The following is a 72,089-nucleotide window of genomic DNA, read 5'->3' as shown; positions in this document are numbered from 1 at the left end:
TTATTTGGCACAGCTTTGCTAATGAAAGAGGTGTTAAACCCTGAGTCAAATTCCAATCCTTCAACTGAAATGCCACCTGACATTGAAGCACTGAATAGAGTAGGTGCCTATCAAATTCTCCTGACCTTGATAGGTTCCTCTGAGAAAGCTTAAAGTAATTTTCTGAGTATTTTAATCTGTTTTCTTGCTATTTATTTCTGATAAGAGTGGTACTGTAAGCTTCATGCTGCAACACATAGAAAACAAGGAATGTCAAAGGAAAAGCAAAGTGAAAGATGTCAACAAAGAAATGTATGATCAAAAAAGAGGATGGGCTGGTCATGAGGTGAGAGTAATGAATTTACCAGTGTGCTGCATGACTATTCTCATGTAGGGAACAGGGAGAGGGGGCATCAAGAAAGGAAAGCCTTCAGTATTTTGAGAATGCCCCCTATGGAAAACTTATGGGAGAATATGGGCAAAAGTTGCACAAGATGGGGAGGCACTGATGACTTGTCTTTAGCATTATTGAAGGAATTATTCATATGCATGAGATCACATGAGAGTATTTAAGCAATGTAGATCCTGCTTTAACCTCCTAGCTTGTCTTTCTGACTCCAGAAACATCTGATACAACCTACAGATTAATCTTCTAATGCCTTCAAGAACGCTGAGTCTGGAGTCGGGAAGATCTGCATTCATTCATATCTGGCTTTAAACATTTATAATTGTGTGACCCTGAGAAGTCACTCAACCTCTCTGACTGCCTCAATTTCCTCAACTATGAAATGGGGATAATAACAATGACGGCCTCAGGATGTTTATGAGGAGAAAATGGGATATTTATAAAATGCCCTGCGGATCATAAAGTCCTATAAAAATGCTGTTATCATTATTATTACTATCATTAACTCCTACCAAATTAAGTCCAAACACCTTAGCCAGACACATAGGGATCTCCATAACCTGGTTCCTTCATAACTTTCTAGTTTTATCTGAAACCACTATTCCTTGCAGACTATGTGTCAGTCAAATCAGACTACCATTAAATATATTCTATGTTTTGCCAACTTTACCCTTCTGCTCACATAGTTTGTTATGCCTGTGATGTCGTCTCCTCTCCTATGTCATCCTCACCTTCTGCCCATGAAGAAGTCCAGGGGTTTTAATGATAGTGTATCAAAGTTTGATTTGCCCCACAGTGTCTGATATATAGGAAGCATTTAATAAATGCTTGCTCTATCTATATCTAACTATCCATCTTTTGACCTTTCTTTCTATCAACCTATCATCTATTTATCTGTCTATCTATGGATTCATCTATACATTTATCATCTATATACTTTTCTTCCTATCTATCCTGACTTACCTATATTTCTACCCATCCATGCCCTGACCTACCTATCCATCCATCAATCCATCCATCTATCTGTAATGGGGATCTGGCACATATGCAGAGAGCACCTGGGACAGTGTCTCTTCACACAGAGAAGCTAAAGAGCCAGCATGCATGAGAGTCATGATGATGAAGAAACTGTGGAGCTTGTGTGGAAATCCTGTAACTAGTTCCAGTCTACCAGTTCCATGGTAAATTGGCTGTGGAGGTATTCAAAGACTTTAGTCATTGGAGTCTCAACCAACACTGATGCCCTGAAAAACAAGGAGTAACCTTCAGGAGTGACCATCTGGACCCAGGCCAGCAGAAGCTAAGATGAGGACTCATCTAGAAGCAATGATTTATTTGGATATGAATTTGGCCAAACCAATGGTACAAAGAAATTTAGCTAAGCTTTACACCAGCTATTCCCAAAGACTGAGATGGTTTAGGGAGGAGCATCCCTCTACCATGTTGAGGGGAAATGTTCATAGATTTGTTCTGCTTCAACTTCGAACTGACTATTCCTTTGTCAAAGCTAATTGATGTTAAGTGGTTAAATGGAGCTCAGGGAGCTAATGACTGGCTCCTAACAGCTGGTGAGAGTTCTATCAGATGACAGTGTAGAAAGATAACCTAGGATCTGATGGAGAGATAAAGCTGGCCTGCCTCTGATAGAGGCAAAGAATTCTTTCTATCTTTCTAACTATCTATCTATCCACTTGTCTGTCTGGCTGGCTATCTACTCTAAGCTCTATAGAAAATATACAGGGACTAGAGAGAAATAGTATCTCAACACTTGGGCTTGGGGGATTATGAACCTCCTGGATACTTCTAGCCAAGTGGTTTTCAAGAACTGAAAGCATGAGTAACTTTGGTATGATGAAGAAAGCCTGAGTGAGCCTTCCTTGCCCCATTACAGAAGCAGGAGGGTAAGGCACTGTATCAATTAAAAGGAGAAATAGCTTTCAGCTGGCTTTCTTCTGAAACTTCTCCATTAAGTAACTCCAACACTACCAGTATGGAGTGAAGAATGACCTGGCCCTTCCCTACCACTATATCATGGCTACTATTTTTACAATGCACCTGGAATAGGAGGATTCAACTAAGCAAACTGTTTCATGTTTTCCCCCTTGTTTTAAAACTTTTACGTTCCACGTTAGAATCAACTATATATTGGTTCTAAGACTGAAGAGTGGTAATGGGGGTTGTGACTAAGGTCCCTTAAAATCAGGGTCACACAGCCAGTAAGTGTCTCAGAACAAATTTTAGCCCAGGATTTCCCATGGTCCTCTATCCACTAAACTACCTAGCTGCCCTTTTGTTTTTCCTTTTCTGGGCAGGTGACCAAGCATCAGCCTCAAGGTTGGCATGTCCTCAATTGAAGGCAACCTGATCAGTTCAAGACACCTTGTCTGTGAAGCTGACTGGTGACAAGAAGAATTTACTCATTGGTAAAGATGTCCAGCAACAAGAGGAGAAGACCAGGAAAATATGACCTTTAAAGGAGGTATTGCAGAGCTGAGATGAACTGCAAAATGCCTAATCAGCAGTTCTGCTGTGCTTTATGCTCTGATGAAGTTTAAGTATTAGCCTATGTGAACAGATTGTAATAGTAGTTATAAGTGGTAGTTATTAGTGCAATGGATGGAATAACAGGAGGCATAAGCCCCATGGGGAAAAGTTGAAGAGAAGTAAATTTAGATTTGATTTAAAAAAAAACTTCCCAATAGAGCTGTCCAGTATTGGAATGGGCTTACACTAAGAGGTGATGGATTGCCTTTTCTTGGACAGCTTCAAGCAGAAGCTGGATGTGCATTTGTCAGATATGGGCAGGACGAGAGAGCCACAGAGGTCCCTTACACCTCTCAAATTCCATGAAGTTAAGTTACTGAACTCTGTTTTCAGGTCATATGTCAATGTGTGCTATGTTGTTAAAATGCACTCTGAGTTTTTATGTTTAGCATTTCTTTTGTGTGTAGAAATAAAATTACTGCCCTATACCTGATTCCATTAGACATTAAACAATTAAACATTTTACTCCTTCCTTTGAGGAGAACTAAATATAAATCAAAAACCTAAGTTCTAAATAATTTGCCTCTTGGGTGCCTCAGTACAATAGATTATTTAACAAGCTAAAGAAAGAGAAGAAAGAGAAGAGAGAGACAGAGAGACAGAGAGAGACAGAGAGAACACACTCATGCTTCTTAATAGAAGCTGCTTCCTTACTCCCCTGGACTGAATTTCATTTGAGCCACATATAAGGGGCCAAAGCTTCGAACGGTACCTGAGTGCTGGCTGAAGGGAGTAGGTATAGTGCCCCAGTACACAGACTTTATTGTCACAAAAAGAAACCATAAACCTGAGGTTATTTTCTAGTTATAAAAGACTTTAGCTGTAGTCTTATCTGACTCCCTCATTTTATAGATAAAGGAAAGTGAAGTCAAGAGATAAACCTGTTCATTTTTCAAAGTCTATATCAATTGTCACCCCTCCACAAAATTTCCCCTGATCCCTCCCTCTTCAGCATACATATTTTATCACTTCTTCTTGAAGACAAGGGCTACATCTTCTTTATTGCATACCTCTTGCAGGATATGTGGCACAGAACACTGAATATAATAGGATTATAGTCCACTTTTCCATAGCCACCTATATTTTTCAAAGTTCTTACTAAATGCTTATTGAATAAATAAATAAATATAAAAATTTCAAAATTTAAATTGAGAGTAATTATTTTTAGTGTTCCTTTTTAAAAAGTCATATAATACTACAATTTAAGGGGTCTTAGAAGTCATGTACTACAAATCTTATTTTATCAGGGAAGAAACTAAGACCTGAAGAGGTTAACCTAATTCCGAAGCACATTTAAATGCTACTAGTTTTTTAAAACTTTAACTTACATAAAACTTCAGGGAAATATTAATATAAGATACAATAACATTATCATGAAGTAATTTCTGTAGCACATACTCTGTATTAATAATTACTTTTGGGGGCAATTGGGTAGCTCAGTGGATTGAGAGTCAGGCCTAGAGACAGGAGGTCCTAGGTTCAAATCCGGCCTCAGACACTTCCCAGCTGTGTGACCCTGGGCAAGTCACTTGACCCCCATTGCCCACCCTTATCACTCTTCCACCTATCAGCCAATACACAGAACAGTTAAGGGTTTAAAAAAATAATTACTTTTTCATTGATGCAGCTATAGTAAAAACATAAAAATGCATATGTAACTGAAACTAAATAAAATATTGAGGTAGACAGGCCTTGAGATGGGAGGTCCTAGGTTCAAATCTGGTCTCAAACACTTTCTAGCTGTGTGACCTTGGGCAAGTCACTTAACCCCCATTACCTAGCCCTTCCTACTCTTTTCTGCCTTAGAACCAATACACAATAGTGATTGCAAGATGTAAGGTAAGGATTTTTTTACAAATACTGAGGTAGAAAGGTTAATTTCCTCATGATGCTAAAACTTCTAAATAGTGAATCCCACAAAAGATTTTCTATGATCCCAAAGACCATAGACAGACAATAGAAAGTAAATAGTCAGGTGTCTAGTATCAGATTTAAAGCTTAGAGCTCTTCCTGTTTTTTCAAAGATTCAAATAGTATATCAAATTAATAAAAATCCCTATTCTAGCAACCACACCCTTTGATATAGCCAAAGAGATAATTTTGTTCCTATAAAAAATCCTGCAGTGCAGGTTAATTTCTAACTATGTTTGTAAAACACTGGCTAGCTTTCTTTCATTTGTGAAATATTTTCAACCAAAGCCTTGAAAGAACAGTGATCCCAGAAACAGTTCTTTAAACTTCTCTCAAAGTTTTACATATTTGGCTTTGTCAATCAGTGATATAAATTATCTTGGCCCCCTGAATCTGGGTCATTAAAGATGTGTCAAGCTGAGTCCTAGCACAGATTAGGTACCTAATAAAAATTGGCTCATTTGATTTGGAAGAAATCTGACAGTAGTATGGAAAAACCCTGGGAAATGTATGTAAAAAGAATGTGGCAGATTGTGTCTGCTTTTTCTAATTTTAGGAGTAATTTTGGTATCCATTTAACTGAAGTTTCTGAAGCATCTAACTCACAGGTGATCCTCAGGGCAATGAAGAAATGTATGGTGGACGGAAATGGGCTATGGTCTATTACCAAAGATAGCTTGAACACAAAGAAAGCAGTAGGAAAGGTATTAGACAAAAGATTTATAACTGCATAGGGAGCTGGGCTGCTCGAGTAGTGATAATAAGGGATAACGGATGGACAGACCAAGTCTAGCAGTGGTACATATAGAATGTTGTTACCTTTTAAACTAGATACGGAATGGTTGCAACTAGCACTGCCACAAATAATATCCTTATCTATGAAATCATAGATCTAGTGAAATACTATTGGTTTTCTCACTGACATCAACAGTCTTTAGCTACATCAAAACTGTTTTCAAAGATTGTCCCTTAATTATGCCTCCCCATTTCTATTAACTCCATGATGGCTTCCCATTCCTTGTATTCATAATCCCTATTACAAGCTTTGAACTTCCTTGTGATATCCTGAACACATGTTCACTTCTTTTATTCCTTTGCCTGAATATAATTTATTTAAAGTTCCTTTCCTTTACTAGTTTCACATTTTGCTTCCCTTGACACTGCACTATGTGCCTAAGTTACTCTTTCCATTCTACCAAATTTTCTTTCTAGCTTTCTATTTTAAACCATTTTATTTCTGTGAAGCTTTCATAGTTTGAGCAGAAAGAAGTTGTTTTCCTTGGCTATTCATCTTGATCTATATACACCTCAAATATGTATTTATCCCTGCCTTCCAGACCTAAACTATATTTATTCATGCCTCATATGTCATGTAAATGCCATACTATCCATTCATTTGCAGGCTTAATATTTCTGTTGTGTTATTTCCATGTCTGTGCACTTTAATATGTCACTGTTTTAGATCATCTTTAAAAGGGGAGGTACAAGCAGTATATTAATCTCCTAGTATATTACCTAGCATCACACATAATTCCATCCTTAATGAAGGTTTCCAAGGATGATAATGGCAGTAGGAAATGAGGAAGTGATACAAAAGTGGGGGACTGGTTGAGATCTGAGGAAAAAATATCTCAATAATTCAAGAATCTGTAATTTGGTCACTGTAGGTACTTCTTTTACTGATCCAGACAGAAACCCATCTATAACTTAGAGCATAGTCTTTGTATAGTTGATGTGGTTTACTGTTTTTATTATATTCATAAATTAATAATATCCGTGAATTCATCACTCTTCAGCCAAACTAGTTTTTAATTACTGCCTTCCCCAATTCATTCTCCTTTTTGGCTATCCTTCCACCTTATTCTTTCTAGCCTCCTACTTCCCTATAGAATAAGGTAAGGCTTTTATAGCTGACTGAATGTGGATGTTATTCCCACTTTGAGCTAATTCTGATGAGAATAAGGTTCAAGAATAACTGCTGCTGCAGCCCAACACCATTTTATTTGCCTCTTACATGTCTCTTAAGGAGAGTTAGTGTATCCTCTTCTATTTATCCTTTTCTCTCCTCCCCATATTTTTCTTCTTCTCATGCTTTTTTTTTTAATATCAGCCTACAAGCTTCCTTCCTTCTTTCTATGTATACTCCTTTTCATTGCTCTAAGAGCTCTACAGTTCTGAAGTATCATAAGTACTTTAGGTATTTTGCATACTGTAAGTATCTTATGTATCTCAAGTATCATGGATATCTTAATTATATCAATTATCACTTTCCCAGGTATGAATGTACTCAATTCAACCTCATCGAAATCCTTAAATTTTCACTTTACCTTTTTATGCTTCTCTTTATTGTTGAATATGATCATCAAATTTTTTTTCAGCTCTTTTTTTTGTTTTTTGTTTTGTTGTTTTGTTTTTGTTTTTGTTTTGCTCAGGAAAGTCTGAAATTCTTCTGTTTCCTTGAATATCATTTCCCTCCCCTAAAAGATTATGCTTAGTTTTGCTGGATATGTAATTCTTGCTGTAGTCTTAGATACTTTGCCTTTTAGAATATCATATTCCATGCTTTCTGGTCCTTTAATTTGGAAGTTGCTAGGCCCTGTGTTATCCTCATTGTGGCTCCACAATATTTGAATTGTTTCCTTCTGGATGCTTATAATACATTTTCCTTGGCTTGGGAGTTCTAGAATTTGACTCTAGTCATCCTGGGATATTTCATTTTGGGGTCTTTTTCAGGAGGTAATCATTGGATTCTTTCAAATTCTATTTTTCCCTCTTTTTTCTAGGCTGTCAGGGAAGTTTTCCCCTGATGATTTCTTATAATATAGTGTCCAAGCTGTTATGAATAAGTGGGTAATCTTGGTTAAGGGAGGGATAAAAGGGATATAGGCAATTAGAAGGGGAACGAAGGGGATAGCTGAGTGTAGGGAAGGGATGAATGAGGTGGTATATAGGAAGGTAAGGAATGACAGGGAGTATACAAGAGGGCAGCTTAAACAGACTTATTCACTGAGGCTAGAGACAGAGGATACTGAGGAAATAGGCTGACGTTCTTCAATCAGGGAAGGTATCTCTAAGGTACAGGGGGATTGGGCCAGTCAGAAATATTTTAAATCCGGCTGGAGGGCTTCTCTTGTTAATTTCTAAAATCCCTTGAAGGAGGAATCAAAGGGCTCCTCCCTGCCAGTGAAACTGATGTCTGCAGGAAGTCTCGGGTAGGTACATCCTGCCAAGATGGATGCCTGCGGTTCCCCCAGGAAATAAAAAGAAAATAATTCCTTCCCTCTTTAGCCCTTGCCTTAATTTCGATACAATGATTCACAAGAGGCTTTGAGTAGGTAACAAAGGGGATTTATTAATATCAGGGATAATCAGGAGAGAGGGGTTTGGGGTTTGGTAACAGCCGCTAGGGAGAAAGCTGATGGTGGAGGAAGGGTTACAGGAGGAAGGGTTACAGCCTGCTCTCCCAGTCAGGAAGATTTGACTGCCTTAAAGTAAAGTATTTACTAGATCAATAAAATAAAGGATTGCTTGATTTAAGGATGTCCTGCTTGCTTACAGAAAACTAAACCCATGATATCTAATCACCAAAAACCCACCCTTCCTCCCAGGGCCCAAAGGGAAATTCAGGGAAAATAGCAGTGATGTAATATGGAGGGGTCAGAGAGAAGTCCAGAGAAATCATCTAGGTCCAAATGTCCCAAAAGACAGAAACACAGACCAAGGCAGAGCCAACAGGCAAAGCCAAAGTCAGAAGGCAAAAGCCCCCATCAGTTAGAACTTCAGCCCTATTTTTAGCCTCAGGCTACAACTGACTTTCTGAAGATTCTAAAACTTCCAACTGCCTTTCTGTGATAGTTTGAAAATGCAGAAGCAAAAGGCTTCTGCTAGCAATCTTGTATTACAAAGCTTATTTTTTGATCTTGGCATTCAAGTCTGATGATTTGTAAATTATCTCTCCTGGATCTATTTTCCATGTCAATTGTTTTTCCAGTTAGGTATTCTAGATTTTCTTTTTTCTTTCCACTTTTTAAATTTTGTCTTATTGATTCCTAATAGCTTATGGATTCATTAGCTTCTATTTGTCCTATTCTAATTTTTAGAAAGTTATTTTCTTCCTTGAGTTTTTGTGTTTCCTTTTCAATTTGGCCAATCCTATTCTTTAATTTTTTTTCCTTCATAGTTTCCCACACCTCCCCCCCCACCATGTTCTATTTCTATTTGGTCCATTCTATTCCTTAGGGAGTTGTTTTCTTCAATGTTTTTTGTGCTTCCATTTCCTTTTGTTCTATTTTAGTTTTTTAGGAAGTTGAATTCTTGAATAAATTCTTTTCCCTGGCAATTGAGTTTTTCTATCAATTCTCTTATTATTTGGCTTTTGAACTTCTTTTTAAGATCTTCCAAGGATTCTTTTGGGGCCTGACACCCTTTCACACTTTCCTTTGATGTGTCACATGGGTTTTGTTGGTATTGTTGTCTTCTTCTATGTTCATATTTTCATCTACTTGTCACTAAAAAAACTTCCTAAGGCCAGTGTTTTATTTCCTTTTTTGTTTTTGTTTCTGTCTTTTGCTCATTTTTCTAGTTATTCCTCCCCATTTTTTTCTTTCACTTTCTCTATCTACTGCAGTTCTTCTCTGTTCTTTGGGTAGAAGGAGCATTGCCCCAAGCTTACATAGTACTCTTCTCTGGTATTTGGGATAGGCCTGTCTGCCTTTGTTTCCAATAGTGTATCTGTTGAGGAGGTAACCCTGCTGACTTGCTCTGGGGAAGCTTGTAGCTGTTTGTTCCAGCTAGATTCAGCACCCTGTATTACCAGTTCCCCTGTTGTTTTGTGGGTTGGGCAGATACCCTACTGTGGGCTCTGCTGCCACATAAGTAGTTTCCTCCAGTTTGCGGGCCTCCACCCTGCTCCCTTGTCGTCTCAGGTGCTCTGCTGCCACATGAAAGTTTGTAGGTTTCCTGTCTACTTTGCCTTCTATGAATGTGTCTAGTGGCTAGGCTGGGCTCATTCCCATTCTTCAACTTTGTTGCCTCTGGCAGAGTTGTAGCATGTTAGCCTGGTCCAAATTCTTCTGGTTCTCATAGATGCTGTGATGCTTGGATTACTCTCTCCTCTTATCCCAGTGAGATTTGTTCCTCCTGCTTTATTCTCTCTCTCTCTCTCTCTCTCTCTCTCTCTCTCTCTCTCTCTCTCTCTCTCTCTCTCTCTCTCTCTCTCTCTTTCTGTGTGTGTGTGTGTGTGTGTGGCTGGGGAGGGGATCAGGGAAGAGGAGCATCCTTTACTCCACTTTCTAAGCTCCCAGCATGTAGCCAAAACAGTAATGAACTAGACCAAAATTGAGCTAAACCAAGCTTTATCCCCATGACACAATGAAGTATCAGAGGAGTTTGATAACAGAGGTAAAAAGAGAGGTTCCAAAAAGGAAGATTCCAAGAGTTGAGAGACCAGAGAAAAGAGTCTAGTTCTAGATTTTCCTTTTCATTTCAATACTCCTTGTCCTTTCCACAACCTTTCTTCTTCCTATAACCTTCCTCCTTAATGCATTCTTTTTATTTTTAAAAAACCCTCAATTATTTAAGCACTTTCTTTTTTTAAATTATGAACTTAACTTTCAACAAATATCACAAAGAAGAATGAAAGACTTTATAAGAAACTATAAATTTCTATTATGTATAATTTATTTATATATATTAAATTTTATAAGTTAGTAACACAATTGTCCTCTTCTGAATTTTTGTTTTTTCTTAGGTATTTTTATGTTATGTTGATGTTCCTTGTCTTTTCATCTTTATAATTTTTTCCTACCTCATCATCTCCTCCTACCATCCCTTACCCCCTCAGTCCTCCCTTATAACAAATAAGTATACTCAAACAAAATAAATCAACACATTGGCTATGTCTGAAACTATATATATCATCCTGCAACTCTCATCTGCCACCTCTGTCAAGAGATGGGAGGCAAGTTTCATCATCAGTTTTCTGAAGTCATGATTGATCAGAGACCCACTTCTTAACATTTTTTCCCTCCTGCCTCTGAGACCCAGTTCTATCCCTATTATCTTCCTACCTTTCTGACTGCTTCTTGTTAGTGTAGCTTAGGTATGGTCACAAATCTGCCTATACAAACAGTATAGTCTGTGGGCACAGTATCCAATGTGGCATATAAAACTCCTAACTGTTTCTCTGTAACACTCACTCAGGCCACCTTGCTCTCCTACTGTCAGGTTCAGGAACTTTTTATGGGGGAAAAGGGGATAACCATGACTAGTCACTTGGCTATACCCTACTATTCTCTCTGGAGCCAAGGAGTGATGCTTGTATGTAGGAGATGCATTCCTAATTTGCCACTACAGCTTCTGAGTCTCAACTAATATGCTTCCCATTTAAATGAAATCACCATGACACTAATAACATTTAAAATACTTGTTTAGCTAGACAAAAGCAAAAAAAATTATAATCCTATTTACTTAGTAGAAGGTAAAAGAAGAAATAGTCATAGCATCATGGCCCATCCACAAACCTAGACCTTACCCTCACATCAAAATACATAGTGTCTGTGAGGGAGAGTGGACACAATTATTGAAACTTGCAGAGAAATACATGAATGGGAGAAACACACTCCCTAGAAACTCACAACTCTAGATTGCAGTCCATGATGTTCTAGGTCTCATTAGGATAATCCACTCCACAAAAAGCTGCTTCTCTGCTAGTTGCTCCCTTTCTGATCCTTACTGACCTTCCTTTCTATAAAGCCAACCTTCTTTTCTTGAACTAATGAAGCAATGACAAGTTCATTTAGTTCATGGCTGCCCCTTAAAAAGGCACTGAGAAAATGGTCCCTCTTTTAGCAAAAATTAAATCATCATTGTACTTTATAGTGTCAAAAAGTTCCCTTAAATCAAAGAACTATAATGCTATTTAGTTTGAAAATTTGGACAGTACAAATAAACCTATCCAGTTTTTTACTCAATGGGTCTGCTTTCTCCAATCAGTTTCCAGCAAAGCAAAACCTCTTTTCCAATAAGCACAAATCATAGCATATCCCTGGAATTCCATTCTGATATTACCAACTACCACATTCTACTTGCATGCTTGACAGACATATCAAATTCAGCAGGGTCAGAATTGAACTTAATATTCCCCCTTTCACTTCTTGCCCACCAAATCTGACCTTCCCCTCAAGTTCTCTATTTCTGTTGATGGTACCATCATCATTCCTAGCAATTCAACCTTCATAACACCCCTGCTATTCCCTGATTTCTACTCTCTCTTTTGGATTAGAGAAATTATAAAATGGCAATGTAGTCTCCCCAATCCCTGGTCTTTGGAGAAACAGACAGACTTGACTGGATGGGAGGGACAGGAGCCTGTGGAATACTCTTTTACCTCTCCCCTCCCTGTAAGCAGTTGGAAGTCAGTTAACTGTCTTATTATGGAGGATAATCTAGCTTGGTAACTTCTGGGCCAAGATGGTAAGTGGATAAAGATTAAACCTCTTGTGATATTATCTTTCTCTGTATGTATTATTTCCCCACAGGATAGAATAGGTGAGGCTTGATGTCTTATGAGCCGCCCACTGGCTCAGAAGTTAGGAGCAATTTCAAAGCCACTAGTAAGAGGAACTTGGTTTATGGAGGATGTGAGTATTTCCCCAAATTATCTGTATCCAGACACAGTTCCTAGATGATAAGGGTTTAATGATATCTGGGAATAGGAAGGGGGGAAATGGTTTAGGAATGGTAGGTAAGGGGAAGCTACTTAAAACAGCTATGTCTAATAAGCAGCCCCTTCCCCCCAAAGGGGGAAATGTATCTTGAATGGCTGAGCTCCTACCTAAGCCCCTAATAATCTTCTTTCTAAAACTAAACAGCTAAACTAAGGTAGTCTGAGGTCTTGCTTGAAGGTCTAACAAAGTAAAGGCAGTCTTGGCTGTTCAGAGACTGAATGGTTCCAGCAGCTACACAGAGAGTATGTGTGCCCTGAGCCAAGAATCAGGACCCTGCAAGAAGGGTGACCTGGCTTTTTATACCAGGACTCCAACTGCCTCTAACTGCCCCCTCTCTTAGAGTTCTCGGGGGCACTATGGAATTCTGTGATGCAGCTTGAACCCCTCTCAGAAATATGGATCCCACACTCCGCCACCTCCTTAGTTCAAGTGACTATGAGCAAATCATTTCACCTCTCTGAGCTTGTTTCCTCATCTAAAAAAATGGCAACAATAATACTGGTAATCCTTACCTCAGTGGACTGTTGAGTATTAAAGGAGATCATATATATACAAGACAGCTTACGAACCTAAAGCAGTATATAAATGATGGACATATCGTATTAGACAATTACAATAGTTTTTTAACTGGTTTTTCCATCCCCTTCAAATCCATCATTCACACTGATGCCAAAGTAGTCTGCTTAATGTACAGGTCTAATCATATGACTCCTTGGTTTAGAAGAAAAACTTCAGTGGTTCACCACTACCTATAGGATAAAATTGTTGTTTTTCATTTGTCAACTTGAAATCTGGAGACCCCAATTCTGCCCTTGTCCCCTGAGAACTTACCCCAATTGAAGTGCCAGACTCAACCCTTTCAGACTAAACAATGGACTTTAAGGTGCTTAAGGATCCCAACCCAGGTGGGACTATAGACCCAATTATACCCTTTTAGTCTTAGAAGTTTCCTCCATTGAATCAGAGATCCCTTCCCAAGAAGACCAACACCTGAGCAGGGACCATCCTTTTAGAATCCATTGTAAGCAGACCACTCCCTGATGCCCCAGCCTCTAGCTAGGCCTCTTTCCCAAGCCTGCTTACAACCGGTCAGTGTAGGTTTGATGTTCTGAGTTCCCCAAAAAGTATAAAACATCCCCAATTTCTATTGTTCTTTGGAGAATCCTCTAGATCATTGATCCTCCCAAGAAATACTGTTCCCAGAACCTCAGGGTGTTGACTCTTTGTAGTTTGTGGTGCTTGACTCTGTGATAGCAGCCAATTATTGGAGTTATCTCTTTCCTGATTAAAGACTTGGTTTTTTCTTAGTAGTTCTGTGTTTTTACAAGTTAACACAGTCATATCTGATTCTTTGTGATCCCATTTGGGGTTTTCTTTGCAAAGATAATGGAGTGGTTTGCCATTTCCTTCTCTAGCTCATTCTACAGATGAGGAACCGGAGACAAGTAAGGTGAAGTAACTTGCCCATTGTCACTAGGTGGTAAGTGTCTGATACTAGATTTGAATTCAGGATGTCAACATGGAATCTAAAAACCCCAAACTTGTAGCCTAGTAAGATCTGATGAAACCCAAGTTTTAGGACTAGCTTATAAACTGGAGACCCCAAAGGTTGTACTTGTTCCTTGTTCCTGTGAGAATCCACCCTGAAGGGAATCTCAGGCTAGCAGTTTCAGACTAAATAATGGACCCTAAGGTAAAAGACAATCCCAGTGCCCAAGCCAAGTGGCTCTTCTTGTCTCCAGAAGCCTCTCCAATTGTATCACACCCTCCTTTTGAGGAGTGAACTCAGGACCTTCAGCTTGTGAGACTGATGCACTGCCTACCTGCACTAAAGTCACTTGGCTTGGGCTTGCCCCCCCACTTGATGGGAATTGTCTTTTACCTTATGGTCCATTATTCAGTCTGAAACTACTAGCCTAAGATTCAGGGTGGATTCTCACGGGAACAGGGTTGGGATTTCCAATTTATAAGCTAGTCCTATAACTTGGGGTTCATCAGATCTTACTAGGCTACAAGTTTGGGGTTTCTAGATTCCATGTCCACAAGGAAGAGGAATCCCCATGATTCTAGGCCCAGCACTCTGTCTACTAAGCCACCTAGCTGCCTTAAAGGAAAAAATGCCAACTCATTATCCTGGCATTCAAGACACTCCACAATTTTGTTCCAACCTATCTTTTCAGCCTTATTTTATATTTCTGGCCCCTACATACTCAGTTTAAGTTAACTAAGACTTCTGCTTCCATCCATATCATCCCTCATCCTTGAAACAGACTCATTCCAAATCTTTGCCTATGAAAATCCTTCTCTTTCTTCAAAAGACCTAGATCAGGTATCACCTGTTTCATGAATATTTCCTGAACCCTTTTCTTCCTAAAACTCCTCATATCTCTCTTTGACCTCTCTTAAGAAATTGGTGGATTCTAACATAACTATTTGTGTACATACTTTTTTCTTCATTCGATTTTTAAACTCTACTGGCAGGGATCATGTTTTCCAAACTTATCTCATGGACATGTGCTTCTTCTAAAACATGTTCCAAGAGTCTATTAAAGATAAGATTTTTTTTAAAGCTTTGGCAACATTAAATCTTTGTTCACTCATGAATCTATCTTTGAAAATAGGGTTGTACATTCTTAAAGGAAACCAAATTAAAAACATATTTGATAGAATTGGGGAAATGGGGGGGCAGCTGGGTAGCTCAGTGGAGTGAGAGTCAGGCCTAGAGACAGGAGGTCCTAAGTTCAAACCCGGCCTCAGCCACTTCCCAGCTGTGTGACCCTGGGCAAGTCACTTGACCTCCATTGCCCACCCTTACCAATCTTCCACCTATGAGACAATACACCGAAGTACAAGGGTTTAAAAAAAAAAAAAAAAAGGATTGGGGAAATGACTGTTATGTGGCCCCTCTAGGAGCCAGCTGCTTTGTTTGGTTTTGACTCCATAAATATCATCCCCTAATGCCCCTACCCCACACTTTTCAGCTTCCTTTTGCATATTGCCTTGCTTCATCAGATTGTAAACTCTTTGAGGGTGAGGACTGTCTTTTTTTTCTTATTATTTGTACCCCCAGTACTTACCATAGTGTTGTAAGAAGGGGGATGATTTAGGAGGATTGGGGTGTAATTGGGAATCCACTAGTAAGATGTCCTCTCTTCCCTCACAGCCACCCCTCCTTACTGGGAGACAAATGGGGTTCTCTGAGTAGAAATGGGGAACCCCTATAAGGTCATTTGGGGTAGAGGGGTTGTAGGTGTATGGTCTTCTCAAGGAGAAATGAGTGAAACCCCGAAAAGTTGTTGGTGCCCATCGAGGTACTCAGAAACTTTCCCCTTGCTCACAGCAGGAGAGTCAGGCTTAAAATGGAGAACAGCCTGCCTCCCTTCACTGCCCTTACACTAAGCCTCCCACCAATAGAATTCTCACAGATCTGACTTGCAAAACTTGAGAGTTTAATTCAGGAACTTCTAATAGAGGAATAGGGAATTCACAGGAAAGAGGGAGCAGGGTAACTCCCTAAGCCCAAGTCCTTCACTATGCCAGGTACCCACAGAGATTCAGATCCCCAAATCCAATCCCCGTGTTCCCCAAATGCAGCTTCACTGTCCCGTGTCCCCTATTGCATTTGCTAAACTATAGTTAATATGAGACAAGAGGGATACTGTTGGGTAGTGCCCAAGGCAAGTGGGTCTGGCGACTGGCTCCACTAAGGAAGTCCAGACACCCCCCTGCTAAAATTCTGTTGTCACTGTGGTTGGTATCAGGGAATCACAGGACCCAGGATGTAACAAGAGAAACACTGGTCTTCTTTGAATGTCTGGGAAAAAAACCTCCAAAGCTCACTTCTGAAGAGTCTCACTGCCAATTAACAATCACCTCCCACATTGGCTTCTCCCCAAAAGCTGCTCCTTCAGGATCTTCAATCCCAGAAGCCCTTGCTCTGGTCCAACTGTCACTGGGTCTCCTTCCTCAACCCTCCAACTGCCAAAGTTTTCGAGTCTTGTATTCTTACAAAGGACACCCTTCCCAAACCCAGGGGGTTCACCTCAAGTCCCCCACAACAATATGAGTTTAGAAGATAGGTTGATACCAAACTGTGTATGGCTTTGAATGCTAGGCAGTTATTTGAAAATAATGAGAGAGTAGCTAATACTAAAGATACAAAAAGATTTCTTGTTCAAACCTTTCTTTTATAATCCTGGCAAATAATTGCCATAAATGATCTGTCTTTGGCAATAATCTCCCACTGGACAATAGTCCACTATATGACTGTTTTAGAAGGTTCCTCTCTCTTTTTCTTCCATTCCCAGGCTTTCCCAGTTATCAGAAAAGGGTAGCCAATCACTCCTTGGACCTGGAACCCAGAATATAAGACTATACATCACTAATTATTAGAGTATCTGGACCTGTTGGAAATAATCTGAAGGTGAATGGGTAATGAGTATTTGAGCTGAATTTCCCTTACACAAGGGAACACACAAAAGGGGGAAGTCAGCTCAAATCTCCTTAGCCAATCCCTTTCTTACTACTCCAATCAGGTCCAAATGCTCCCATTAGGCCTTCCCCTTGCCTTATAAGTTTCTGTCTTTTCTATTGGTCCTAAATCTGCCTAGCCTGCTTTGATCCCTTTTTAAGATTCTACCTGTATCTAGCCCTGAACCCAGGGAAAGTGAAAGGAAACTCTTCCTCTTTCTCTTCTCTCCTGCACTGAACTATCTCCCAGGAACCAGAATTGAGGTCAGAACAACTGATACCTTATTTCAGCTACAGTTCATGTTAAGTTCTGGTCAAGGAAAATGACTGCCTCCTATAAACTGTGTCTAAACTCTCATCATCTAAAACAATTTCCTTCCTGAGACTGTTGTTTTTTTCTTTGGGGAGTGGGGTGCTATGGAATGAATTGATTGTTTTACTATAATTGTAGAAGGTGGAGGAAGATTTTTTTTTAGGGAAGAGAGGAAGACTGAAGGGAAAAGAAGCAGAAGGATACAGAAATCAAGAGATGAAGGAGGTGGTCACAGAGACTGAGAGGCAATGCAAAACTGTAGACAAAGGGAAGGAAGGCATAGGAAAAAGAGAAATAGCTTTGTAAGGCTAACAAAGGTCTTTCCTTACCAGAACCCTATTAAGTAGATAAAGTATTATTGTCTCCATTTTACAGGTAAGAGTCTGAAACCCCGAGAAATGAAGTGATCTGTCCTTGGGCTTATAGAGAGTATCTATCAGACCCAGGATCTAAAACCAGCCTCCTGACATCAAGGCTAGTAGTCTTTGCCCCACTGGAAAGATAGAGAGGCAAACAAGAATAGTTAATAAGTTTTGATTGATTGTTGATCATCTTTTGAGTTCCAGACTACTATTTATTTGGACTATGACCTTTTATTATGTTCCAGTTAACTGACTAACCACTGTTCACTGGTCAAAGGGCTCTCTTATCCTTAAACCTCCAGAACCCCCATGTCTTCTTCATAACATAGAATATTCCATGTTAACAGGCACTTGAACACTGGTTAAATAACTGAATTAGTGGAATAAACACAATCATCTACCAATAGAAAAATTATTTGCTGGACTGTAGCTATGCTGAATTTATGGTCTAAATCATTGGTCACCAAAACTGAAATTCTTCATACCCCCAAGTGGGATTATGGGAAGACCTATAGCAAGAGATGAATGATCAGCAAATCAAAAGGTGAAAAGATGGGTGACTACCCAACAACCCAACCTTCCTACTATAGAGAATTGATAAGCTTATCTCTCAAATATATCTCTCCCTTTACCTATCATCTCTCAGTACTACCTCCGTCTACCCCTCTGGACCAACATTTTGTAACTATGCCACATAAATATTAAATAACTAATGACAATGATTCTAGATTATTTCCACTCAATCAAAAGAATAACCATCACTGTACAAAAAGACAAGAAAATGGAAAAATTGTGTCTAGAAAGAGATGAATATGTGAAAGAGGTAAACGATGACAATGACTGAACAATCTTCAATGCTTGAAAAATTGTCATCGTTCATATCATATAGCACCTGAAAATATTTCACCATTAGAATGAGCATATCTTCCATCAAGAGATCCATGGAGAGCTAAGCTCTCACCTGTTGTAAGCCATAGGAAACAGTTAGGGTTAACAGTTAACCTCAAACCAGACACCTGCCTCAAGATTTGTGCAAGTCTCTTTGGGGTACATCCCCACCCCTTCCCCAATCATATCTACATCTACTTCCCCAGATTACCATGGTACACTTAGTGGATTCTGCCCTCCAAGGAAATAGCAGTTAAGAGCCCTGACTCATTCTTTTTATTTTGGGGGGAAGAGGTCACCTGGAGAAGGTGAGGTGTGTATGGATTGCCTCATTAAATCATCTCCTCCCTACTCATCCTATCCCCCCAAATAATCCCTCTTCACAATTATGGTGTCATCCCTGAGTCTTTATTCTCATTCTCACTACAATTTAATCATTTGCCAAATTTTGTTGTTTCTATCTGCCAATACTCACCTAGCCATCACCTTAAATCAGGTCATCTTCAACTCTCTCAATAGTCTCATTGGTCTTGATTGTCTCGAGTTTCTTTCCTATCCAATCCATCCTTTACACACCTACGGCAGGGATTTTTCTAAAGCTCTGATTTACTTTTTACATTTTTTTTACATACATTTTACATATACTATGTGCCTGGCACATAGTAGTTGCTTAATGAATATTGACTGATTAAATACAGTAGTATTTAATTTATTAAATTATAAATAAATTTTGTGTATTAAATAGTATTTAATAAATTAATAAATTTAATGAATAAACTAAATGTTAATTTATTGAAATTTATAAAATTATAAATCAATAATTTATAAATAAGTGCATATTTACTAAGACCTTTTGGAGTAGAAATGCAGGTGAAAGCATATGATTTTTCAGTTATTTATTTGGGTATTTTTTTGAGGTTTTGGTTTATAAATTATTCACTTACAAAAATGAACAATATGGAAATGTTTTCCATGATAATACATGTATAACCCAGATCAAATGCTTGGCAGCTCCTGGAGGGTGGAGGGAAGGAGGGACGGAGATAATTTGGATCATGTAACTTTAGAAAACTTATGTGTAAATTTATTACATGTTATTGGTAACAAATAAAATAAAAAATAATAAATAAGTACATATTTACTTAGTAAATATACTTTTATCTTCCATATTGAGGATAAAAAATCATTTATTTAGTATATGAGAATGTTTGCACGAAAAGTTTTTGTATACATTCCAAAAAGTTTGGTTAACACTGGTCTAAATGAAATTGTGTGGTGTCATGGAAAGAATACATTGGGGACATTGGATTTTGGGAAAGTTTGCTTTATACTAACTGACTGGGAGAGGCAGGCCCTATCTAACAGAAGAGCTAAGTTCCATTTCAAATCGGGGTTCCCTTAGTTATTATTTATTGATCTTTATTTGATAGGGTTTCTTCAATTGCAAAATGAAAAGATTGTATTAAATGACTTAAAAGGTTCCGTCCAGCTTTAAATCTGATTTTATTATCTCTCTGGGGCTCGGTTTTTCCATCTGTAAAATGGGAGTGGTGAGGTAATGATTTTAGTGCCATCTCCCTTCTTCTATCATTTGTGCAGACAGTAGATCAGAAGGTTTTAAAGTGAAATTTAGGAGAAATTATAGAGCCAAGGCCGGAAGTTCTTCACTACAACTTCTTTGTAGCAACGTGGCATGTAAGCTCTTGGGTCTTTAAATCCCGGAGCTTTTGCTAGGGAACCTTCCTTCCTGGCCCCGCCCCCGGGGGGTGGGGGTGGCTGGCGGTTCGGCCGCGGGTTCCGCGCTTGCGCGCTGGTGGTGGCGGCGCTGGCGGGGCCGGACCTGGAGGGGCAGGCTGTGGCGCTTCCCAGCGGCAGCGGGAGGGAACCCGCTGGGAGCCGGCAGTGGGGAGTTCGTCGCTATGTTCCGACGGGACGGGAGAAGTCCCTGCCCGTGAGCAGCCGGGTCTCTGCGCGCCAATAGGAGGAGGCGGCCATGGCGGAGACCGAGGAGCAGGGGTCGCGGGCAGCTGCTGGGGGACCCGACGGTGACGAGGACGAGGAGCGGGAGCCGCTGCTGCCAAGGCCGGGCCGGGCCCCGCCGGGCTGCGCCGTGAGGGTCATCTGGAGTCCGGAGGGAGGAGGGGACGAAGAGACCTCGTCGGACCGAGCAGAGGAGGAATTGCTGCTCCTGCCCGGGGGAGAGGCCACCGAGGCTGCCCGTGGGGGCCGCGGCCGTAGTGCCCGGCGGAGCCCCTCCTGTGACAGCCAGCGCCTCCTCTCGTCAGGTAGCTAGCCGTCCGCCTCCTCCGTCCCCCGCCCCCCCCCCCGGGGTCCCCGCAGCATCCCCGTCACCACGGGCTTTCCCAGCTGCTTGTCCACTCGCTTTCTTTCTCCCTCCTCGCCGGGCTCTGCAGTCCCTGGCCCCTCGGGGGACGCCAGCCGCGGCCACCCAGGGCTCCCGCAAGGTCTGGGGAGATGAACGGGGCATCAGCCAGGGTCTTGCCAGCCCCGTATTACCTGGCCTCCCAAAGACATGCCCAGCTCCTGGGGTCACACATCCTAAGCCTTACCCATTTGGTTATTCTCCCGGAGAATCTGTGCCTTTGCGTTATCCTAAGAAAGGAGGTGGTGTGTGGGAGGGGCGGGAATCAACAAAGTTTTTGTTAATGTTTGATATCCCAATGAGGAATTTCAAACTTTGTTAACATTGTCAAGAAAATTGTGCGCCTTTTTTAAATAACAAAGTTGGCATTAATTTGGCATCCCTTTGTGATTTCCGACTTTGCAAGTTGTATGTGGTTTGACAAAGTTTGAATTAGTTGGACATCCCATGTACGGAATTTCAAACTGTAAACATTGTAAAGAAAGTTGTTTGTGTGGTTTAACAAAGTTTGCATTAGTTGATATCCCTTTGGGGAATTCAGTCTTTGAGAGCATTATCCAAGAAAGAATGTGTGTGTGTGTGTGTGTGTGTGTGTCTGTCTGTGTCTGTGTGCACGCGCGTGTGTTTTTTAACAAAGTTTAAATTTTTTTGGAGTATTTCAAACTTTGTAAGCACTGACCAAGAAAGTTTACACGTGTGTGGTTTAACAAGGTTTGAATTAGTTTGTCTTACTGGAGAATTTCTATTTTGTTAGCATTGTAAAGAAAGTTGTTTATATAGTTTACCAGAGTTTGAATTCGTTTGATATTTTTATAGATAATTTAAAACTTTGTAATTGTCAAAGGAAGGGAGAGAGTGTGTGTGTTAATAAAGTTTGAATTAGAATTTAAATAAGAATTGTTCAAAAAAATACATATGTATGGCTTAATACATTTTGGATTAGCTTTATATCCTTATGGAGAATTTTTAATTTTGTAAGTATAGTCAAAAAAGCTGTGTGCGTTTATGTGGCTTAACACGTTTTGAATTTGTTTGATGTTAATGGTGAGTGTTTACTGATTTTTTAAAAAAGAATTGGAGCAATAACATTGACAGCTGTTAAAGCTCAACTCACAAAAATATCTCTACTTTGCATCTAAAATAAGTTTCTGTGTTCTTCTATTTAGTGGATTACCCATAAACTGAAGCCCATCATCAATTCCTAAATTGTACACTAGGTTGATAATTGAGATTTGATGAGGAATGTTTTAATACTAAGGTTATTTTCCCCTTTCCAGAAAAGTTTGCATGACACTTGATATAGACTTAAAGCACTTAAGTGTAGTGATTTTTTTTGGCAGTGAAGATAGACTTGATGGCCTCTATTTTCTTTCCAAATTTCCTCAACTTGTTTACAACTAGTATACTTTTCTGTAAATATATTTAAAACCCTGAGATATAAAATTAGCTTGGGAAATACTGTCTAAAGCAGGGTAGGTAAAATACCACAAAATTGTTTCAAAGAACCTTAGCAATTACCTAGCCTAACACCATCATCTGTTACAAGTGAAGCACAGAGGTAGTGATAGGTAGTAATTTGCCCAATATCATAGAGCTAATAATTTGTAAGAATCAACACTTGAGCCAAGTCTTCCTATTGCATTCATTGCCCCTTCCATTATGTCCTACTGACATAATTGTACCTCTTATCTTTTGTGGGATCCCACATTTAAAGATTGAAGGGACTTTGGAGATCATTTAATCCAAATACATTTTAGATAGAGTCTACCATATGGAAGAGTCTTTCAGATTTTTGAATTTACAATACAATAGATCATTCTGGTTTCTTTTGAATATATATATATACTTTTGTAAGTAAAGAACATATATATTAAGGGATATATGGGTGAAAGTAAAAGTAGATAAAGTGGTTCTCTCACTTTTGTAAAGGCCTTCATTTCCTCTTGCCTAGATTGTTTTAATAGTGTTCCAACTGATCTTTTTCCCTTTGGTTATTGCCCTCTTTTAGGAGTGCTGAATTTAGTTGCAGGACTTGAATTTGCATCCCAACACAGAACCATAGTAACTATACAAGACACCAGACATTTTTAGTCCTCTGCTGTCTCTTCCCCGAGATGAGGAAACTGGACTAAATTACTTTGATAGTGTCTTCCAGTTCTAGATCTGTGATCCTGTAGCACTATTCCTGCTAAAAGAAATCTTGATTCTGAAAGACACAAGAACTTCTGCCTGTATGTACTAGTGTTACTACTACCACCACCACCTCCCCACTGCCCTCTACTCTTCTTCAACTTCTCTATTGGTATTACCATTGTCTTTTCAGTCACCCAAGTTGGAAACAGGAATCATTTTTGATTCTTCCCCCTTTCATCCAATCTGCTGCAAAGCCTTATCCAGTCTTTTTCTGTGGTATCTTTTGTGCTGCCTATACCACAACCCTCTCTTTCTTCAGAGGAGCTATTGCTTGGGCTATGGTAGTGCCTTCTAGCTTGCCATCCTTTCTCTAGATTGTTTTATAGTTGATAGCAGTGATTTTAAGAAATGTTAGGATGACAGTAAAGAGTAAAAGATAATATTGGACTTTTCTGTTTTCAACATATCTTTCATATTAATGCCACATTAATCATTCTAATGCTGTGTGAAGTAAAATACCTCCATCCTGTGGCACCCCAACAGTGATACATAGGTGTCACAAAGTAAGGTCACATCTAAACGCCTGATTCTGGGATCTCCTGGTTTCCCCTGTTGTTCTCTGCATACAGTGCATAAATCTGACCGTACAGCTTCTTTCCTCAATCTCCCCATTTGTTGCTGAATAAAATAGACTTCTCAGCCTTATCATTTAGGATCATGTAGGATCCTCCCAAATTTGGCTCCAACCTATCTTTTCAGCTTTACCATATACGAGTACCTGTAATAGTTTCTACATTCCTGGAAAACTATCTCTTCCCTGACTTCATGGTGCTGTTCCCATCTCTGACTTTATACATACTTCTCTTCAGGCTTCTTATAATTCATTTCATTTCAACACCCTTAAGGCCTTTTTTTATTTGCTCCCACCTCCACAAAGAATTCCCTAAATCCCAACTTAATGTGATCTCTCCCTTCTCAAATCTCTCCTTCTATTTGGACCTCTCCCATGTACTTACATGATAACTTATTACTTATAATTATTTACATACATGTCTTATTTCCCCATGTAGATTGTAAACTCCTTGATTCGTCTTTTTTTTTCCCAGTGGGGGCTATATCCCTACCACTTAGCACAGTTAGTTGCCCATATGAGCACTTAATAAATATTTTTAAAATTGAATTGGATCTTAGGCTGCATTATTAGAAATGTACTCAAAACAAGAGAGATAATAGTTCTACTGTACTCTGCCCTATTCAGATCATGTTTAAAGTATTGTGTTCAGTTTGAAGTGTCACATTTTAAGAGGGACATTGACAAGCCAGTGCTAGTCTAGGGGATGTTTCCATAAGAATTTTCTAACTATTCTTAATATGGTAATGGTAATGGACTCTTCAGTATGGCAGTGAGCATACTATAAATAAGTGTTCAAAGAAGTCTAGATCACAACCTGTCAGGGATGTTTTAGAAGGAATTTTTGCATTTTGTAAGAATAATAAGTACCTCTTACCAAGCTGAAAGAGCTAGAAAATTCAAACTAGCTAGGCTAACTAGTAATAGCCAAGTTTTTATTTGGTTAGTTCTCTGTTATTCTGAGAGGTAGTCCTAGCATGGAGTTGAGCTGATAGATAGGATTCAATTCAATAAATATTTAATAAGTACCTCTAATGTGCAAGGCACTGAGGAAATAGAAGCAAAGCCTATGCTCAGAGTCTTTTTGGGAGACCCACTATGAGAATTGTTAAGTATAATGTGGAGTAGGGAAAAAAGAGGCCAACGGGAGATCTGGCAGGCTTTTTCTAGGAACAGCTTCATAGAAGAGTAAGCTTCTTAGATGAGTCTTTGATCATAGGCTGGAGACTTGAGATATTCTTTAGTGGTGGAATTGTAATGTAGTTTGAAATACAGATGGTACCCAACTAATCTAGTGCATCCTTTACATATGATTTTAATTATCTGACAACTATTTTCCATCATTCAGGTAGACATAGAAAAAAATCTCTTTCCCTTTCCATCTGCTGCCATTTGACATTTCCCAATCCTTGCCAAAGTTGTACTACTGCTCTTAAATTACCACCTCTTTAGTGTCCCAATTTACCTAAATCTATTGAAAGCCTATATTTGAATTTGTAGGTGCCTGAGGTACCAAAGGGGATTAAGAGAAAGGGAAAAGTTTTGGTTTTTTTTTTTCCTCTCCCTACCATAAATGGTTCCTTTAACTTTAGTTTCTAGATCTAGAATTTCGCATCTCTCCTTCCTCCTTGCCTTGGGCCACTCCTATGTTAAAATATTTAGCGGACTCTCTGAAATATGGGTGCTCCTGAACCCGGATGTATCTTAATTCAGTTTTTTGTTACCCAGCAACAGCACTGTTGTCTGGGTAGTTTTTGTCTTTCCCTACTGGGTCCTAAGTGCAGAAAAGAGGGGAGAAAAGGTGGTAAAAGGAAGAGCTATTTTTGTTAACCCTCTGTTTCTCATTGTGTAAGCAGTAAAAACTCAATATCTTAAAAGGGTTATGTGCTATCTTTTTGCTTAACCTCTAATCCTTTAAACAATGATACTGCATTCTGTTTTACAGTGAGTTTGATGAAAAAGAAAACCCCCTGAAATAATGGATGTTTACAATAGAAAGTAAAGGAGACAGACAAGCCCTGGAATCAGGAGGTGATAGAAAAACCTCTGAATTTTTCTGGATTGATTTCCTCTGTAAACTTCTACATTTGAGCTCAGCATATTTCTCTTAAATCATGACTTAGACAATACCTGGGGGGGAAATATTGCAGTATTTTTTTTTCACCCTATCTTGTCTGCTAAGGAACAGGCCTTCCTTCAAGCCTACTCATCAGGGATATTCTTATCTCAAGGCTAAACAAAAACAATCCCACTTCAGGGACTGCCCTGCAGTTTGCCAACCTAGAAGTTATGGAATTGTATGGCCAAACATACTTACTCCTTCTACAGCATCCTTATCGAGACATTTTCTAGCCCTCCCCCTTTAGCTACCCTGTATACTTTTGGATCACTCTAACTCCTTAATAAATTTTCAATAATATTGATTTGAAATTTGCTTCCACTTGCAAATTCTAGATTTGCCCTCTACAGCCAAACAAAACAAGTAAAAAAAAAATGCTTTTAAATACTTTGAGGCAGCTGTCATGTTCCCCTCAAATTCTTTTATTCTCCAGGATCTCAAGTTTCTTCTGTTAAACCTTATATGACAGTAGAGTAGATTGTCACCTTCCTCACTTTGAACATTATGCTTTTATTACTAACTCACTATGTGACTCATCTTAGAAACATAGTTATACATGTTCTTTAGCACTATTAATATAGTATCAATTAGGGAAGGCTAAGTGTCTTTCTGTGGATTGTCCCAAGAATCTGCCCACCATATATAGCTGCAAAATTTTCTATATGATCATGTATGAATTTTAAAGGATTAACAAAGTAAGATAAAATATTAGTGTACTGTCCTAGGTGATAGGGAAGGCTGGCCTGAAAACTTGAAATATGGAAGAGTTTGCAAATAAATGCCATTTTAATGCTTATAGCAGTGATGGTAAACCTTTTAGAGACCAAGTGCCCAAAGTACAGCCCTCATACCACATGTGAACCCCCACCTTACCCCAGACAGGGGTGGCAGGAAGAGCTCCCATTGGGCTGCTGGGCAGACGGATGGGTCATGTGAGAAAGGCGTGTGCGGAGAGGGGGAGGGGAGCAGCCCTCTCCTGCACACAAGCCATAAGTTCACCAACACAGGCTTATAGGTTCATATCATATCTTGAATTAGGCAAATAGTATATATTACAAATTCTTAGGCACTTGAATTAATTATTTGTAGTTGATATATTATGTAGTAGAAATAACATAATTATGTAATATTTGGCATATTCATTAATAATGCTTTAAAGTTTACAGAACACTTTCTCTTGAATAATGTTGCAAAGGTGATCCTTCTATATTGTATTCAGATAGATTCTTATGAAATGGTTGAAAACTTTAATCTTGTAAGAAAAATAAATTTGCCTTTTATTGATAGAATTTTCTGATCATGCTTTTAAAAAATAATAAAGCAAATATCTAGTTTCTTTCACAGACTTTAAAGTGGCAGAGTTCAAATTAATCAGATTTGACCATTTTCTGAATTCTTGTGACCCCCCCCTAGAAATATAGGTATTCAATATATCTTCCAAAAATAGATGAAAATAATTTGGAGATTCATCTCTTTGTTTTCTCTTATCCATGTCAAAGCATCCTTCCATTATCTAGATAACTAGCTGAAAAATGGAAAAGAATTGCTAATGATTATGGAAAGTTCTATCAGAAAGTACTGCCACAGATCATTATTTCATTTGACACTGTCTAAAATCTAATAGTAAATATAGAAATATGAAAAGATGAAAACATTTTAGTACTATACCATTTTTCTTTGCATCATTGTCTTTGTTCACATTCTTTTTATTTTTAATCAAATATCATTGTTTCACTTCCACTTTGGAATCCTGGGTCATCTCCATTGCTATAGTGTTTTTAATTCTTTTTTAATTCAGTAAATCTCATATGTTCTATTAACATCTTTTTAATGCAGTACATTTTGGAGGTACTTCAGAGATGAACATATTCTTGGAGGATCCAGAATTTGCTGATATAATACAGAGAGCAGAACAAGCAATAGACTGTGGAGTTCTCCCAGAAAGAATCTCTCAAGGTTCAAGTGGGAGTTATTTTGTCAAGGATCCCAAAGGGGTAAGAATTTTATAGAATAAATATGTTCAACATAAGTTTTGAAGGAAAAAATTTTTTCCTGTATGAAACTTTTTAAAAAATTAAGTTTATTTAATTAATTTAGAATATTTTCCCATGGCTACATGATTCTTGTTCTTTCCCTCCCTTCGTCCTACCCCCCCTCCCATAGCCATCGAGCAATTCCACTGGGTTTTACATGTGTCATTGATCAAGACCTATTTCCATATTAATATTTGTACTAGGGTGATCTTTTAGAGCAGTGATGGGCAAACTTTTTTAAAGAGGGGGCCAAAGGAAAGGAAATGCTCATCTCTCAGACTGTTTCATTGTATTGTATCCTACTCATTGTATTCGTCAGATTAGGAATAATGTCGTTTGGGGTAGAACATTTCAGGCTGCCCTAGTTGCCCATCACTGGTTTAGAGTCTATATCTCCATCAAACCATGTGATCAAGCAGTTGTTTTTGTATGAAACTTTTTTAAAAGTTATGAATAATGGGGCAGCTGGGTAGCTCAGTAGATTGAGAGATAGGCCTAGAGACGGGAGGTCCTGGGTTCAAATGTGGCCTCAGACATTTCCCAGCTGTGTGACCCTGGGGAAGTCACTTAACCCCCATTGCCTAGCCCTTACCACACTTCTGCCTTGGAGCCAATACAAAGTATTGACTCCAAAATGGAAGGTAAGGGTTTAAAAAAATAAAATAAATAAATGTAAAAGTTATGAATAACAACTCAAATAGAAATAAAACCTAATGACTTTATTCAACTCAACTATTTTTAGTCTTATATTCTAATCTTCATTTATGTATTAAATGTGTAATTACATTTAATACAATGTATTACAAAGTTATAATCAAGATGTATTTATTATTTTGTTGTCTGCTTTTTTAGTTTGCCATAACTTTCCTGACATAAGAGACTTTTAAAGATAAATCTTTGGTATATTTGGAGTTAGCTCATTATTTGGTTACTAAAACCTGTTTTAAAATAGCTGTAGAGATGTTTTCCCACTAAACTCAGAATTACTTTCTATTCAGAAAAGACAGGCAACTCAATAATAGTTAACCCTATATTAAAAAATAGAGAGAAATTCTTAATAAAATACTTTCATTTAGAACTGTGGTACTTAGTTGGCTAACTTTTGTCAGAAGTCATAAATTTGCTGTTTCATTGCCTAATATTTTGAAATGTTTTAATGCTAAGTTACTAGATATTGAGCCATTAAGTTTCATACAGATAATAATTGCCTTCAGCAGCTTAAAATATTTTTTAAGCTGATGAAGTTTTCTAAACTTTTGAAATTTTGTGAAGTTGAATATAGTTATTTCATAGGAAAACTATCTAATCTTGAGGTTTATACCAGCCATTTCAATCACATAATCTCAGAGCTCTAAAGGAAACACAGGCCAATCCATATACCTCAGTTGGAATTCAAACATTCACTTTCTTTGTGAAACATACTAGTCAAAGACAAGAAACATTCCCTTGCCCTCCAGAAGCTTATTACATTCTACTGAGGGGATGTAGCAAATACACAGATAGTGTTTTGGGGAATTTCTGAGGCTGTTAATATCTTCTGTAGTACTTCCAACAAATAGGCCTCCAGTTCTTGAAGGAAGAACTCGAGTGAGGGGAACTTTTTGACAGTTCAATTTTAAAGTTTTTCTGCTTCTGTCTGGAACAGAATAGATGTTTATTGAATGTGTTAATAAGGATAACACCAAGCCTAAATTTGTGTCTCAGTAGTTTCCACCCATTGGTCCCAGTTGTGTCATCCATTGTTCTTTTGAGTAACAAGTATCATATCATTTCTTCTCAATGGTAAAAATATTTTGTTTCTTCCACAGAATTTCATATGGCATGAACTCTTGACCCTTAATCATTCTGGTCACTTTCCTGTAACATAGTACAGCTAGTCTTTAGTAACTATGGCTCCCAAAGTGAAATACCAAACTCTAGATATGGTCTAACTAGGTCAGAGTACTTGTAAGCCAATCCTTTTACCTGCCATGAACACTATTCATCTATGATTGGGCTACCATTGTTACTCTTTTGGCTCACTATCAAAGAGCAGTCCCTTAAAATATTCTCATCTTTTTTCAAACAAACTACTTTCTAATCAAATGCCCTTTGTCTAGATTTGTTATTTGAAGCTAGCAAAGCAAAAAATGAACCCATATTTAGTTCTAGAAATAGAAAATAAATTTTTTTGGCCATCTCATCTTTAAGAAAACATAACTTTTTCCAAAACCTTTTGATTAATACATAGCCAATATTTATTTCCACAAAGAACTATTACATTTTTAAAATAAGCTAATTTAAGAAAATTGGGAGCACTAAATTTTTTTAAAATATTGTATTGCGGCTTTTTTTTAAGCTCAGATAAAATATAGAGGTAATTTGATTTTCTTATTCTTTTCTCTCAATTTCTTATTTTATGCTTTGTATTTTGGTGTTAATACTAGTTATTGTACTTTGATGTACTGCAATTATATTGCAAAGTTAATATTTCTTGCCTCAAAAGAAAATGCAATCTCAGGTCTCTGAATATATTATTTGTAAGAAACAAATAATGATGATGTATTAAGAGTTTAGATCACCATTTGAGCACGTGAAATCTTTAAGCATAAAAATAGGTGTTACTTTGTCAGAAATAAGGAAAGCACTAATTTTGAATTTGAATAAGACAAGGAATAGTTTAAGAAAAATTGGTATAAAACTTGACATGCTATATAAATCTAAGCTATTCAGTATTATAATAATAAAAGATAGCATACTTTTGAGGGGAAAGAGCACTAGCCTAGGGAGCAGGAGATCATTGGTTCTCGTTGGTACACAGAATAAGTCATCTGCTTCAAGAAATTTGAAATTCTGCTAAGATCTGTCATAAAAAGTATTTGTTAAAATATAGAATACAATTTTATGAATGTATATTCAATTGTGTACAATAATTAAAACCTAATTATATAACTTTTCTTCATTAGAAAATTATTGGCGTCTTTAAACCAAAATCTGAAGAGCCTTATGGTCATCTAAATCCAAAATGGACCAAATATTTTCATAAGATCTGCTGCCCTTGCTGTTTTGGCAGAGGTTGCCTTGTTCCTAATCAGGGATACCTTTCTGAGGCTGGTGCCTATCTTGTAGATGAAAAGCTTGCTTTAGGAGTTGTACCTAAAACAAAGGTAAGATGGTAATTAGCTTAAAGATATATTTTATGTGTTTTTGGAGTAAACTGACCTGATTACAACTGCTTAGGTACAAAGGTTCCTTATGACAGTGCTTCAAGTTGAGTCATTTACTAAGTATAAAAGAGACATTGTGATATAGAGGAAAAAGAGCCCCAGCTTTGTAGACAGAAGAACTGAGTTCAGATCCTTCCTCTGTTACTTATAACTTAAAAGATCATAGGCTTAATATCTTAACCACTTCACTTCTCTAAACCTTAGTTTTCTCATTGATTAAATTTGAAGGGGATTGAGAGGTGGAGTTGAACTAGTGGTCTCTAAGAGTCCTTCCAGATTTATATCTAGATTGGAGATTATTGCTGATTAGCCGATACTACCATGATATTGAAAACTGAGAGGTTTTTTTTTAATTTCATGAAAACAAAAATTGTTCTAATAATATCTCTGTTTTTTGTCGCTTTTTTTTTACATCTTATTTTCAAAATTGCATGAAAATAATGAAACTCCACATAATCCATTCTGTTCATTTTTTTTTTACCACTTTAACCTCTCATGGATTTGTGATTGCTATTGACATTCTTTTTAATTGAGACTCCTCACCCAACTAACAAAGTTCTCAATTTCTGTGTTTTCATTAAGTCACTTTTTTTATGTCATATGGGGTACTTTATTGTATAGATGGCTTTCTGCCCTGGCATTATAGAATGCTGGGATTAATAAGGACCTCAGAAATCATCTAGTTAAACACTTAAACAAATTACTCAATTCTTTTACAAAATCCCTTAGGCAATTGTTGAACTTTTGCTTAAATACTCCTAATAAAAGTCTTCTTTCTCCATCCTGAGGTAACCTATTCCATTTTTTAAAAGCTCTTTCAAGTTTATTATTTCAAGCCATAATCTGCCTTTTTCTAACTTCTACTCATTGGATCTAGCTCTGCTTTCTGGAGTTATACAATAAATCTATTCATCCTTGATACTGTCCTGTCACCACCCAAGACTTCTTCCTCAGTTTCTTTCCCTGTTCTATATGTGATGTAAGTTCAAAAGTTCTCTTAAACATGTTAAAATGTGTGCTCTTTTAATGTGTTGCCCATGTAGACTGGTTAATATGGGAATAACAAATTATGACTCAGTTTTTAAAATATTTATTGTAAATATAGTTAGTAAGAGAAATTTTTAAAAATGAGGAATACAACTACCCATAAAACCATACATTTCAAGTTTTTCACAATTTCCTAAAAAAGGAAAAATATATAGATATATGTGCATATGTATGTATATATGTATAGTTTTCAAGAATCTGATTTTATTGATATGCTTTCTCCCCTTGGCAACTCAAATTGAAACCCCTCTAAAACTTAGTAGAACATTTTCAATAAGGTATTATGGCTGAAAATTTCAATTTGACAGTAAAAGTGATGCCAAGTCTCTCCAAACTTGGCTAAGCTTGTCCTCCAAATAACAGACATATATTCTATTACTGGACCTGTGCTCAAAGCCCAACCACCAAGTTCCTTTCAAACCTTATCATAAAATTTAACAAAATAATCAGAACTTGTTTATTTTGCAACTCCTGATCTTTTTCCTTATCAGATTTTATTGTTTTGTGATCACCAGTGACAATTAATTTCTGATGTAGAACTTAAAGTGTATATTTTTAGGTGGTCTGGCTTGTGAGTGAGACATTTAACTACAGTGCAATAGATCGTGCAAAATCAAGAGGCAAAAAATATGCTCTAGAAAAAGTACCAAAAGTGGGCAAAAAATTCCATCGAATAGGACTACCTCCCAAGGTAAGTTACTAAAAAATTTTATTTGAGAGAAACCTCAGAATGTCTAGAATTTTTTTAAACAGCAAAAATACTTATATTTTTAAACTTCTGCTTGACTGTTTAGCTGTGGCACTTTAAAATATAGTATTATAGATAGAGGAATTGCAACAAAAATTCACACACAGGCTTATGTTTCATATGGGCATTGAACTTGGAGCTTTTACACTCCCTTTATTTGAAAAGGCAAACATTGCTAAATAAAGAAGTTATAGTTTTGCATCAGTGATTCCCACTGTTTAATCTAACAGTTCTTTCTAGAGACAGCTTAAAGCAGTGATGGGCAAACTTTTTAAAGAGGGGGCCAAAGGAAAGGAAATGCTCATCTGTCAGTCTGTTTCTAAGGCAACTCTTTCCAAGTTTCATTGTATCCCACTCATTGTACTGGTCAGATTAGGAATAATATGGTTTGGGATAGAACATTTCCAGGGGGCTGCATCTGGCCCGCAGGCCATAGTTTGCCCATCACTGGCTTAAAGAAATTATTGAAAATCTAAGTTAACCACAGAAATGGGATATCTCAGGATAAAAAACAAAGAGAAAATATTTGTACTCTCTGAGAGTTCTTTTAATTGCTTTTCTATTTAAAATGTTTACATAAAGCATTTGTTCAATGTCACTATAGAGAATTTGAAATATACATTTCAAAATTCAATCTTTTTATGTTTTATCTGCCTCTTCTAACTATAGCCATTAAAATTTCAGGTGGGCTCCTTTCAGATGTTTGTTGATGGTTATAAGGAAGCTGATTATTGGCTTAGGAAATTTGAAGCTGATCCTTTACCTGAGAATATTAGAAAACAGCTTCAGTCACAGTTTGAGAGATTAGTTGCCTTGGATTACATCACCAGAAATACAGGTATTGAACTTCCATCTTCAGTTATAGCCAATTTAAGTTTTAAGTTACTTTCATCTTTTAAGCCTTGTTTGGATCCTGAACTACAAACATTTGGCAGCAAGATCAAGACCATATCTACTTTCCATTTGACAGAAAGTCTGTCAAGCACAAGCATGTATCAGGCAGCTAGTAGATGCTAGGCACTGGGGATACCAATGCAAAAAGTGAAATAGACCATGCCCTAAAGGTGCTTACTGGGGACCGTAGCCCATGTTCACAGACAGATTCAAGATATCTGCTAAGTAATTTGTGTGGAAATCAGGAAAGTTCTATGGAATGCTCTCATAGTTCCTGAAGGGGGCTGGAGATTCTAAGAGAAAGATAAAGAGGAGAATTCTAGGCCTGGGGACAACTTGTACAGGAGATGGATTATTTTGTATATGGGGGACAGGTAGGCTAGTTTAGGCTGGAACACTTGAGTGAGTATATGTAATATATGGAAATAATGTGTAACCAGCCTGCAAAAGTAAGCTGAAGCCAGATTATGAAGAGCTTTAAAGCAGAGGAATATGTATCTAATCCTAGAGATAGTAGAATAGTTAATAGTCAATGAACATTTACTAAAGACTTACTATTTGCTAGCACCATAATAAATACCGAGAATATAAAAAAACTGCCTTCAAGAAATTCACAATCTAATGGAGGAAGACAACATAAAAAAGAAGCAGAAAAGAGAAAAGGTGTACCTTGAAGAATGATGAGTTTCTTAAGAACATGAAATCCAGGAGATAGGCAGGTAGCAAATGATGCCACTAGGCTCTAAAAAGCAAAGGTACAAGCCTGACCCAGTAGGACAAAAAGGATTCTATTTGGATGACAATTTTTTCCAGGGAAATTTCTTAACCATCTTTGTGGAAATCACAATTTTGTTACCTGTTAACAATTTCCTAGGATATGTTCATATTTTTAAATTTTTTTATTTAAGTATTTTTCCATGGTTGCATGTTAGGATATGTTCATATTGAGAAAATCCCTTGAAAACCGTGGATAACTGAGAGTTTAAGTGTGTGATATGTATGTCATGTGCCTGTTAGTGCATCATATGCTAATGTAGAAATACATTCAACTATTGGTTTTGTACATTAATGGAAGGGAACAGTGCTTTGGATTTGCATTATGTAATTTTGTTTTCAAAAGATTTGTTTTTTCTGCTTAGGTTTGGCTTAGATCAAGATTAACATTTCCAGCAACCATTCAAACTGATAGCAGAGAAAACTGTTTTCTTAGAATAAAGCTAGGTGGCAGGGGAAACCCAGCTTAAATTTGAAGCATGCCACAGATAATCTGTGAAACTCATAAGACACAGGTGAATAGCTGAGAGTTGACTTTAGTTTTTTTAAATTTATGAGTTATCATTTTCACAGAAGTGAAATACAACATTTTTTGTTTTGAAAGACAGGGGAAATGATAATTGGCTAGTCCGTTATGAAAAGCAGAGTGATGGGAGTGAAAGTTCCAGTAAGGTAAGAAAATAAAAGAATATGTCTAATATTAGTTACTATTAGTAATTACTAATTACTAGTAGTAGTAATTACTAATGTCTGAATTTAAAGGAGAGCCATATTTTTTTAACTTCTTGGCCTTATGACTCCTAATTTTCCTCTTCCCATTAGTGTTTTTCTTCTCCTTTAATTTTTCCTTCTTACCCCATTTCATCTCTTTTCTTTTGTCTTTTTTCTTTATTCTTTTCCTTGCCTTTGCTGATTTTTCTTACCATGTTGTTTATAGTAGGCTAAAAAAAATGAAACCAGCTTTATTTACTTGAATTTTCAAAATCTCAGTTTGGATAATAATTAATTTCTGTTGATTTTAAGTATAAAAATGGGTCTAGTGGTTTTATCACCACATCACTTATATATTACTTCATCTTTTCATCTAGTTTTTCTCCCCTTAGATTAATGAATCAGCATTATGCAAACAGTATCATTCACTACATGGAATTGAATATTTCTTAGAGTTTGGAAAATGTCCCTTACATTCTTTGTGAATAATACTGGTTCCTTTTTTACCTGAAAGAATTCTTTTTTTCCTTATACTCATGGACTATATAGAAATTTAACACAAAATTGACAATCATTTTACTATTACATGTTTAAGCACCTATCTTGGACCAGGCACTATATTAAGCACTAGGGATGCAAAAAGAGTCAAAAAACAGAACAAAACAACAACCAGTGCCTGCTTTAAAGGAACTCAAACAGTGGAGACAAAATGTAAATAACCATGTGCAAACAGCATATATATACAGGATAACTTTGAAACCATCTCAAAGGGGAGGTAACATGAGATTAAGGATGGAAAAGGTGAGAGTCAAAAGAAGTCAGGAGAGCTAAGAGGTAAACATGACAAGGGAGAACATTTTGCAAGCATAGGGGACAGCCAGGGAAAATTCTTAAGAGAGGGAGATGGAGTGTCTTAGTAAGGAACAGAAAGAAAGTCTGTGACAAAGTAGTAATGGCAAATAGGGGAACACAAATGACACTGGATTTCAGTTATATATACTGAAGATATAGAAAAATTCTCAAGATGATTTAATAAGTTTTATTGGGAAAAAACCCTTAACATTTAAGGAAATGTTAAATGAATCATTTTCTAAATCTTTCTAATCTTTTTTTTTTTTAAACCCTTACTTTCTGTCTTAGAATTAATACTATGTATTGGTTCTAAGGCAGAAGAGCAGAAAGGGTCACATAGCTAGAAGTGTCTGAGGTCAGATCTGAACCCAGGACCATCCCATCTTGAGCCCTAGCTCTATCCACCGAGCCACATAGCTGCCCTCCAATTTTCTAGTCTTTTTGTTACTTCTAATTTTATATATTCAAATTTTATTTGATCAAAGGATTTTAAATAGCTGCATCCTAAATTATTTTATTGGTCTATCCTAGATGACTGAATTTTTAGTGATACTTTAATTTTTGCATTATTCTTGCATTTTTAATTGACTTTAGTCAATTGAGCAATTCATGAAGTATAGAAGGAACATTACATTTATCATATTGGCTTTCAAGGAGAAAGATAATTTTAAAGAAATTATTGGTAGAGCTCCTTTTTCTTAGCCCTTATGCTTCATTTTGGTTTATCTCACCTATGATGTACTTTGTTTTAGTGCTTAGTGCTGAGCCAGTCAATCTATTATAAAAGCATGTTGGAAATGCTCATCTACTTAAACCTGGTAGATCCAGAGGCCTTGGCAGACTATGACTTGGATATCTTATAACTGGTTTCAAGAATGTGTCCTGCAATTTCAAAGGACCCTTGTTAAAAAATGGTCTCTACCTCTAAGGAGAGTACTGACAAACATTGAGTATAAATTGATGCATTTTTTTTATTTTCTTTATTTTTCTTGGATTTTTTGGTCTGTTTTCTTTAGTAAAATAGCTAATATGGAAACATTTTGCTTGATTTCTTATGTATATTCACTATATTGCTTACTTTCTCAAAGGGTGGCTGAGGGAAAGGAGGGAAGGAAAGAACTTTGAAACTCAATATTTTTAAAAATGATGTAATTAGGGAATATTTAACAAGATAAATAAAAATATGTATGTCTATTTTAAAAGAGTATGTCTTGGAGCTAGATAATGATGTTTTACTATATTTGGAAGCAACCATTCAGAAACTATCTAGAAATAATAGAGAGGAATTTTATTACTAATCAATTTGTACAATACTTTAAAGAGGGTGCTAGTTTTGGTAAATTTGGAAAATAGGTAAATATGGTAAATAGGCATTTTGCTTCTCAAATCAAAGAAATGCTAAACTTGAATTTTTTCTATCTTATTTTAAATATATACCCTTCAAAATGTAATAATGTTTGGAAAATACTACAAATGTAAAAGATATTTCTCTAGCCATAAACTAATCTTGTAAAAATCACTCTTAATCCATCTCATGATTTCAGTAGTGTTTAAAAGCCTTACTGGGTGGAGAAAAAACACTTGTTATATTTCTGTTTTGTATTTTAGCTGAAAATACATTTTCTAAGCCCTTTTTCTTATACATATTCAATAAAGATGCCAGATCTAAAGTTAAAAACACACACACACACACACACACACACACACACACACACACACACACACACAAACTAATGGTTTCAAATTCTGCCTGATTTGATACTGGCTTTTTCCATTCTAGAATGAAGTTATAAAAATTTATCATATGTTAAAACATTGTCTGGCAAGCTTATGATAGAATCTTCAGAACATATATTTTATTTCAGTTTGTTAATTATTTTATAATTTTTTTTTAAACCCTTAGCTTCTGTGTATTGGCTCCTAGGTGGAAGAATGGTAAGGGTGGGCAATGGGGGTCAAGTGACTTGCCCAGGGTCACACAGCTGGGAAGTGTCTGAGGCCGGATTTGAACCTAGGACCTCCCGTCTCTAGGCCTGGCTCTCAATCCACTGAACTACCCAGCTGTCCCCTGTTAATTATTTTAAAAGAACCCCATACTATGTAATTATTTGTATATGAGGCTTCTTACCATCAAAACAATTTTCCCTCTTAGGAAACAGAGTGGACTACTAATAAAGAATCTCTTATTAAAATTGCTGCAATTGATAATGGTCTAGCATTTCCTTTTAAACATCCTGATGAATGGAGAGCATGTGAGTATTTCATCATTATCCATATGATTATATTTATATCATCCTTTTCCTTAAAATAAAAAAAAGGTAAGAGAAGTAAGAATGTCCTTATGGTAGGACCTTTTCACACATCTCAGTACTTTCCAGAGGAAAATATCTAAAGTTTGGCAACCATTCTGGAAGTCTTCACAATAGCTTCCTTGTACTGCTACTGCTACTGTTACTGCTGCCACTGCTGCCATTTTTATTATTATTACTACTTTTAGTATATTTATTTTTTTATATTATTATATAATTATATACTTTATATATATTTTATATGTAATTATATAATTATACTATATAATTATTACTATTACTACTATTACTATAGTACTACTACCACTACTACTACTACTACCACTACCACTACTACTACTACTACTACTACCACTACTACTATNTTGGACTATTAAAATAGTTTGGGGAGCTGATTTTATATATATAATATGTATATTATATATTTATTTATATACACATATAACATATATATGTATATATGCAAAGGCAATAGAAAAATAAAAAGATGCATAGAATGAAGAGGAAGAAAATTTCTTTGAATAACTTTATAGGCTTCTCCAAATCAAGTCAACATGTACTCAGTGACTTTAGTGCCAAGGTGAGCATAGGAGAGGATGTTGAGAAACATGTTGGAGATACTGTTCAGGGTTGTAAATATTCAGTGCCTTCTGTCATGTATAACATAAATATATATGTTTTCAAGAAGAAATAAAGTTTTCAAGAAGGACTAGTGCACTGGTGTGAGAATTTGCTAAACTCTTTTCAGGCCTTCTCATACAACTTTGGTATTTACCTCTCTTACCTATATACACCAACTCTTACCTATAGCTCCAAGAAGCTTTAGTAACCACACCCCAATAAACCATCTCAGCAAATGGCCCAACCAAATTGAGGGTAACTGATGATGGGTCACAGACCCATTGGTGAATTAGGGAGCTGTCTACCCCAATCATATCAAGACTTCCCCAGTAGAATGGGAAGGTGAGAACAATTTGTTTCAACTGCCTTAAAAGTGGCTAAAACTAGCCCTGTGGAATGTTTAGAACTTTGTCAGACATCAGAGGCTCAAAAGGCATCCAGTACATCCTGGGCTATCACCAGTCATCCTCACTTGTCTTGCCACTGGACTTTGATGGCTCTGAAAAAGAGAGTGAGGATGACAATTTTGTGCAGCTCTGCCTCACTTAAATCCAATTCATGCACAAGTCAAATCATCATCCAATGATGTCATTGATCCTCTTTGAAACTTAAGGACAATATCAACATATATTACCAAGAGAGAGTTAGAAGGCACTGACTTTGACATCTGCTTGATAACATCACAAAATTGCTATGAATCACTTAATTAGAACAAAAGTCAAAATTTCAAACTAGAAGAGGGAATAAAGGTAGGAAGGCATATAGTGGGCCGTTACAGTGACTTCAGTCTAACTTATTCAAACAAGTTGTTGATGCTGAAAAATGGAAAAATAAAAGGAGTAAAACACATTATTTGCAGCAGAGGTATAATATAAATGAAGCAATCACCACAACATAGAGAACAAAGGAGCCCAGAAATCCCATCAATAAGCAAAAGCATGTTCTCCTTGTCAGAAGGACAGACCTAGTAGCCAAATACTGCTTTAGATTATAAACCCCTTTTTTTTTTAAACCCTTAACTTCTGTGTATTGGCTCCTAGGTGGAAGATTGGTAAGGGTGGGCAATGGGGGTCAAGTGACTTGCCCAGGGTCACACAGCTGGGAAGTGTCTGAGGCCGGATTTGAACCTAGGACCTCCTGTCTCTAGGCCTGACTCTCAATCCACTGAGCTACCCAGCTGCCCCTATAAATTCATTTGCAGAATTTTACAGTGGGAAATTGAGTAGTATCTAGGTAAAAAAAAGCAAAAACATGGTAGATGAGAAACGAAGTCTACAGAAGATATCATATGAAACCAAAATAAGTCTAGTCATCCTAGTAATATTTATAAATAAAACCACAGGGACAAATTATGAAAAACAGAACAATCTTCCAGTGTTATATAGTAACATTCATCATCTTATGACTCCATTCAGATTCTTAACTCTACAGTCATTGTGTAAGGAAGTGGAAATGGCACATAAAAAAAATGAAGTCAGTGTAATAATTAAAATGAGTTTGACAAATATAAGAATTAAAAAGTTGTGGTCGCCGTTTATAATAATTAAATATTAAGTCATGAAACTTTTAGTAACTTTATTACAGCAAAGTAGAGATAGTAAAAGGGGGAAATGTAGGAAAGAGATAAGGAATTTTTTTTTTAATTTTAAACCCTTAACTTCTGTGTATTGACTTATAGGTGAAAGATTGGTAAGGGTAGGCAATGGGGGTCAAGTGACTTGCCAAGGGTCACACAGCTGGGAAGTGTCTGAGGCCGGGTTTGAACCTAGGACCTCCTGTCTCTAGGCCTGGCTCTCAATCCACTGAGCTACCCAGCTGCCCCCCTTTTTTTTTTTTTTGCTTACCACTCTAAGTCTGCTCCAAAGAAATCCAGCTCACTCCCCCAAACAAAGTTCCAATATCCAACCAGAAGAGGGAGAGAGTCTTAACCTCCAAGTTCCAATCTCCAGGTCTGTGAAAAAGACCCAAGCTGAATTCCTTGAGCCACCAAAGCAGAATCCAAGGCAGATTTGAATGCCTAATTAGACTGAGCCACCACAAAAATGAGCCACTTAAAGAGCTGATTTGCAGAGGAGCCCAAAGACCACAAAGAATATCGCCAGGGCTCACGCCCATGAGGCAAAAGACCATAAAAGCACTTCAGGGTCCCAGAGGCTCCCACTTATATGCAGTTTTTTTTTAAACCCTTGTACTTTGGTGTATTGTCTTATAGGTGGAAGATTGGTAAGGGTGGGCAATGGGGGTCAAGTGACTTGCCCAGGGTCACAGAGCTGGGAAGTGTCTGAGGCCAGGTTTGAACCTAGGACCTCCTGTCTCTAGGCCCGACTCTCACTCCACTGAGCTACCCAGCTGCCCCCTATATGCAGTTTTCTCTACCCATCAGCTCTCCTTGTCATATCTCAGGAATCAATCACAGTCTCCCAATTTGCCTAGCACTGTGGGGGGTGGGGAGGCAGTGCTTGTGGTCTTTTATCAATGTAGGGATTAAAAAATTAATAATTTGACTAAAATATGTGAAAATTATGAATAATAATGGTGGTTGTTGATTCAAAGTATTATTGCTCAAAGTTGAAATGACTTTAATAGCTTTTATTTATAAAGGCAATGGAAAAAGTGAAAGCAGAGAAGTACAAAAGGTTAGAGAAGAAATTAGCCTATCTAACTGAATATTGCTCTGGTGCTCTACTCAGCCAGGTCTTGTTGAACTTCAACCCTAATTAAACTCTCCCAGAAGACAGGAAGGGAAAGCCAGCTATCTACTCACCCAAGTTCCCTCCAAGAGGCAGGTCAAGACAATGACTCAAGCTGAAGGTGACACCTGAGGCCAACTTTCTTCCTTGAGCAAACCTTCTTCTTGAAGCTGACTTTCCTTCTTGAAGTTGACTTCCCTAGCCCCAGAAATTCAGAGCCTTTTATCGTGGCTTCTTCTTCCTTCCCCTCTTCACAGGGGCTAATCACAGCTTCCAAATTGCCCAGCACTGCCCAGGGGCAGTGTTTATGGGAACCACATCTCACCTTCTAGAAGTGAATAGAGGGTTTCACAGATTCCTGGCTGATTTAGGTGTGAATTCTCATTCTCTGGCTGATTGAGTTGAAAGGGTGGAGAGCTCCTCCATCTAGTGCTAAGCCAGGTGTTCAAGCTTTTGTTGATTCATTTCAAAAATAGACAAAGGAGAGTTAATCCTGTCTTTACAATCTAGTGAGGTACTAAGTAGGGGTAATTAAGTTATTGTTAACCAAGTGTTAACTCAAAATAGACAAAGGGAATAAAGGATTCTCTTTCACAAGTGTAAACTCAGAATAGAGTTCCACTTTCACATCAGGAAGAGTGACAATTATATATAGGGAAGATCCATACTAGACAGCAATTTTGAAGGCATTTTGGGATTAATTTGCAAACTATTTAAAAAGAAAAGACTATTAATATCAATAACTACCAAACTATTTTCTCATCATAATAAAAGCTTTATAAAAATTACACACATAAGCATTAAAGTTCTCCTTGAGGAAAATGAGAAGGGAATATGCTTTTGAAATAGTTTTCTACAGTCAATCATGCCTTCCTCATCATAATTGCCTGAAAATTTTAATGACTGCGAGATCTCACTATGAATTAATGATCTTTACAGACTCCTCCAGTATCTATATACTAAAATAATACAAGATTCTTTGATACTTTTACAATAAAAAAACAACTTTGTTCAGTAATCCCCTGATTATATGACCTAGATATAAAGGCCATGTCATGAACAAATTAGAAGAACGAGAAAGGAATTGCCTTTCAGATCTTTGATGGATAGAAAAGAGTCTGTGACCAACAAAGGATAGTGATATAGAAGATATAATGTTTCTGCTTATACAAGATTAGAAGGTAAATAGTTAACAGGAAAAATCTTTATATCATGTTTCTCAAACAGATCTCATTTCCAGAATATTTAAGCAACTGATTCAAAATTAGAAGAATTAGGAACCTTCCCCAATTGATAAATGGTCAAAAAATGTGAACAGGAAGTTCCAAAGGAATGAATTCTAAGCTATTTATAGACACATTTAAAAAATACTTTAAATCACTAATAATTAGAGAAACAAAAAATTAAAGCAAATCTAAATCTACCTCACATTCATCAGATTGGCCAAAAAAAAAAAAAAAAAAAAAAAAAAGGAATGCAGCAAATGTTAGAAGGAACTGTGATTAAACAAACACATTGACATATTTGGTACAACCATAAATTAGTTGAGCTATTCTGGAAAGCAATTTGGAATTATGCCCTAAAATATACTAAACCATAATGTTTAACCTAGCAACTCTCTCCAAGAAGATCAAAGAAGAGAAAAGCGCCCATATATACAAATACACACACACACACACACACACACACACACACACACACACACACACATATATTATTAGTTTTTTTTATTGTAGTGTGATATAAATGCTTGGTAATTAAAAAATATATTTAAAAAAGAATTTCAAAGGCTTTCTAACATAGAAAGACCTTTGGATATGTACTACCCAATGAACAATATGTTAATTGTCTGAGAATGAGCCTACTTGAGTTCAGTGAAGGCTAATGATGAGATTAGTCACCAGGTGAGTTGATTTTGTCACAGAAGCTCATGAAGGCAATTTACTATGGTATAAATGTCCTATTATCTACTCACACAAAAATCTTTTGGCAAAGACATTTTCAATATTAGTAGTTTTATATCCTCAAAACTTAATATTTTCTGCTTCACTAGTCTCATAATACTAGCCCCCCCCAAAAAAATAGATTTATTGGTTGACTGTCATGGATATGCTTAGAAATGTTAAATAGGAATAAAACTACACTGTTCCCTATAAATAAGCTGTTGTCTTCTTAAATTTCAACAAAGTTAACTTTATATATATGGATGTTATTTATCAATGAATTTCTCTTGGAATGAGACTGTCATGCTACTTTTTGTGTAAAATTATCAGATTTGATCATTTAGGTCTGTGAACTTGAATTGTAGAGTAGAATTCATTATCACTCATGCTAAAGCAAATAATTTATAGACAAGATCTTCCTGTTAAGGAATTTTAATTTTTTTCCCCCTTTCTCTCATAAAGACTGATAAAGGATTTGACAAAGCTACTTTTGAAAATCAGATGTCTGTAATGAGAGGCCAGGTAAGTAATCTTTTTGTAATATTTAAAAATATAGAAAAGAATCTGACATAAATTATTTTATCCAATTTCAGTTGGGTCCTCACTATTGCATACCAAACCTTTTACTCTTCCCCTGACTGGATAGGGGGAAAGGGAGAATGGGTCTTCATTTGTTTGCTTATTTATTTGCATTTTTATTGACATATTTTTATTTTATATTACCCAAATTTACCTCTTTCCCTTACCTTCCCCACTCCAAGACAGTCACCACTTAAAACAATAATTTTTTAAAGAAGAAGAAAAAGGATAAAGGATTTGATCCCTTTTCATTTATCCTTTTCCCTCTTCCTAACCAAACTGATATTCTTAAAATACAGGTCTGAGCACATCAGTCCTGGTCACTAGCAGAATTTGTTGTTTCTCCATAGAATTATTTTAAATCAGATAAAAAGTCTTAACAATATCACCACCTCAGTATCTCTTGCATCTTTTCCCTTCACTCCATTCACATTGTTACCAGCCTAGTTCAGTTCCCTATTGCTTCTCAGAGGTGGTGATATTGATAAGACTTTTTATCTAATCTTATGTTGAATGAGAATGAAATTTTAAGCTTTAAACATGGGTAAGTAGAAGAATGGTGGTGTTCTCAATCAAAATAGAAAAGTTGGCAGATACTTGGCTCAGTGGATTGAGAGCCAGGCCTAGAAACAAGGAGGTCTTGGGTTCAAATCTGGCTTCAGACACTTCCTAGCTATGCAACCCTGGCCAAGTCACTTTAACCCCTATAGTCCAGCCCTTGCCACTCTTCTGCCTTGGAATCAATGCATAGTATTAATTCTAAGATGGAAGGTAAGGGTTTAAAAAGAAAGAAAGAAAAGAAAATTAAGGAGAGGGGTGAATTAAGCAGGGGAAATGAGTTGTTTTGACCTGTTGGTTTGAAATTACTTATAAGACATTTGATGGAGATGGTCAGCAAATAGTTAATATAGAACTGGAAATGAGGAGAAAGATGAGGGCTGGAAATACATATTTGAAAGTCATGTACATAGATAGGATCTGATGAGATTACCAAAAGAGATGATATATATTAGAGGAAATAAGGCCCAAGACAGTTCTGGGATATACCTACACAAAGGGAATGGGACTTGCATGATGATCCTGCAAAGGAAATTTTAAAAGGGTCATGGAAATTGATGTTGATGAACTTGTGAAAAAATATGTTTATAAGAACAACGACCTGATTATTGAAATGCAAGAGGGGGAGAATATCAGTTAGATATTAAACTGAGGAACTACCACCAGGATCTGGACAGATTTAAAAGCTGGATGGAATGAACCTCAAAAGAAAGAAGCTGTTGAGTGATCATGATTAGGGAAAGGATCTAGAAGTGGCTAAGAGGAACAAGAAGCATGCCTATTCTTTCTTGATGGACAAGGGAAAAGGTACAACCACTGGAGTGAATAGAGATGGTGTATTTTAAAATACTTTTTGCCGAATTCTTGAAAGAAAGAAGAAATATTAGGTCATCTAGAGTCCTGTTAACTTTTCATTGATTCAGTGTAAAAACTCTTCGTAATTTTTTTTCTATAGTAAATATATGAAGTAAATAGTAAATCTCAATAGTAAAGGCTCTTGAATGACTGGTAAATTAGGGTTGATCTTTGACTCTAAGTTACTCTTCTCATCATTTAGAGTTGTGTGGAGTGAAATTCTGGGTAGGCTTGTACCCCAGAAATTACTCTGATGAGCAGACAGGAAACTTGATAAGATGCTGGCAGATAAAAGTTGCTTTATTTGGAGAAAACAGCAGACATCAGGGACGGGGAAGGGAAGGAAAAGGGATTCTGCCCATACAAACAATTTCTAGGTACAATCAGACTTTTTAATAACAATCCTGATGCAAGATTCTCCTCTTCCCCCTGTCCAATCCCACAGAAGGGGGGGGGCTGTGACATTAACAGTCTTGAGGGCATGATTTTCAGCATTATGTACCACTAAAGAGTCCTATGATCCAGAAAAACCTGTGACTATCATGGGATTCCTAGGCTGGGACCAGAATGATACTTTTGAAACTCCCTGTACTTTCCCTCCCTATAGTTTGGCTTTCTTCCCAGGGTAGAAATGAACTCTTCTCAAGGTTTTTGAAAATAAGTCAGGAAAACTAAAAATTTTAGTGGGGGGTGGAGTTTTAGTCTAAAGAATAGTAATACTAAGGGGTCTTGAAAATTGGGGTAACAAGCCAAATATTACTCTGAGAATTACACACTGAATCTCATTCCACACAGTGAAAATAGAAAGAAATTGTGAGTAAATATAGTAATGTAAAAAGTGATATTAAATCAGCATTATTCTATGCAGCTGTTAGAATTATATGTTTTTTGGCTAAAGTTAAAGATGTATGTGTGTAGTCATACAAACATATAAATGGTGTGTGAGATTATACTTACATTGATTATGGCTGTAGGTAAATCAGAATAGAAGTAGTTTCTCTTACAGGCTGTGATCAACTGAAGCAACTATATTTTAGGGGTAGAAGGGGAATAAACATTTATATAGAACTAGCTATGTGCTGGGTACTGTTAAGTGCTTTACAAATATTATTTCATGTAACCTTCATGTACCTTGTGAGGTAGGTGCTATTATTATCATTTCCATTTTCTAAAATTTTCTGAATTGTTTATTAGTTTTCTTAATTCATGTAGACCTCAATTTGTCTAGACTAGCCTCTTTTATCCAGCACTGTTGGGTAAAGTAGAATTCTTTATAAGTTGAGTTTCTTACATAAAACTTAGGCCTTTTATGTACCCACACTTTAGTTTTACCATTTGGATCCTAGTTTTTTATGTCTTTTTTAATTATTATTTTTGTTTTAATATATAATATGTAAATTAACAATAGACTATATGTGATTTGTTATAAATATGTAATAAATTATAGTAAATATCCTTATCTAAGAGAAACAAATTCTCACATTAGTTATGTCCAGAAATCTTTTCTCCTCCTCCCCAAGAAGACAGGTTATATGATCTAGATTATTCATATATTATCATATAACACATATTTCCCTTTCTGTCATGTTCTGAAACAAGAGACATATTGCTTACAATAGAGAAAAATTGATGGAGGAAAGAAAGTGAAGAATGTTAATTTTTCAATCTGCTCCAGGACTCTTCCTTTTATGGCATTGGATGTCCTTTTTTGTCACAAATCTCTTGGAGTTGGCCTGGATTCTTGCCTTGCCTTGTTGACAATAGTTAAGTCATTCACAATTGTTAATAATACATTATTGTTGTAGTATTCTCCTAGTTCTGCTATTTGCATCTTCACTTTACAGCATTCATATAAGTCTTTCCAAGGTTTTTTTTTTTTTTTTTTTGTGATCATTTTGTCATTTCTTATGTCACAATAGTATTCTATTACAACCATACACCAGAATTTGTTAATCCATTACTCAAGAAAGTGTGGCCCTTTGAGTTTGGTTCCATATTTCTCTCCAGAATGGTTGAATCAGTTCACAGTTCCATCAACAATGTATTAGTGTCCCAATTTCCCCATATCCCCTCTAACATTGTAATTTTCTTTTTTTGGTCATGTTAACCAAACTGATAGCTGTGAGGCAATATCTCAGAGTTGTTTTAATTCGTATCTTTAATCAGTAGTAATGTGGAGCATTTTTTCTTATGACTGAATAGTTTTAATTTCTTCCTCTGAGAATTGCCTGTTCATATTCTTTGACCATTTTTCAATTGGAGAATGCTTAGTGTTCTTGCAAATTTGACTCAGTTCTCCATATAGTTGAGAAATGAGGTTTTTGTTAGAGACATTTGCCATAAAAATTTTTTTCAAATGTGTTATTTCCCTTCCAACCTTGGTTTCATTGGTTTTATTTGTACGAAACCTTTTTAGTTTAATATAATCAAAATTATCTATTTCGTTTTTTTTTTTTTTTTTTTTTTTTTTTAATGTTCTCTGTGCCTTGTTTGGTCGTAAATTCTTCCCTTATCCATAATTCTTGGCAGGTCAACTTTTTCATGTTCCCCTAATTTTGTTTATGGTATCGCCCTTTTATTTCTAGATTAAGTATCCATTTTTACTTTATCCTAGCGTATGGTATGAGCTGTTGGTCCATGCCTAATCTCACCATACTGCTTTCCAGTTTTCCCAGCAGTTTTTGTCAAATAATGTCCTCAAAGCCTAGATCTTTGAGTTTATTGAACACCCAGTTGCTGTGGACATTAACTGCCATGTCTTAATTACCTAATTTATTCCATTGTTCCACCATTCTATTTCTTACCCAGCATCAGATTGTTTTGATAATTACTCCTTTATAATATAGTCTGCTATCTATCAGGCCTGCTTCCTTCATATTTTTTAAATTAATATCTTTGATATTCTTGGCCTTTTGTTCTTCCAGATAAAGTTTATTGTTATTTTTTTCTAGTTCTATGAAATAATTTTTGGGTAGTTTGATTGGTATGGCACTAAATAGGTAATTTAATTTAGATGGTATTGTCATTTTCACTATATTGCCTTGGTCTCTCCATAAGCAATTAATGTTTTTCTAGTTTTATAAGTCTGACTTTATTTATGTGAAGAGTGTTTTGTAATTATGTTCATAGTTTTTTAGTTTGTTTTGGTAGTTATACCCTTAGTATTTTATATTGCCTAGAGTTATTTTGAATGGAATTTAGTTTGCTATCTCTTATTGTTGGATTTTGGTGGTGGTAAATAGAAATGCCGATGTTTTGATGTTTTACAGGGGTTTACTTTGTATACTGTGACATTTCTGAAGTTGTTAATTGTTTTGGTTGATTCTCTAGGTATACCATCATATCATCTTCAAAGAGTGATGATTTTGTTTCTTCATTGCCTTTTCTAATTCCTTCAATTTCTTTTTCTGCTCTTATTACTATAGTGAGCATTTCTAGTACAATATTAAATAAGAGGGGTGATGATGGGCATCCTTGCTTTTATACCTGATCTTATTGGGAAGGATTTTAGTTTATCTCCATTATAGATAATGTTTTGTTGATGGTTTCAGGTAGATGCCGCTTATCACTTTGCAGAAGATTCCATTAATTTCAGAGTTTTCTAATTTTCGTTTGTTTATTTAATAAGGAATGGCTATTGTATTTTGTCAAATGCTTTTTCTGCATCTTTTGAAGTAATCATGTGATTTCTGTTGGTTCTGTTATTGATATGGTCAATTATGCTGACGGTTTTCCTAATATTGAACCATCCCTGAATTCCTAGTATAAAACCCACCTGATCATGGTGTATAATTCTTATGATAAGGATACAGACATTTTTATAGACTCCAAAGTCAATCTGAATTAGCAGTGTCACATGGCAACTGACAAAGCTAGTTCAGCATTAAAAGAGACGACTTCTAAGGAGAGTATATTAGAGACTCACTGTACTCTTCTTCCTGGCTTGATCACATCCTCACTATTATGGCTACCACAGTTATGAAAGATAATGATAAATTAAAGTACCTTCAGGGAAAGACAAACCAGGATTAATTTTAAGTTCATATCAGGATTTTTTCACAGTTGAGAGAATATTTTCTCTTTTTCAAAGATTTTTTAACTATTCAGAAGATATCACTTCCATAAATGTCATTGTCATGAGATACTATAGACAGCTGGTTATCTAAAACTTTTCTATTATAACTTAAAGTAGAATGACATTTGTTGAACCCACTGATTTCTCTTTTCAGGGAATGACTGCTTTCTAGGATCTTGGATAAAAGAAAATGGAAATTATATGTGACTACATGATGGAAAATATTAATTGAAAGTTTTTTTTGTTATTGCTTATTATGTCTTTCTATAGATTTTGAACCTTACTCAAGCATTAAAAGATGGAAAGAGTCCTCTTCAGCTAGTACAAATGCCACGTGTGATTGTGGAACGAAGTCAGAGTGGAAGTCAAGGCCGAATTGTTCATCTGAGTAATTCATTCACACAAACTGTGCATTGCAGGAAACCTTTCTTTTCTTCCTGGTAGCTGATGGAAGTTGAAGAACACCGAACTCTCTTGCCTTTAATTAATAATGTTATATAAAAGATTTTGCAATAATATAAAACTTCTGTTGACAGCTCCAACTGCCAAAACCTCAGATAGCTTAAATCTTTAAAAAGGTTGCATTTTGAATGTAATCAAAAGTTTACAGTTTTTGTGTCCAAAAATTGTGCATTTACATCAGGGAGTAAGCAAGTAACTCATTGTTTATATTGTATTTTTATAGGATAAATGTACTTTATTGTGTTGATGCTACTTTAAGAGAAAATTTTAGTTTACATATGTTGGAATGACTGTATTTACTTTGGAATTCAAAATGGAAAATTATATGTTTGTTGTTCATTTTGACAATGAGAACTTGAGTGTATAAAATTATTCTTTATATTGCCCTTGCAAATGAAGGGAATTTCCATGTTAAATGTATTCATATTCCAAAATGCCTTAAGTTTGAAATTAACCCGTTTGGGTTTGAATGCAATAGTTAATAGAAAAATAAATTAGACTATTTAGATTGCTTCTTTTAAAAAAACAGCTGCTGTTTCTAAAACTTGAAAAATGTACCTGAAAAAGCCCAGTCTACTTTGTACTAAGGACCAAAAAAGTAGCTAAATTGGCATTAGACTTTTGTTCTTCTGTTTGTTTACTTCAAAATTATTTTTAGAAAATTCTACATATAAAATTTGTTTGCTTTCTCTAACATCAAAGAAGACTTGGTATAATAAAGGTGCAAAATTCAGTTTGGGTGTGAAAAATGGGAGGTTATTCAATATCAAAATAAGTCTCTAGGTACTTATGCTTTTGAAGTATTTATCAATAAGTATTCTTTTATGTCTTGCTTAGGATCTAAGAAAAGGCTGCTTTTATTAATAATGATCTTTGAAAAATGAAAAATTGTACCCCAAAGTACATATGAGACTGAATTTGGGGGCCCTACTGTGAACTGAGCCTTTAAAGCAGCCTGTTGTTGTTTTTTAAATAATTTATGCTACTTGATATTTCAGTTTTCTAATTACAGTCAATTTTTTAATTCTCTGTACAAGTGAAAGAGAGAAGTTAAATGGAGGATCCCTAAAATCATTTACATTTGTTTCTGAAATACATTTTTATACATAATTGGCTATGTTTGATACTGAGAATTTGTAACACTTTCAATAAATATTTACTAAATTGAATTGAAATAAGCTATTGAAGCTATCTGACTTCAGACAAATTTGAAAGAGACTCAGCTTTTGCCTCCTATACTACCTTGCCCACTGATTAGCTGTCTTTGCCACTTTATGCTGGGAATGACCACATCACTACATCAATCAGTTGGCCATCACCAGAACTGAACTGTCCTTTCACATTGTTAAGTTCACTGATTTGGTTGTTTGCCCAGGCTAAAGTGGGGGTGAGGGGAATTGGACATTTTAATTGCTTGTTCTGTAAAAGATATTCCTCAATTATGGTGCCACAGGAGGAGATAGAAAGAGAATTCCTTAACTTTTTAATTAGTCTCCACTTCTGACTCCTGGTTTTGAGCACATTTTTGAGACCACTGATCCCACTAAACAAAAGATGAAATAGAAAACAATGTCTTCTTAGTACCCCCAGCAAATAATTTGAAAAGGGAACCATCCACCTTTAGATAATGTAGAATTGATTATAAACTTTAAAATATACCCTAGTCTATGTTTTCATGAGTAGTCATTAAAATTGGTGTTTTCAAAAGTTGTAACCTATAGGAAAATAATTTTTATTTTCTGTGTTAATTATTATTTTTAAAAATTACTGTAGTTAGTATTTCACATTCTACTATGCTATATTTTTTAATGGAAAACAGAAAATTGCTTCAGTGCTAGTGTTTCATATGTGAAAGATAAACTAGCACATCATGAGGATCTTCTATTTAAAATGGTCAGGTTATGCCTTAAAACTGAAGGAAATATGTATAATAAATTTTTTAATTCCCCAAACAAGTCAGAGCAATGATATTTTTTAAGCTTTTCAGGATCTTTGTTTTTGTGTAAATACTCTATTGAAACTTTTTAAAAATGAGAATGAGTATATTTGTGGTTGCCAAATACAAGACTTAAAAAAATAAAAATCATTGCTCAAAGACAAAATTTGCCATGTGTCCATTGAATGATTAAAATGTGTTGACATATTACTATAAATTACAATATAAATGGAACAATACTCCCATTTTTTGTAACTTAGTATTAAAGTTAAATTCTGAGTTGGCGGGGGGGGGGGGGGGGGGGGGGGGGGGGCATGTGTTCTTCAGAATGTAAATGAATCCCTGTTACTCTCTGAATCACTTTCCTCAGAAATTTTAACTTTTTAAAACTTCAGAATTTCTGAACAGTTGCCACTCTGCATTGGTAAAGGAAATTTCCTCACCAAGGGATTCTTACACCATCAGTTCTCAAATCTCTTATCTCAGGCCTCTTGTGTACTCTTCAAAATTATTGAGGACTCCCCTAAGAGCTTTTATTTATGAACATTATATCTGTGGTTATTCACTGTATTAGAAATGAAAATGTCCCAGTTTGGACTTCGTAGGCCCTCTAAAAGGAACTCGGGGTGTTCTTTCCACTACAAAATGTTGTGTTTCTGATGCTACTTATTAGTATCTACAAGATGTAATCAAAATAGTTCTTAGAAGGAAATGTGTGTTCTTCAATATTTGCACTAATAATAGAAAAAGATACTGTACAAAATAAAGTCTATTCTTGAGAATTCTAGACCCATGATTATAGAGCTAGATAGTGTTAAAATCAGGAATGGAAACCAAGTTCTCTAGCTCCTATACTGATACGCTTTCCACTCTTGTGCTGCCTCATCCACAAAAGAGCAAAATCATGATAGCAGAGTAGAAGAAACATCTGAGCTCTCCCAACATTCCTCTTCAAACAACTTTAAAATAATACCTGGAATTGAATTTTTGGAACAAGAGAACCAAAAAAAGTCAAGGTGAGAAATGTTTTCCTGCCTAAGACAACTTAGATCAAAAGGAAAGGTCTATGATGGTGAGATGGCAACAGCAGTGGCTGCAACTTCGAGAACTCTCAAGACAGAGATGGTAAAGGGATCTGATAACTGGCCAGAGAGAGATTACAAGAGACCTCTATGCTGGAACAGGGTGCTATTCAATAACTCCATTGCCTATACTCACTTAGGGATAAGAATTCCAGAGCTAAAAGAAACTCTTATAGTCGAGAAGGAGCAAGAACCCTAAGGAACAGCATCCTTTGCAATCTTAAGGAATCAGGGGCATTGAGTAGTAGTATCAATTTTGATGCCAAGGAAACAGGTACCCTTCCTGAATAAGGACTAGAATACAGACCAGGAGAGCAGTGACCACACTTCTTCCCAGAACACATCGTCTTGGAAACACTGAAAACTTCCAGTTCCCCAGAAGAAGCTCTGAAAACTGCAATGTGAAAAAGCCTGAAATGTGTGATAATGCCTCCCAACTCCTCCCAACTCTGGGAACAGAGCCCAACTTTTAACATAAAGTTCAACATCAAGAAATAGGCCACAAAAAAAAAAATAATAAGTTGACCATGAAAAGCTAGTATAACTGAGAAATCAAGACAAACTCAGAATACAATGATATCCAAATAGCTACAAAACCTCAAAGGAGGAAAAATGTGATTTGGATATAAGCCCACCAAAAATATCCAGCAGAGCTAAGAAATAATTTTAAAAATTAAATAAGAATGTTAGAGGGAAATTGAGGAAAGAAATGTGAGAAATGCAAGAAAATTAGGAAAAAATAATAGCTTGGTAAAGGAGGCACAATATCCAAAAAACCAAAAACATCTTAAAAAACAGAATTGGCCAGATAGAAAATGAAATATACCATTTCAGTGATGGAAATAAGTTTGCTGAAGAAAATAATTCCTTAAAAATTAGAATTGGACAAGTAAAAAGTAATGGCTCCACACAATATCAAGAAACAAAAGTAAAAAGAATGAAAAAATAAAAGAAAATGTGAAATATCTTGTTGGGAAAATAAATTAAGGAGAGGTCATTGAAGGATTATTGGACTCTCTGAAAACCATTGTAAAAGAGCCTAGGCATATTTCAAGACGTATAAAGGAAAATTGCCCTAATATCCTAGAACCAGATGGTAAAACAGTACTTGAAAGAATCCACTGATCATCTCCTTAAAAGAGATCACAGGAGGGCAGCTGGGTAGCTCACTGGATTGAGAGCCAGGCCTAGAGACGGGAGATCCTAGGTTCAAATCTGGCCTCAGATACTTCCCAGTTGTGTGACCCTAGGCAAGTCACTTGACCTTCATTGTCTATCCTTACCACTCTTCTGCCTTGGAACCAATACACAGTATTGACTCCAAGATGGAAGGTAAGAGTTTTAAATAAAAATAAGAAAATAAAAGAGATCACAGGATGAAAAATCCCAGAAATATAGCCAAATTACAGAGCTCTCAGAAGAAAGAGAAAATGCTTCAAACTACCAGAACTCATTCAGTTGTCATGGAACCACAGTCAGGATCACAAAATTTAGCAGCTACCACTGTAAAGTAGCAGAAGATTTGGAATATGATGTTACAAAAGGCAAAAGAATTAACATTACAAGAATAATCTACCCAGCAAAACTCAGCATAATCCTAGAGGGGAGGAAATTAATATTTCATGAAATAAAAAAACTTTTCAACATTCCTGATGGAAAGATCAGAGCCTAATAGAAAACTTGATTTTCAAATACAAGACTCAAGAGAAGCATAAAAGAAATGAAGAGAAATAAGGAAGTTGGAAAGGTTAAACTGTCTACATTCTTATATGAGAAGATGATACATATAACATAACTATCATTAGAAGTATAGTTGGAAAGAGTCTACAAGAGGGCATATAAGTGAGTCAATTATGTCAATATGATTTCAAAAAATATGGATGGATGAGAAAAAGGGATATTCTGGAAGAAGGGGGAAAGGAGAAGAAAATGGGGCACTTCACATAAAAGGGGCACACAAGGAAGAGCTTACAGTGGAGAAGAAAGTGGTGGGAGTAGGGAGAAAATGCTTGAACCTCACTCTCATCTGAATTGGTTCAGAGGGAGAAATATACACACATTCATTTGGTTATAGAAATCTATCCTACCCTACAGAGAAATAGGAGGAGAAGGAGATAAAAGAAAGGGAGAAGGAGTAATAAATGGGAGGGCAGATTGAGGGAGGCAGTGGTCAGAAGCAAAACAGATTATTTGAGGAGAGATAGGGTAGGATGAATAGGATGAATTCAGACATAAAATGGAAGCAGATAGTAGAATGAATAAGAAACCAGAATCAAAAAATATTCATAGATTCATATGTTCATAAGAAATACACTTGGAATCAAAGAGATGCTCAGACTTAAACTAAGAAACTGGAGTTTAATATATTGTGCTTCAGCTGAAGTAAAAAAAGCAATCAGAATCTAGGACAAAGCAAAAGCAAAAATAGACCAAATTAAAAGAGATAATTAGGGAAACCATATATCTTGCTAAAAGATATAGATCGCGTAGTAATATCAGTACTAAAATCTATGAATCAAAAGACACAGCATCAAAATTATTGAAGTTAAATGAGTTACAGGAGGAAAATAGTAAAACTCTACTAGTGGAGGATCTCAACTTTCTCCTCTCATAGCTAGATAAATCTAACCATAAAATAAAAAAAAGAAGTTGAAAGATGACCAGAATTTTAGAAAAGTTAGACATGATAGAATGCTGCAGAAAACTGAATGGGGATAGTATAACTTTCATCATCTATACATGGCACCTTCCCAAAAATTGACCATGTATTAGGGTATAAAATCCTAACATTCAGAGAAGAAGAAATAGTAAATGCACATTTTTCAAATTATAATGCAATAAAAATAACACTCAGTAAAGGGCTATGGAAGCACAGATTAAAAATTAATTGGAAATTTAATAATTTAATCCTAAAGAATGAATGGGTTAAGGGGACAGCTGGGTAGCTCAGTGGATTGAGAGCCAGGTCTAGAGACAGAAGGTCTTAGGCTCAAATCTGGCCTCAGACATTTCCCAGCTGTATGACCCTGGGCAAGTCACTTAACCCCCATTGTCTAGCCTTTACCCCACTTCTGCCTTGGAACGAATACACAGTATTGATTCCAAGACGGAAGTTAAGAGTTTAAAAGAAAAAAAAAGTACGGATGGGTCAAGAGAAAAATCATGGAAACAATAATTTCACTAAAAATAATGACAACAACGAGACAACATACCAAATTTGTGGGATGCAGCTGAAGTAGTACATAGAGGGAAATGTGTATCTCTAAATGCATACATCAGTAAAAGAAAGAGAAGATCAATGAATTTGGCATGCAACTAAAACTGGGGTGGGGGGGAGGAAAAAATCCTCAATTAAACACCGTAATGAAAATCAGTGTCGAGATTAATAAAACTGACAGAAAAAAATAACTGAACTAAAAACAAGGAGCTGGTTTTATGAGAAAAAAAAAAAAGATAAATCATTGCTTATTTTGATTAAAAAAGAAAACCAAACTGCCAGGATAAAAAATGAAAGTGGGGGGGGTGCAGCTGGGTAGCTCAGTGGATTGAGAGTCAGGCCTAGAGACCCGAGGTCCTAGGTTCAAATCTAATCTCTGACACTTCCCAGCTGTATGACCCTGGGCAAGTCACTTGCCCCCCCATTGCCTAGCCCAGTGATGGGCAAACTTTTTAAAGAGGGGGCCAAAGGAAAGGAAATGCTTATCTGTCAGTCTGTTTCTAAGGCAACTCTTTCAAAGTTTCATTGTATTGTATTCTACTCATTGTATTGGTCATATTAGGAATAATGTCCCCCGGTTGGATAGAACATTTCAGGGGGCCATAGTTTGCCCATCACTGGTCTAGCCCTTACCTCCCTCTCTTCTGCCTTGGAGCCAATACACAATATTGACTCCAAGATGGAAGGTAAGGGTTTAAAAAAAAATTAAAATTTTTGGTAAATTTTGGCAAATGCACCACCAATAGAGATGAAATTAAAGCAATTATTAGGAATTATTTTGCCCAATTATATGCCAGTAAAACTCACAATCTAAAGTTAAATGGATGAATATTTGCAAAATTATACATTTCCCTGATTAATAGAAGAGAAAATAGAATTCTTAAAATAACCTTGGCATAGGTAAAGGAGTCCTCCTAAATTTATTTTATGTCATAAATATGATTTTAAAATATAAACTAGGGAAAGAAAAATAGAAAAACTACAGTTTCCCTAATGAATGAGTTTCCCTAATGAATGTCAAAGCAAAAATTATAATAAAATACTACTAGCAAGATTAATCACAGCATTACATCATAAAGATCATACATTATCAACATGTGAAATTTATACTAGGAATGTAGGGCTGGTTCAATATTAGGAAAATTATAAGCATCATTGACCATGTTAATTGGAAAAAACAACAAAAACCATATGATTATCTCAATAAATGCAGAAAGACCTTTTGATAAGATATAATATCTATTCTCATTTTTAAAAAAACACTAGAAATCATAGGAGTAAATGAACCATTCTTAAAAGGACTAGTATCTATCTAAAACCAAGAGAAAGCATTATCTGTAATGGGGATAAGCTAGAAGACTTTCCAATAACATCAGAGGAGAAGCAAGGATGTCCATTATGACTCTTCTTATTCATATTGTATTCTGGCCTTAGCAATAAGATAAGAAAAATAAATTTTAAGAATAAAAATAGATAATGAGGAGATAAAATTATCACTCTTTGTTTGCAGATGATATTATGGTATACCTGGAGAATGCTAGACAATCAACTAAAAAGTTATTTGAAACAATAGCTTTAGCAAAGTTGCAGGATATAAAATAAACCCATATAAATCACCAGCATCCCATGTTACTAACAAGACTCAATGAGAAGAGATAGAAGGAGAAATTCCATTAAAAATAGTCACAACAATTTAAAATACTTGAAAGTCCACCTATCGAGACAAACCCAGGAACTATATGAATACAAATACAAAGAAATCTAAATAATTATAGAGAAATATTTATTGCTTATATGGGTAAGCTAAGAAGATATAATAAAAATGACAATTCTACCTAAATTGATTTACTTATTTAGTGCTATGCCAATCAAACTACCAAAATTTATTTTATAGAGCTATAAAAAAATAAAATTCATCTGGAAAAACAAAAGATCAAGAATTAAAGGGAATGAATTTTTTTAAAATGTGAAGAAAGACAACCTAGGTGTACCAGATTTCAAACTATATTTTAGCATGGTGATTATAAAAATTTAAATTAAAAAAAAACTGGTGCTGGCTAGGAAATAGAGTGGTAGATCAGTGGAATAGATTAGGTACACACAAAACAGAGTAGTAAATGACCATAGTAATCTAATGTTTGATAACCCCAACAATCTATGCTTTGGGAGCAAGAACTCAGCAGTTGAAAAAAATGTCTGGGAAAACTAGAAAGCAGTTTGGTAGAAACTAAGCATGGACCAACAGCTTTCACTGTATGTCAAAATAAGATCAAAATGGGTACATAATTTAGACATAAAGAGTAATATAAATTAATTAGGAGTACATGGAAATTTTTCCCATTCAGAGCTATAGATAAAGAATTTATCACCAAATGAGACAGAGAGGATCACAGGAAGTAAAATGGATACATTTGTTTATAAGAAATTTAAACAGTTTTACACAAAACCAACACAGCTAAAATTAGAAGGAAAAAAGAAACCAGGGCAGGGTAAGAATTTTATAGTCCTCATTTCTCAAATATAAAAGAACTGAGCCAAATTTGTAAAAAAAAAAAAAAAAATAAGACCCAGTTGATTTAGAGATCAAAGGATATGAACAGGAAGTATTTAGAAGAAATCAAAGCTATCAATAGTCACATGAAAAAAATGTTCTAAGCCACTATTGATTAGAGAAATGCAAATTAAAACTCTGAGGTACCACATCATATCTATCAGATTGACTAACATGACAAAAAAAGAAAACGATAAATGCTAGAAAAAATGTGGAAAAATAAGTACACTAATAAACTGTTTTTGAGTTGTGAACTGGTCCAGTCATTCTGGAGAACAATTTTAAGATATTTACAAAGGACTATAAAACTATGCATACACTTTGACTCCTTGAATGAAGACCATTCGAAGAAGTGGAGGTAGGGAGGTGGTTGCTCATAAACCACATACATATCTGAGCAGAGCAAGCAAAATATTTTTTAAAAAAATGTGAAACTGATCATAGGACTGGCCTAGCCTAAGCAAGTGAAGGAGGTGTTTATGAGTCTGAAGACAAAAAGAGAAAACTATTGTCAGTTTTAAAAAAATACAATAGGCACTGAGGAGTCAAGGAATATTTGAGGAACTTACAATCTAATGGAAGAAACAACATAAACATATGTATGCAAATATACGCAAAAAACAGTACAAGATTATTTGGGGAGGCAAACAGCAACTGGAAGGATCAAAGAAGACTTCACATAGAAGGTAGTTCTTGAACTGAATCTTAAAAGATATCAGAGACTCAAGAAGGCAGAGGTGAGGAGGGAATGCATAGCACACGTGGGAAACAGCTCATGGAAAGGCATGGAAATAGACTACAAAAATAATTGTGGGGAAATAAGGAAAGTGTCAAGATCAAGTTATATGAATTTGAACTGGTATACAAATTTAATCATTACAACCTTGAAATGTATTGTTGTGTTTAAGGAATAGCAAAATGTTTCAAGGCTGTACCAAAGAATGTGATAAGAGAACAATTTTAGAAAACTAGATGAAAGCCAGATTCTGAAAGGCTTTAATGTGATGATCTCACTCACAAAATGGAAGATGGTTTCAAAAGAAAAAAAAAACAATTTGCTGCATACTTTCTTCAAGAAACACTTAAAAGAAAGATTTATATAAAGTTAAATGAGAGCTTGGAGTAGAATCATTTTGCTTTAAATGAATCCTACTAGTGTGACAATCATGAGTTTAGATAAGAGAACAATAAAAATAGATACTATTAAGAAAGACAAATGTTGAAACTACATTATGCATAAAGACTTCAAAGTAACGAAACTTGTCAATATTATATATGTTATATGAAATGGCTTTGTGTCTAAGTACTTAAAGAATAATTTTAAAAACTAGATAATAAAAGTAATTGTAGATTACTTCAACATAACCCTTTCAGATGAAGCTAACAAAGTTAAACAAGAAATTATAAACATTAACTCAATGCTAGAAAAAAGTAGACTTGCTGAATCTTTGGTGATAATTTAGCAGGAGCGTTAAGGAGTATATTTTATTTTTTAGCTTGATAGCTCCTTTATAAAACTCAATATGTTGGGGCATAGAGCAAATTCAAGGAAATACAGAAAAGTAGAAATAGTAAATGTATATTCATATATTGCATATATGATCATATGCAATAAAAGTTATGACTAAGGAAAATATGAATAAAATAAAAATATTTAAATGGAGACAAAAGTAGACTAAATAATAATTAAATCAAAGAGTAAATCACAAATAATTATTACTTTGGCAAAAATGATAGTGATGCAATATAACTGAATTTAAGTTATAACTAAAGTAGTACTTGAAAGAATATTTCTAGCTCAGAAATGGTCACATTAATGAAAGAGAGAAACCTAAGGAATTATTCATGCAACTATTAACTATTACAAAGCACAAAGGTAAAAATTCTGAAAAATCAGAGATAAAACTAAAAACAAAGATTGTCAAACTTTATAAGTTTGCTTTTTTAAAAGTTCAATGAAAATGACAAACTGTTATCTAATTTTGTTTTTTAAGTAAATTTAAATTATTAAAAGAAAAGACAAATTAGAGAAATGCAAATCAAAACAATTCTGAGGTACCACCTGACACCTAGAATATTGACTAACATGACAGCAAAGGAAAGTGGGGAAAGTTGGAGGAGATGTGGCAAAATTGGGACATTAATGCACTGCTGGTGGAGTTGTGAATTGATCCAACCATTCTGGATGGCAATTTGGAACTGTGCCCAAAGAGCACTAAAAGACTATCTGCCTTTTGAGCCAGAAGAACATTGTACACAGAGACTGATACACTGTGGTAAAATCGAATGTAATGGACTTCTGTACTAGCAGCAATGCAATGATCCAGGTCAATTCTGAGAGACTTATGGAAAAGAACCCTACCCACATTCAGAGGAAGGACTACAGGAGAGGAAACACAGAAGAAAAGCAACTGGTTGAACACATGGGTTGATGGGGATATTATTGGGGATGTAGACCAGAAACTACCACACCAAAACAACTATCAACAATTTGGAAATAACTCTTGATTGATGACACATGTTAAAACCAGGAGAAATGTGTGTTGTATATGGGGGGGGGGGGTAAAAGGGGAGGGAGTGAAGGAGAAAGTAAAAACATGAATCATGTAACCATGGAAAATTTTTCTAAAAAAATAAAGTATTTAAATAAAATAAAAGACTATTTGCCTTTTGATACAGCCATAGCACTGCTTGGTTTAGATCCCAAAGAGATCATAAGGAAAAAGACTTGTACAAAAATATTTATAGCCGCACTCTTTGCAAAAATTGGAAAATGAGGGAATGTCCTTCAATTGGGGAATGGTTGAACAAATTGTGGTATCTGTTAGTGATGTAATACTATTGCGCTCAAAGGAACTGGAGGAATTCCATGTGAACTGGAGAGACCTCCAGGAATTGATGCAGAGCGAAAGGAGCAGAGCCAGAAGAACCTTATACACAAAGACAAATACACTGTGGCACAAACATAACTGACTTCTCTACTAGCAGCAATGCAATGATCCATAGCAAGGCTGAGGGACTCATGAGAAAGAAAACTAGCCACATTCAGAGAAGAACTGTGGGAGGAGAAACACAGAGGAAAAACAATTGCTTGAACACGTGGGCTGATGGGGATATTATTGGGGATGTAGATGCTAAATAATAACTCTACTCCAACTATATATGGAATTAGGTCTTAATCAAGGATGCATGTAACAACCCAGTGGAATTGTGCATCGGCTACAGGGAGGGTGGGGGTTTTGGGGAGAGGGAAAGAACGTGAAACATGTAACTATGGGAAAATATTCAAAATTAATAATAATAATAATAATGAAAGAAAATACAGAATTTCCCCAAAATGGAGCTGAAATTTTTAAAAGTTAGGAGAAACTATTATACTCAAGTATATGCAAACAATACAGGAAAGGGAGAGAAGTAAAATGAATAATATGAAATAATCTAATTTACAAAATAGAAAATAGAGAATCTAAATAAGTCAAAGAAAAAGAAATGAAGCTAGAAAGATACATAAAAAATATGTATGTATATATATTATATATCTGTAGGTCTGTGTAGGTACATATATATATATGTACATATATATAGGTAAATTTTATCAGACATTTAAAGAACAAGAAATTCCAATGCTAAACAGTTTGCAAAAGTAGATAAAGAAATCACTTTACTAAATTCCTGTGAAACCATATGGTTCGGTTACTCATAACAAAGTGTATAAAGCAGATAAATCAATTAAGTAAGATTTTATCAATTTTTCTATTCCTGGGGACACAAAGACAAAAATAAAGTACCAGGGGGCAGCTGGGTACCTCAGTGGAGTGAGAGTCAGGCCTAGAGACGGGAGGTCCTAGGTTCAAACCCGGCCTCAGCCACTTCCCAGCTGTGTGACCCTGGGCAAGTCACTTGACCTCCATTTCCCACCCTTACCACTCTTCCACCTATGAGACAATACACCGAAGTACAAGGGTTTAAAAAAAAAAAAAAAAGATAAAAAAAAATAAAGTACCAGTCTTCAAGTATTTTACATTTTATCAGAGGAAATACTATATAAGCATATATAAAATGCACACAACATAAATACAAAATAATTGGGCAGGGGAAGAAGTACTAGCAGGCAAGGACATCATGAAAAATTTCACATAGGAAATATTACTTAAACTAAACTTTGAAGGAAACTAAGGATTCTAAGAAATGAAGGTGGCCATAAAAATCATTCCAGGCAAGGGAGAGACCATGTACAGAAGCATAGAAATGAGAGTTGGATTGTTGTGTTTAAGATTTAACAAAACATTTCAGGGACAAACTGAAAAATGTGATAAGGGGACAATTTTGGAAAACTAGGTGAAAGCCAGGTTATGAAGGGCTTTAAGTGAAAAACAGAGGAATTTGTACTTGACTTCAAGTGTAATAGGGATTTTATTGAGTCGAATAGTGGCATGATCAAGACTATTCTTTCAGAAATTCACTTTGACAATCATTTCCATCTTCTACCAGAAACCTTTAATAACAAATCTTAACTATTGTGCCTTCCCTCTCAATTATTTCCTATTTGTCCTGTAAATAGCTTGTTTGTAAATATTTATTTGTTTGTGGTCTCCATTATTAAATTGTGAGTTCCTTGAAGGCAGGGGTCTGTTATTTGCCTCTTTTTGTATCTCCACTATCCCCAGCATAGTTCCTGACACTATCAGCATAGTTCCTGACACTTAAATGTTTACTGAATGAGTGAGTGAGTGAGTGAGTGAGTGAGCGAATGAGTGGACAGAGACTTTCCAATTGAGGCATGGAGAATTGCAATAGTTTAGGAGAGAGGTGAAGTGGCCCTGAATTAATAATAATGATAAGAAATACTAGAATTTATGTAGTTTTAAGGTTTACAAAGCACTTTGTATATATTAACTCATTTTATAATCACAATAATCCTAACAGAAAGGTGTCGTTATTTTTAATTTATAGATATGAAAACTGAGGCAAATAGCTGTTTGATGACTTACCATGGTTCACACAGCTAGTAAGTGCTCAAAGGAATAAAGAACTGGAGGAATTCCATGTGAACTGGAAAGACCTCCAGGAATTGATGCAGAGTGAAAGGAGCAGAACCAGGAGAACATTATACACAGAGACTGATACACTGTGATACAATTGAACATAACGGACTTCTCTACTAGCAGCAATGCGAGGATACAGAGCAAGGCTGAGGGACTTATGAGAAAGAAAACCAGCCACATTCAGAGGAAGAACTATGGGAAGAGAAACACAGAGGAAAAACAACTGCTTGAAGACACTAAACTATAACTCTAGTCCAACTATCAATAATATGGAATTAGGTCTTAATCAATGATACATGTAAAACTCAGTGGAATTATGCATTGGCTAAGGGGGTTAGGGGGATTTGGGGAGAGGGAAGGAACATGAAACATGTAACTATGGGAAAATATTCAAAATAAAAATAAAAAATATAATTTAAAAAATACTCCAAACAAAACCAAACAAATAAATAAATAAATGGAATATATTTAAAAAACTATACCCAAGTATCAAGAATAAATAATTATGTCATTATAACTTAAGTGACCTTTGGTCTCTACATCTATAGCTTTTTGTGTCAAGCTGTCTGCTCTAGACGTACTCCATCCTTCAACTTGGTACATAACACATTCCACCCATTTTTTGGAACCTTCCATATCTAAAAGTTTCTATATTAGAGTCTTTGATGCTGGAAGCTTTTTTAGCATGATCTTCCTAGCCAGTCTCTGATATCTTCCTGTCTGTGATATCAGACACAGGAAATTAGTCATCTGTTCCTCTTCCTCTCTATCAAAACCAGTTGTCTTATTCCTATTATTGCTGACCCAAATAGGTGGACTGCCCTCAGTATCCTTGTATGGAATCTCCTAGGATTTTTAGCTTTTCTGGTGTTTAAAGGATGAAGGACCCAAGGCTCCCAGCCATTATCTAGAAGAGTGATGAGCTCATTGTTTTATTCAGATGAGCTAATAATGGTAGGTGGTCTCTTGAATCAAAGGTAGTAGCATTTATTGTTTTCCTTTTCCTGCTGTAGGCTGGTGATTATTGAATCCAGTAATATAGTACTCTCTTTGGGTTTATCCTTAATTATTCTTTACTCTTTTGGAATTTTTCATGACACCAACCTCCCAATCTGGTTTATTTTTGATTTTCTATACCTTGATTGTCATTTTCACCCCCAGGATTCTCAGTTAGGTCTTAAGATTTCCTTTGTATGATCTGAAACCCACCTATAAGAACCAGCCTGTCCTTTGTGAACACTTTGATGTCACCAAACAGATGCAGTGAACTGGATAAAATACTTAACTCATGGGGATTTGCTTTTCTTAACTATGTATATTTGTAAGAAATGTTTTCTCATTCTTTTGGTTCAGTTAGCAGGGGTAGGGTGGGGATGGGAAGGAGAGAAAATGAATATTTGGTAATTGGAAAAAAATTAAGTTGATTAACTCTAGTTTTCACTTTAGATTTCATTAATTTCTCTGATCTCAGTAATCTCTTCTTATATGATTGTTTCTGGTTTATCAATTTTAAGGTTTTCTAATTTCTAAATGACACTCAATTTATTTAATCTTCTCTTTATAAATACAGTATTAAGGGAAATTAATTATTGCTATTAATAAATACTTTTGCTAGATCCAATACCTTTTGGTATATTATATCATTATATTATCATTATCATTATTTTTATATAATTTTAATGTTTCTTTAAATTAGTCTTCATCTCAATCACTCCCAAGTCAGTAGTCTCAATTTAACCTTGCATCTTTTAATCATATTTTCCTTATTGATTACTATTCTAATTAGTTGATGATCCATAAAAATGGTCTTTAAAATTTCAGCTTTTCTTCTTTTATTTATAAGTTCTTTATGCTGTAGGGAAGATGAATATTTGTAAACATCCAGTGTACATTTGAACTAAAAAGTAAATTGTCTCATAAACTCATTTTAATAAACTCACTTTATGTTTATTGATGCTAATTTTTTAAGCATTTTGCACAATTTTGCATCTTTTTTTCTATTTCACCTTTATGTTTGACTTAATAATAACAATAACTGTCAAATTGGATGTTTTTAAGGTTTGTTGAATGCTAGGCTCATTGTTTCATTTGACCCTCACAAGAACCATATAGCATAGTTATCCCTCCAATTCTCTAATGCATGTGAAAGGATCTAGGATCATATCAAAATGGGCTCTCCCACTAATACAAATTATATCAATTATTTTTTTTCCCTTATTGTGTCTTGTCAGCTGCCAAAATTACAATGTCTACCTCCAAAGTATCTCTTTCATCTATCCTTCTCTCTTTATATTTAGAAATATGACCACAGTTCATATTTTCATCACCTCTCACTTGGACTGTTGTAACAATAACCTTCAGATGAATCTTCCCCATCTCCTCTCTCCTCTGTCCAATCCATCCTTCACAAAGCTGCCAAAGTGATTTTCCTAAAGCACAGGCCAGCAGTCTCCTAATTACCAGACCTGATGGCCTTTTTCTCAGTCCTCCTCCTTCTTGATCTATCTCTTGTAAGTGACACAGATGACCAGCCTTTCTCTTGGACACTGTCCTTTCTGGGTTTTCATGATGCTATTCTTTCCTGTTTTTCCTCCTACTTGCCTAGCTATTTCTTCTTTGTCTCCTTTGTTGACTTATCATCTAGATCAGTCATGGTGAACCTTTTAGAGACTGACTGTGCAAACTACAACCATCCCACCGCTTGTGAACCCACCAACCCTTACCACAGGCAGAGGAGGGAGGAAGCATTTCCATTGGGCCACTGGACAGAGGGGAGGGTGATGTGAGAAATGTCCTCGGGGGTGTTGGAGAAGGGGAGAAGAGCAGCCTCTTCTGGCCCGTGTGCCATAGGTTTACCAACATAGATCTAGATTGTGCCTTCTGACGTTGGGCATTTTCCAAGGCTCTATCTTGGATCCTCTCCTCTGTGGTTTGATGCCTTCATCAGCATATAACTCCCAAATCCATATGTCTAGCATAAGCCCGAGCTTAAGTATCACAGTTGCCTCCTGGACATTTCAAAATGGATTTTCTGTATTTCAAACTTGACATTTTCAAAACAGGAACTCGTTATTGTTCCCTCGAAATATACCCACCTTCCAAACGTCTCTCTTTCTGTTGAAGGAACCACCATGCTTTTTAGATAACAAGAATCTGAAGTGGACCCATTCAGCTCTGCTTTGTGACTTCCTCTGATTTCATTCAGCTCTAGAGAATAGCAGTGAAGGAGGCAAATCGTGGGAGTGAGGCAGGATTGTAGTTTGGCAAAAATGATGGATTCCAATAAAGAGACAAGGCTTTGTCAAAGGGTCAGAATAGGAAAGGGATGAGAATCTATCCATTTCATGGGTAAAGGAGTAGAGAAAATGGAGGTCATGTTGAAGACAAAGATCAGAATTATATCAGTTATAAAATATAAATATAAAATATATAAAAATATAAATATAAATATAAAAATTATAAAATATAAAAATCAGTTATAAAACACAGGGAAAGGTAGAATGATAAAATATTATGATCTGAGAAGGAAGTTCAGAGTCCATGCACATGGAAGTGGAATACTTGGAGTGAAGGAGTAAGTAATGGGAACTGAACAGACCGAAGCAGTGCTAATGTAATATTGGAACCGGTTAGTCTCTGATTACTTCCTAGTAATCAGGAAAATTTAAATTAAACAATTTTGAGGTTCTATTTTGCATCCATCAAACTGGTAAAGATAATTAAATATGATAATGTGAACAGGAATGTGAAGAAAGAAAGGCACTCTCTTACATTGTTGGTGTTGTGAACTGTTTATTAGGACTATGGCCTAGATGTTTTTTTTTAAACCCTTACCTTCTGACTTAGAATCAATGCTGTATATTGGCTCCAAGGCAGATGAGCTTTAAGGGCTAGGCAATGGGGGTTAAGTGACTTGCCCAGGGTCACACAGCTAGAAAGTGTCTGAGGCCAGATTTGAACTTAGGACCTCCTGTCTCTAGGCCTGACTCAATCCACTGAGCCACCTAGCTACACCACCAGAGACCACCCCTCACCCCCCAGGTATTTTTTTAAAGATAATTACAGACCTGCTTCACTTAAAACTTTTAGTAACTGTGTTTTCCTGAATGTGTCATTTCTTCTACCAAACCAAGTCTTAACTTCTCTATGATTTAGCAGGTGATCTTGTAAGAGTTTAATTAAAACTCTGATCCTTAATTTTCCATAGAGTTTATTAATATTTACTTGAACAGAAGAAGGCAGACAAATAGAGAAAAAGAAGCCTAATTTTATCCTGCCATGTGGTCAGTCTCCCAACGGACCCCTTAGTCACCTTCCTTTGGCTGCATGCCCAAGAGAATAGAGAGTCCAGTTCCTGGATCCTCCTACTTCGTTTTCTCCCTTTACACCTGGATCAGTTTCCCAATCATTTCTGGGTCAAGGGCCTATCGGTCACTGTCCAGTGACCCACCCTCAGTGGCGTGATATAGATGCAGGTAGGACCCCGATGTGTGATCCTGGGAGAGGGTTCCCTTCACACAGTCTTCAAGACTTGTTATTAACCTGTGAGATCCTTAAAAGTAGGGATTGTTTTTGCCGTTTTTTGTTTTGTTTTTTTTAGTATCCCCAGCACTTAGCACAGTGTCCTACATATAGTGGTCACTTAATAAATGCTTGTTAGACTGACAATAACAAAAAACAATTCATCACGCAGCATCCAGTTTGCTAATGAACCTTTCCTACAATATATATACCAAATGGGTAGATAATGGCTGAATAAATTATGCTTTAGCAAAGTAATAGAATATTATTACACTATGGAAATGGAAAATATGAGAAGTACAGCGAGATATGGGGAAATATGAACTGATGTAAAATGAAGAAAATTGAATTTGTTACCAACTAAAAACTTTGAAAACCACAATAACCAATATAACACTAATGTGGTATTAATAAACATGAATTTTTATCTCCATTTTACCCATAGGAAAACTACAGCTTAGAAAGGCTAAAAGATGTGCCAAAGTCACCCAGGCAGGGAGTGTCAGAGGTGTGATTTGAACCCAGGTCTTACTTGATTTAAAGTCCAGTGTTTTCCACTACACCACACTGCCTCCTGCTGATAAAAGAAAAGACTGTTAAAATTCAAAGTTCATAGGGGCAGCTGGGTAGCTCTGTGGATTGAGAGTGAGGCCTAGAGAAGGGAGGTCCTGGGTTCAAATCCGGCCTCAGACACTTCCCAGCTATGTGACCCTGGGCAAGTCACTTGGCCCCCATTGCCCACCCTTACCACTCTTCCACCTATGAGCCAATACACAGAAGTTAAAGGTTTAAAAAAAAATAAAAAAAATTCGAAGTTCATGGTTTTATAGCTGGTTGTATTTCCTGTTTCTATTCATTATTTGTTCATTTTTTTAGTGAAGTTGTTTGACCTATCATAAAATCACTTAAAACAAACTGAGAAATAGCAGGTGAAACAACTTACAAATAAGGGATGTGTGTTTTTCCTCTTCTGAGGTACCATTTAGCAGCAGTGTTCTTCTATACAGTTCATATATGATGCTAAAGCTCATGAAACTTTTAGTGGCCATAAGAAGCTAACTGAGAAAACTGCTTTTGCCTTTCCCAAAGAGAAGATAAATACACTCAGAAGAAAAGAAAAGTAAACATCTATGGTAGATTATATAGCTGCTTCAACTGGTTTAACAAGATTCATTGATGTTTACAATTTAATTTCAGCCAGGAAGGAAAAGTCTCTTGCTCATTGCAGGTATATTTATTGAGTGACAGATTCTGGAATGGTACAGTATTAGAAAGCTGTTAGACATTGCAATTGTTTTCTTTAAATTGCTATAACTTAAAAGTGAATCACTAATTGTGTTTAACCAATATATTAGTTGTAACAGCATTTGGTGAGTCTATATATAATATAAATTTGGCTTTTGTGTTTTATTGATGCCTTTTAATAATTTTTAATGTCATTGTCACTTCCCACCGCAAAGAGAAACAGTTAAGCCTGTCTCAATGCATCAGTCCGTCTGATATAATATACAACATTCTGAATTCTGTAACATAGAAAATCCAATAAATGACTGAATGAACATTTTTAAGTACTTACTGTGAGATCTTGTGATTGAAACTAGAGATACAAAGACAAAAACCCCCAATAACAATAAATAAATAAATAAATAGTCTTTGCCCACCAATAATTTACATTTTATTGAGGGAGCCGTGGAAGAAGGTAACACACAGCAGGTATATAAATAAGTGGCCCATGACCAAAGTCTCTCCATCCAAGGACTCTGGGCTCACAAGGACTGGGTTTGAACCTGGCATTTCACCTTAACAGGTTATTATCTCTCTTTAATAGGAGGATTGGCGAGTAAGAACCTGATTCTTAGAACATACACAACATCCGCTGGGGAAGGGGAAGGAGAAAGAGTTAAGTATTCATAGAGTGCCTACATAATATTGGCTTTACAATAAGTCTTTATATATACATATACATATACATTTTTTACATAGGGCTTTATAAACATTTTCTCATTTGATCTTTACAACGACCCTGCAAGGAAAGTTGCTATTATTATATGAGCATTGCAGCAACCCTATGAGATAAGTTCTATCACTATTATATCCCCATTTTGTACATAGGAAAACTGTAGCACAAAAAAATTGGGATGTATTTTTCTCATTTTACAATTGAGGAAAAAGAAGTTAAGTGATTTGCTCAGGACCACATAGCTGTAGTACATATCTGAGGTCAAATTTGAACTCAGGTCCATCCCGACACCAAGCCTGGTTTTCTATCCACTGTACCAACCAGCTTACATGGAAGAGATAAATTTGGTTCCAGAAACATATGATGGAGTGGCCTTTTTCCTCCCTGCTTCAGAGCTTGTGCAGATATCTAAAGTGAAATAAAGGCTTTTAATGGGCTATCAAGCCAGAACTGAGGGTATATACAAGACACAAATGGAGCAGCTCTCCTCCCTGGTGAACCTCTAGGTGGAAGATGGCACTTGCATCTATCCTCTCTCTTGACTTTTATGGATTGATTTGTTCTTCTGTGTGAGTGATTCCTCTATTTGGTTATCTCTTAAGCATTTAGAGTTCTCTCCAGGTGGAGGCATTCCTAAAGTAACACAAGCTTATAAGTTTGGAAGTTTTTGAATCAAGGTTTTTCTCAGAGATTTTTTTGGTTTAAAGTCTTTTACTGTTGAGTTTAAGTTTGGATGTCCTAGTATGTCAATGCAATTCTTTTCTCTGTTAACCTTTTCATGTGCCAAGTCTCTTGGAGGTTTGCTTGCGTCAGTGCTTAAGGATAATGCTCTTTCCTTCCCAATGGTCTTTATTGTAAGTTGCTTTGCACTTTCTCTTATATCATTGCCTGTCTGTATGCGAAACTGCTCAGAACACCCATTTAAGCTTATCTCTTGAACTGTTGCATTTGGATTTGTCATTAGTTGATCTCTTTGTGAATGTTCTATCTTTATGCTATGATCTTGTATATCTGGAACCTTCTTGTCATTAAGTGTTGAGGATTTTAAGTTTAAATCTTTTGTAACTGGTACTTTGCATGTTGCAATTTCCTTATCATTTGTTAGTGCTATAGTCATTATGTTTGTTTTAAAGTCTGGTGTAAATTCATGTATATTTTTCTCCTTTCTCTTTGAATTATTGTCTTTTATCCCATAAATTCTTTTTATTTCTATTACATCCCTGATCATTTGATTTTTTTTCTTCTATCTGATCCCTAGATTTAATCTTGGCTTTTCCATCTCTATAGTGTATTTCCATGCCCAAGTCTCTTATATCATATCATGGTTTTTATGTCTTTTCCCATTGCCTCACCCCTTGGGCTTTCCCTTATGTTCCTGGGCTGTTTCCTGGCATCATAAGGTATCATGTTTTCCCCTTAGTACTTGGGAATAACGTGGTTTTGTGCCTTGTGCTATGTATTTTTGCATAGTCTGTAGGTTGGGAGCATACTGACTAGATGATGCCCAATTGTGATCACATTTGTATTCTCTCTTGTGAGTGTTGTATCTAGAAT

The 72,089-nt window shown here is 36.0% G+C and overlaps 1 protein-coding gene across 1 annotated transcript; it reads left to right on the top strand.

Annotated features, from left to right (window-relative positions):
- Positions 1-20,450: 20,450 nt before the first annotated feature.
- Positions 20,451-50,205, top strand: PI4K2B (phosphatidylinositol 4-kinase type 2 beta). The gene is made up of 10 exons (XM_044681755.1): positions 20,451-20,885; positions 27,703-27,860; positions 30,845-31,045; positions 32,712-32,843; positions 33,585-33,738; positions 35,173-35,240; positions 38,284-38,383; positions 43,627-43,655; positions 44,157-44,216; positions 50,032-50,205. Exons 1-10 carry the CDS (start codon positions 20,594-20,596, stop codon positions 50,203-50,205), a joined length of 1,368 nt encoding a protein of 455 aa, XP_044537690.1. The 5' UTR covers positions 20,451-20,593.
- The last annotated feature ends 21,884 nt before the right edge of the window (positions 50,206-72,089 follow it).

Source organism: Gracilinanus agilis, chromosome 6 (genome assembly GCF_016433145.1).
Source record: "Gracilinanus agilis isolate LMUSP501 chromosome 6, AgileGrace, whole genome shotgun sequence".
Lineage (NCBI taxonomy): Eukaryota > Metazoa > Chordata > Mammalia > Didelphimorphia > Didelphidae > Gracilinanus > Gracilinanus agilis.
The sequence above is the reverse complement of the archived record's forward strand: the minus strand, read 5'-3'. Positions and strand labels throughout refer to the sequence as shown.

Bases quoted from the DNA above. Each gene is read 5' to 3' on its own strand.
- PI4K2B (XM_044681755.1), top strand. From the start codon at position 20,594: ATGGCGGAGACCGAGGAGCAGGGGTCGCGGGCAGCTGCTGGGGGACCC. The intron at 33,739-35,172 runs GTATTGAACTTC...TTGTTTTGAAAG, and splicing joins TTACATCACCAGAAATACAG to ACAGGGGAAATGATAATTGG. The intron at 35,241-38,283 runs GTAAGAAAATAA...TTTCCCTCTTAG, and splicing joins GGAGTGAAAGTTCCAGTAAG to GAAACAGAGTGGACTACTAA.